General features: G+C 43.3%; 1 protein-coding gene across 1 annotated transcript; it reads right to left on the reverse strand.

The window, feature by feature from the left end:
• Window positions 1–4,822: 4,822 nt before the first annotated feature.
• Window positions 4,823–51,691, reverse strand: GCNT1 (glucosaminyl (N-acetyl) transferase 1). The gene is made up of 2 exons (XM_040356033.1): window positions 51,503–51,691; window positions 4,823–6,819 (listed from the first exon to the last, which is right to left on the reverse strand). The coding sequence occupies exon 2, from the start codon at window positions 6,680–6,682 to the stop codon at window positions 5,399–5,401; it is 1,284 nt and encodes a 427-aa protein (XP_040211967.1). The 5' UTR covers window positions 6,683–6,819; window positions 51,503–51,691; the 3' UTR covers window positions 4,823–5,398.
• Between the last annotated feature and the right edge of the window lie 20,398 nt (window positions 51,692–72,089).

Genomic DNA, 72,089 nt, shown 5'->3' on the forward strand with positions numbered 1-72,089 from the left:
CTTGATAGTGGCAATGGAAGATTTCCTGGGGGTGTGGTAAAAGGCTCGGACAGAGTGACCCCCCCCCCCCACCCCCGGGCATGTTATTCCATATACCCAGATATGGTTCAACCCATCCCTACCAGAATTTGCTTCAATACCTGATTTCCAGATCCGGGCTGTAAAAGGCTATAAAAACATTTGGAACAGATCGGTCCAGGAGAGGAATTGAAGACCTTTGATGCTCTAAAAGCACAGTTTGGTCTTCCTAATGTATATTGTAAGATATTTGCAGCTCAGGCACGCATTTTATACACAATTAGAAACTTCATCTGCAGCTTTCTTTACCTCCACCCTCAAGACTGTACTGAGAGATGAATCTCTAGCTAAGCCCCTCTCAAATATTTAAGGCTATGCTCCCCTCTGTCCAATTGGGACTCAAATATATTAAAGCTAGATGGACATTAGATGTTCCTGGGTTAGATGGCGACTTGGGGGGGGGGGGCAAACTATGGGAATGTTCCTTTCTCCAACTAGTCTTAGTTAAAGATAGACTTTAAAATCCTGCACAGAATTTATCTCACCTCTGTATGACTACACAGAATATCTCTCCATATCCCTGCGGTGTGTGCTGGCGGTGCTCCGCAGACTCATTGTACTCAGTTCATATTTCCTGGCAACGTCCTCATATTCAAAATTTTGGGTGGCTGCAATATCATTTATCTACTCAGTGCCCACCATACAGATACCTCAGACAGTGGCGGTCTGTCTAGTGGACACCCTGGCCCACCATAGAGCCCCATGAACCCTTGTAAGACTGCTTTTATCCTATGCAAGAAATTTGATTGGAGGTGGAATTTTTCACCCTTTACCCAGTTCTTACTGTACTGAGTGAATCACATTATTTTGTAGGAATCTTTAAGTGGCTAATGGAGTGTACTCCTGGCTCAGTGTCAGGGCATTAGAGTGTGTCTATCTAAAAATAATCGTATATACTGGAGTATAAGCCACGTTTTTCAGCCCTTTTTTTTGGTCTGCTGCATTCTCACCTTCGGCTTATACTCAAGTCAATACCTTTTCCCAGTTTTTGTGTGGTAAAATTAGGTCCTCTGCTTATACTCAAAAATTATATATATATATATATATATATATATATATATATATATATATATATTACACACATACAAGGGCTGCACGATTCTGGCCAAAATGAGAATCACGATTCTTTTGCATAGAATGAAGATCACGATTCTCTTACGATTCTCAAAAAAAATAATTATTTGACTGTGGTAATATTCATAATATATATTATAAGGGCCCCCCTTTAGCCTGATACTCAAGTTTCCTCCAACTCCAAGAGCATGCTGGCAGGTTAGCTCCTGTCTACATTGGACCTAATATGTGTATGTGAGTTTGGGACTTAGATTGTAAGCTCCATGAGATCAGGAACTGATGAGAAATGTACAGTATGCAAATTGTTGGTGCTGTATAATTATTATTAATATCTAGCAATTGTGGCACATGGAAATGCCAATTGAAGGCACCATCTCTGTGCCACCCCTCAACATACAGAACACAACCCAGTACCCACTATACCTTTCCTCCCTATTCAGAGCACAGCCCAGCACCATCTCTATGCCATCCCCTATATACAGTGCCCAGCAACATCTGTGCCATCCCCGATATACAGGGCACAGCCCGGCACCATTCCCCCTGATATACAGATCACAGTTCAGCACCATCTATGCCCCCCCCCCCCCCCTATATACAGAGCACAGCCCAGCACCATCTCTATGCCATGCATCCATAAAGAGCATAGCCCAGCACCATCTCTATGCCATCCATCCATATACACAGCCCAGCACCATCCCTTCATATATAGAGCACAGCCCAGCACCATCTATATGCCACCCCCCATATACAGAGCACAGTTTAAAACCATCTTTGTGCCATCTTTCCATATACAGAACACAGCTTAGCATCTTCTCCATATACAGGGTCACCTGGCTGGGGGTCACAAGACATCCTGGGTGACATTGCAGGGGGTGCAGGTACACAAAGGCAGAACGCGGTTCACTCACCGTCCAGAGTGGCTCTCCGGGGGGACACAGGCGGCGCCTTCAGCACCTCGGACAGTAGCGACGGCTTTTTTCCCGCCAGCCGAGAAGCGTGCTGGTACCGCCCACGCCCAGGCATCACTCTGCCTCTGATAACTGACGTCAGTTCCGGTTGCTGACGTCAGTGCCATTTGCGTTCCACGCTGGTTACGTGGAACCGGCGGCGACATATGAAAATCGCGGGTCATCCCGCGGGGAGATCGTGGACGGAGAGAATCGAGATTCTCTCCGCGATTAATCGTGCAGCTCTAATACACATACATACACACACACACACACACACACACACACACACACACACACACACACACACACACACACACACACACACGTATTTATCGGCGTATAACACACTTTTTTCCTTTTAAAATCAGGGGGAAATAGTGGGTGCGTGTTATACGCCCATATCACTTTCTTTTTTACCAACGGGGTGGGTGGGGATTGGGCGGTGGTGCCATGCCAGCCGTCCCGCCTCTCCTAGCCCTGGGACAGCCCGCTGGCAGATTAAAAAAAACACATCACTGTCATAGACCGCACATACCTCATTCTCCCTGTTCTTTCTGGCCACTCTCCTCCTCCCCCCTCAGAATGTAGTTTAAGATTGGAGGAGAAGAGCGGTCACATGAAACAGAGGAGAGCGATCATGTGACCAGCCGGAAAGAACAGTGACACCGTATGTACGAGAAGTGACTGGCAGTGATTGTTTTAAAACTTTAGAGTACGCTGGAAGTGCTGACCCAGGAGACTGGGGGGTCTCTTGGGGAGTGCAAGGGGGCTGTGCAATGTAAAGGAGCTGTGTACTGTGCAGGGAAAATGCTGTGTAATGTAAAGAGGAGCTACATAATGTGCGGGGATCTGTGCAATGTGCGGTGGGGGGGCTTTGGTCTGTGTAATGTGCAGGGGAAGGGGGGGGGGCTTTGGTCTGTGTAATGTGCAGGGGAAGGGGGGGGCTTTGGAATGTAAAAGGGGCTGTTGAAAGTTTTTTTCCTTAAACTTCCCTCTTAAAATTAGGGTGCGTGTTATACGTCTGTGCGCCTATAAATACGGTATATATAAAAAATAAATAAATGTGTGTGTGTGTGTGTGTCTCTCTGTTGTATATGTACTGAGCCTGGGTATGCCCAATAGGCTCTGTTCTGTACCTAAACTTAAAAAAATAAAAAGTGATCCTGTCAGGAGTTGAGGAGAAACAGTAACACAAGCATAAATGTGCTTTAATTGTTACCAAATTGTTCTGTGTGCAGTATGAACCTGGTCTGAGAGTAATGACACATTCTAAATGTTAAATTTCTGACTGTAAATGTCAATTTTCATTGTTCTAATCTAATGCACACAGTGACTCCTAAAACTCATGATATAGGTAAAAATGAAAAATGGCCAACACACATTATGAAAACTGTGGCAGAGACTGTAAAGAATCGGACACATCGTGCAATTTAAGCAAGTTTTGGCTTTATTCGATCAGCATCAAAACCATTTACATTTACTGTATAGTACCCATTTTGACAATTATGACCCAGAAAAATAAAGGTGCTTGATTTTGTAGAAAAATATAAAATATCATTTTATATGAACATTGGACAGGCACTTAACGATACTAAAAAATGCCCTGAGGAAAGGTGCTCTGCATACAAATCTATAATGCAGACTTTTGGATTTGGAGGAAGATGGAAAGGGAAAAAAAAATTAAGGATTATTGAAATGCTTAAAATAAACGGTGTAGCAAAACACAACAAACAAAATGTTACAGATATTAAATAAATTTCAGTTGACAAGAATATTTAAACATTAGTAAAGGGGGTTTCATAATTACCAGACTATTTTTACATCAGCTATACATAAAACTTAATTACAGATTGGATAAAATATTTTTATCTTTTGGTCACAAATTCATAAACATGAAATCTGGCAAAAACTCTTGTACATAAACTCCATATTGGATAAAACATAAGAAAATGTTCCAGTGGAAAATCAAATATGTTAATATCTGGCTATACACAGCCGGGAATGATGGAGAGCTCATTCAGAAGTGGGCGAATTATAGTCCCCCCTTCCCCCATTTAATAGTCTCAACAGTTTTACCATTAAGGAGTATCTGGCATTGATTACTGAATTCTTTCAGAAAGCTGAAATCGAGCATTATTTTGGCAAATGGACTACCGTATTTATCGGCGTATAACACACACCCTAACTTTAAGAGGGAATTTTCAGGAAAAATAAATTCCACAGCCCCCTGCGTATAACACGCAGGCACAGTTAACCCTCTATTTTTCAGGGTAAAAAAGTGAGTGTTATACGCCAATAAATACAGTATTTTGTCCAAATGTTTGACTACAAACCTTAAGCCAGCCATAAATGGATCAAATCTTGGCCGGCCAAGACTCGATACATCTATGGGCAGGCTGGTTGTACCCTAGTCAATCCATCATTCGACTTGGCTACAACCAGCCTGTCAGATTTTTTATATGTGGTTACTGTTATAGCGCCACTAGCAGTAATCATTGTGTTTTGTTGGCTGGGAAGGCACAACACTGTGTTGCTAGGGAAATTGAGGGATTATCTTTTCTTTCACCTGTGGTCGAAGGAAAGAAAATCAAAGCAAATCTATGGCTTGCCCTAGGATGAAATACCGTATATTATGGGTGGAACTAGGGTTGACTGGATGGCACTGAAATGACTTGTATAACTTAGTTAACAAGAAATTAAGGAGATTTTTGCATTGAAGCAAAAAAAGAAAAAAAAGACACCGTCTCCAGTTTGTATGACTGTTGAGAAATGTTTCAGGAAATGACTGGGATGTCCATAACAAATCAATTCCTCCAAGAATGCATGGTATGACAGGCAGCTAAGTTTTGGCAATTCTACCCAACATTGGCCCCGAAATGGAACACATTAGTAGATCAGACACACTGCATGTAAGACATAAAAAAAGTCCACTTTTTAGGGAAAGTCTCGGACGAGTAACAGGTGCGCCATATAAATATTTTACACAAAAACGTGGCAGGATGTTGAGATTTTCTTTGGTTGTTATGTTACCCAACCCTGTCAACATAATTTAAACAGTCACAATTATAAATAACGCCTCAATCTGACATGAGGATAGGAAAACGCAGCTGGGATTTTATTGCACTGCAACTCCTACGGAGTTAAAATAAAAATGGTATTCATCTTTCCAGCTGTGGAACAGTGCATAGGCTAAATGTGTACATTTCTGTTACAATCTAGTGCTACTTACAATGTGCAAGGTTGATTTATCACATCAAAGAATGTGCACTATGTATACCAATGGCCATTTATACAGCTCAAGTGTCTCTATCTGGATATATAGCTTTGTGTCTTAAATGTTCTTCCAGGCACTGAATAGCAACGGGGTCCATATTTACATCAAATTTGTTAGCAAACAAGTGGTGCTGCTTCAACATGAACTGTAAGTCCCCCGCACCGAAGACACAAACTGAGCGGACATGGGTCCCGCTGCATGGAGGATATGGGGCACCCTTGCTGACATCTCCTTCCAAGTATTCCCATGTCACAAACCTGGCTATGGAATTCATGTCAGATATATCATATTTAATATTTGCAGGGACTGATCCAGGCACTTCTGGAATTCTATTTAGGGTAGCCCACAAAAATTCATCCGGGCTATAGGTATCCTTGGACCATTCTAAAAACGTTCTAGCTTTTTCATTTTCCAAAACATGCCCAACAAATGCCCTACTGACAATGAAGTAGGCACTGCCAGAAAATACTGTAATCTGAAAAGGTGGAGGTTCTTTGTCAATATCCGTTTTATGAATAACCCCGCTTTCTATGTCATAGTGTTTTCGCCATCTGGTTTCTTTGTGCGCTGGCATCTTTTCAGTTTCTAGACTGTTCTCTCCTTTTAACGCTTTTAACATTTGCACCATTTCCCCGTTGGTCTTTATTGGGAAGTCCATGCCACACAGGTTTATTAAGTACTTCCACTGTGCATTGGCTTTGTATAAATCTTTCATGCAGTTAAGGTCAGCTTGAACCCGAGTCCAAGATGCATACACTACATTCTCCAGCTCAGATGCAATAAAGACATTTTCAAAGCAAGATGCGATCGCCTTCACCGCGGACAAAAAGGATTCCGAAGACTTTTTATCAACGTGGATGCAGTAGTAGTTCTGAGGCATATAAATGCTACGTAAAAGTCTTTCCAGCATGTCAATTTTTTGGTGAACCACTATTGAATAGGCTATAGGAAATTCACTCTCCTCCTGGCTAAGGGGATACAGGAAATATTTACGATTTCTAGTAAATGAGTTGCAGTCTTTTGTCATATTGATGAAGTCATTTTCCGTCAGCCAGCTGTGAGTTTTTTTGTAATCCACTCTTAGCAGGTCCAGTTTGGCAGCCTGAATTTCCTCAATGTCCCCCTTGATGATTTTGGTGCAGTTGACATGGTTTTGGTTTTCCTCTACCAACTCTAAGTTTCTTTTGCTAAAAACCAGAGCTTTGCTGTGGTTCTTAAACAGCGTAAGAGTCACAGCGGTTAGAGCTATAAAGAGGAAAAGGCTTACGCAATTCACTTTGCAATGGCGGAGTTTTCTTCTCAGCATTTCAAAAATTAGCAGGGCACTTTAAACATAAGAAAAAAAAGTACAATGGAGAAGACTATCTTGTACAGCCTAGTCGTCGTCGTCACCAAATATCAGCTGCAGAAGTGTCATTTTAAATCGTATGGGCCAAGCAGCTCCTGAAACAGAAAAAGAAACTATGGTTAGATTTAAAATTAAATCATTTAAAAAAAAAAAAAACAACAAGCTACTTATACACCAGTGTCTTTTAGATAAGATGCTGCATTTGTAAACTAAGCCCTCCTTATTTAGATCTATTTATCTAACCAAATATACATTGATGCTGAATGATATTACATCATTGCATCCTACTTTTAAATAGCCACATGTAAGTAGCTTCAAGTTCCAATAGTAGCCACTAGTGATGGGCTCAGGTGTGTTTGGATCAAATCCACCAGGGTATGTGCAGCTGCCGGTCAGGAAATGCCTCACTGCCTATGAGCGGCAATGAGCAGTGACGGCTTCTTGGTGGGTCCGGTCCGAACATGCACAGGTCCATCGCTAGTAACCACCATTTAGATGTGGAGTGTGTAAGGCCCTTTCACATGTGCGGACCGTATGTCCACATTTTCATCCATCCGTTTGCGGATGAAAACGGGACATACATTGGTCCCTATGTGATTGCAGGTGTCAGCGGATGAACATCCGCTGACACCCGTAATCACCCGCCTCCGAATTTGCGGATTAAAGAAAATCCTATTTTTTCTTCCGTCTGCGGATCGGATGAACACGGACATATGGTCGGTGTTCATCCGATCCCCCCATAGGGGAGAGCAGAGAAAAGACAGGGCGGTCCCCGCACACTGTGCAGGGACCGCCCTGTCAGCCGACGGCTCAGCGGGGATTTTACGTAGGATCCCCATTGAGCTGACGGACACACGGAGGCGGATCATTACTGATCCGCCCCGTGTGAAAGGGACCGCCCTGTCAGCCGACAGCTCAGTGGGGATTTTACGGAGGATCCCCGCTGAGCTGACGCACACACGGAGGCGGATCATTACTGATCCGCCCCGTGTGAAAGGGCCCTAAGTAATTAAAACGTGAAAGAACACATCTCTGGCCCTCCTTTAAAAAAAGCATGTACCTCCCTGCTAGCCACTAGTAGGTGCAGACTAAAGCCTGGTACACACCATATCAGCTCCTGCCAGAGCCGATGTACTAACAATCTGACGTTGGTACAGCGATCTCCCCCACTGAGCTGTTGTGTTCTGACAGGGGGGACGCCCCCCAAGAACACTCCAATCGGCGCTTTCAGCCATCACAAGCCAAATGTCAGCTGGTTTTTATTAAACTGGCCGATGCCGCCTGGAATTTGGCCCATGTGTACAAGGCATAACAGTGCTGTGCCGATCAGTTGTTTGATTCTGGTTTCTGAAGCAGGTCTGCTAATGGTAAAAAAAAAAAAAAAAAAACAAACAAACACACACACAAGTGAGGAGCATAATGCTTACCCAAAGTCTATACCACCCAGGAAATATTAAAAAACAGCAGCTACAGGGATGCACAGGGGACACATTATCAAAAATGTATTTAACACTACTAATACAGCATTTTTAGTCAACGATTAATGCCCTTTTAATACTTAAAGTGGTTGTAAAAAGTAAACTTTTTTTTCTATGCATCAACATTAAAAAACCTTTTACGTGCAGCTCCCCCCTAAATACTCACCCGAGCCCGATCTTGGGCCAACGTGCACTCTGCAGCAGCTCTTCTTTCATGGGTTCAGCTGACAGCAGTGGGAGCCATTTCTGCTGTCAGTGAAAACCTGTAAATAAAGAGCAGGGGGTGGGGCCAAGGCAGAGACACAAACAGCCCAGCTCGGGAGTGAGCCCATACGAGTGTCCCCGAAAGAAATGGCTTCCTATTGGGGCACTTGGCTGGAAGGAGGAGTCAGGAGAGTCGGCAGGGGACATGAAAAGAGGTGGATTGAGGCTGTTCTGTACAAAATCAATGCACTGAGCAGGTATGCTTTTTTTTTTTACAAAAAAAGAAAAGGAAACGTAATATCACTTCAATGCAATGAATGATAATTTACAACTATAAAATGTGTTTTTTTTTTGTCTAGGGTACCTTTAAATGCAATTTTAAGTCCCTTGCTGTTTTGTAGGCCCTCTCATCATCGTATGGTCCTCCAGAGCCGCATAGCAGTCCTTCATTGAAAAAAGGAAGTGCCCCCCCCCACACTATCTAAAGGAAAGAGGAGTGCCAGGGGAGCAATGAATAAAGTAAATAAAGCTGCTTTTTAATGGTTTCTAGAACTAAAAATAGCATTTAACTCTTGCAGTGTATGGGGTGCAAGGAGTTTTAAAAGTTTCCCATAGTTCATCTTTAAAGTGAAAGTTCACTCAAACTGTAGCTGTGTTTACTTTAAATACCCAATCACAAAACAAAAAAAAAAAAAAGTTTTTCCCTTGACTGGATTATTAAAGAGAAATTTCACTCAAATTTGTTGAGTGAATAGTTACAGCTTATTTAGTAAAAAAATGATCAAATCAAGCAACATAAAAAGCAAGTATTTCCTGAACTATTGACCAATCCACCCCACACAAATGCTTCAAATTCACAGACAGACAGTTTATTAAAACCTATTAATTCGTATTGAAAGTCTTCAAGTAAATTCCACATTGTAAAATCATTACTGCATTTTGAATAAGGCCCCTTTTACACTGAGGAGTTTTTCAGGTGGTACAGCGCTAAAAATAGCGCCTAAATACCGCCTGAAAAACTCCTGCCCAGCCTTCTCAATGTGAAAGCCCGAGGCGCTGGCAGGATTCCGACGGTATAGCGACGCTATTTTTAGCGCCGCTATACCGCCACCGCACCGCACCACCATAATAAAAATATCCTAACAGATTGTAACCCTTCCTCACCATTTAAAAATAAACAAAAAACTCAAAAGATTTCTTTTAAAAAAGGTTTCCGTTAAGTGATCATTGGCACAGTTATGGTTAATGCATTTGCATAATAAGACAATCAGTGACGGCTGGAGGTAAATTTTCTTGGGGGGGCGGTGGCAAACAGTGCACCCAGCACACACCCACCCCACGGGTCGGTCAGCCGCTGCACTTACTCCATCCATGGTGGGCAATCACAGGCAGTTTCCCCGGATCTGCGGGCAGCTTCTCCTATCCCTGCTTGTGGCTTCCATCTCCTCCCTCCTCCTCAGCAGCCAATCAGAATGCTTCTCCTTTCGGCCATTCGGGAAACAGGTCTCAGACCCGTGCTTCCTGATTGGTGGAGAGGCGATTCAGTGTGAGAATAGGAAATATTCATTCCCTAGTCTCACACACCTGGGTGGGCTCCGAGTTCACCCTATTTTGAAGCCCATTAGAGCCTCTGGCTCTAATCGGTGCTTAAAAAAATAAAAAACACACCCCCAACCACATTGGAATTCAAGGACGCCGGGTGCATGGATAAAGGGGGAAGCAATGGATAGGGGGGGGGGGGGTGGCGCCGGTGCGCCCTTAATGGACCATTCCCCAAATTGTAGAATTTTTTTTTTTTGGTGTAAATATTATTTTATCAATTCATACTTTTTTGAAGGGCAATTCCACGGTTTAAGCTCGCTCTCAAAATTCCTGACAAGCCACATACACACACGTCCTCGCTCCACCCACCAGTATAGACTTTCCATTAGAATTAATAGCGAATGCTGTACCCATCATTTTCACACTTGTTACAGTTACCGCATGCATCACTTTAGCGTGTTGGTCATTTTGAAACCAACAAAAAAAAGCAACTCGATGGTTTCCTTTAGTTTCATCTCTACACACAACTTTCCGTTCTAGCCGTTATTTTTCTAGTGAAGGACGGTTTTGGTGAGCTGTGACTTCACATTTCCTTCCTCATTTTTTATACATTAGCCCTGCTGACAATCATGTCCATACATAGCACATGCATTTATTTTTATTTTTTTAAAGATTTGATTCGAATTTGAAAGCTAAAAATTACAATTTAAAGTATATGGCAAGGCATTTTTTTTTTCTTTAAATAGAACAGAGTGGGAATAGGTTAGACATTCCAACAACTTTTTATTGCTTGTTTTCTGCAGTCTTTAACTTTAATTAGAAACTTGAAAGTGATTGCAAAGTGTCCACATACTTTAGTTTTTTCTTTACAGATGCAATAGTAATAAAAATTGGATTATCTAGTGATCAGATTGAAATATATGTGGGCACTAGATAAACATTCAGTCCACCAAATTCCCCAAACTGAAGAAACTCAAATTGTCTGTCATCATATCATCAATCCTCAAGTTTTAACATAAACTGCTGAGAAACGCAGGGAAATTGAATTCTGGGGCTTTTCCCAACTCAGGACTAATAATGCCATGGTTGCAAATAAGCAATATTTGAATATTTTATGTAAGCATATGCATAACTACTATGAGGGATCAGGTAAAATGACCATTTTCTATTCATTTTTTTTTATACTATAAAGTCTATATCTTACTTTGTATATATAAACTGCTTTTATATTCCTTGCTCAAAATGGCGGCTAGTAGCACCCCCTCCCATCAAGTGAAAAATGCAACTAAAAAATGGCGCCCCCAACCAGGACTACGCCCCAATTGGTGACGCCCAGATCCTGGAGGAAGTTCACCTTACACGGACACAACCAATCCCAAGCTACTAATACCTAGATATCATTATGCCAATGATACACATATTCATCGCATTAGTAGCCCACCGATAAAACCCCCATGTATCCGGAACCAATAAAGTGAGTATCATCAATCTGAGGACAGTCTCAGTGTAATCCTTTCTCATGCTTGCACTAAGTCCTATAGGTTAAATCAGGACAGGGCAGATACTCAGACGATTGGTCTGTTCCGAAACATTACCACTTTTCTTTGAAGGTATTAAAAAAATTATATATATATATATATATATATATATATATATATATATATATATATATATATATATATATATATATATATATATATATATATATATATATATATATATATATATATATATATATATATATATATATTTTTTCCCCAGCATAAAAAAAAATGTATTTAATTTCTTTAAAAAATGCAAATTAAAATGAGTGAAAAGTGTGTGTGTATATATATATATATATATATATATATATATATATATATATATATATACATATACATATATATATATATATATATATATATACATACATACAGACATACAGACATACATATACATATACAGACACATATATACACACACACATACACACACACATACACACACACACTTTTCACTCATTTTAATTTGCATTTTTTAAAGAAATTAAATAAGTTTTTTTTATGCTGAATGAAATTTGCGCAACTGTTTATCGTGTAAATAGATACCAAACGTGTCAATTGCTAAAACTGCGAGCACACGTTAGACAGACAACCATGATTTATGGCCCTACACACCTTCAGACTCTGTAAAAGGGATCTCTAGAGCTGCCTAGGTCACTTTTACTCGAAAGTTGATTGAAGGCTGAATACAACAATACAAAGCTTGCTGCTGTGAGCTTGTTTTAACCACTTCAATACCTTTGATTAGTACAAACCACTGTTCCTTTAACACGAATGTGATGTCACAGAAATAGCGACTGAAACTATACAGAGGCAGGGTCTGGTCACTAATCACAAGTGTCTGGTCACTTGAACAGAAAACGGGGGAATAGAAAAACATTTTGGGATGACTTTTGGAAGCGATTTCCAAAAAATTATGTGTCTATAAAAAAGGTAACTGGAGTAAACATTACTACTAGGTATACATGTGCCTACAAGACTACTGAAGTTTGCCCAGAGTGGTGCTTTAACTTTTTCACAATGAATCTGGAGGAGTAGACTAAAAAAATTAAATTAAATAAAAGTAAATCAGTAATCTCTGGAATATGGTACAGGGCACCTTCAGGTGATTGGACGCTGACAAAAAAGGTTTGCAGGGACATCCTTCTTGATAAACCCTTTCAATCCCAGCTAGCCTAATTTCTGTAGCAAGCCATGGGGAGATCACAATAATAGAAGGAAGAGCCCACTACAGTACTCCAGGTTATGGATTATACCAATAAGTCAAACTTAAATGAAGAGAAGCCCAAATAGACAGGCAATCTGAGACAGTTGCCTGATGCTTAAAGGGGAGTTCCAGCCATTTGTGTGTTTATTAAAAGTCAGCAGCAACAAAAAGTGTAGCTGCTGGCTTTTAATAAACAGGCACTTACCTGCTCCAGCGCTCCAGCGACGCGCCGGCCGGGGCTCCGCTCCTCTCCCCCCTCCCCGGCCGGCGTCTTCATCTTCAGTGTGGGCACCCGGCCGTGACAGCTTTCGGCTTCACGGCCGGGCACCCACTGCGCATGCGCGAGCGGCGCGGCACTGCGCATGCGCGAGCGGCGCGGCCCGGCGCCGTGTAATTGGCCAGGAGATCGCCTAGGACCTGTGACGTGTCCTAGGCGATCGCCAACAGCAGCCACTTCCTGAAGGCGACTAAGCTTAGTCGCCTACAGGAAGGAGGAAGTGGGACAGGAAGTCCCACTCGTGCTGAAGCCCCCACTCCCCCCCCAAAAAAATTACATGCCAAATGTGGCATGTAAGGGGGAGAGGAGTGGGTTAAGAGGAAGTTCCAAATTTGGGTGGAACTCCTCTAAGTCTAATGCCCCGTACACACGATCGGTTCGTCTGATGAAAATGGTCCGATGGACAGTTTTCAGCGGACGGCCCGATCGTGTGTGGGCCCCATCGCCCCCCCCATCAGTGAAAAAACTTAGAACCTGTTTTAAAATTATCTGATGGTTAAAAAAACGATAGAAAAAACGATCGTCTGTGGGCAAGTCCATCGGTTAAATATACACACATGCTCAGAATCGAGTTGACGCATGCTCGGAAGCATTGAACTTAATTTTTCTCAGCACGTCGTAGTGTTTTACGTCACCGCGTTCTGACACAAACAGATTTTTAACTGATGGTGTGTAGGCAAGACTGATGAAAGTCAGCTTCATCGGATATCTGATGAAAAAAATCCATCGGTCCGTTTTCATCGGATGAACCGATCGTGTGTACGTGGCATAAGAAGTACAACAGAGCATGTCTGAACAGGGAGGGAAGGAACACCATCTTTCAGGCTTTAGGTTTAGACGAAAGCTTTTCTAATCCACCTAGCAATGGTGGAGCGATATGCAGGGAGTCCTCAGGAAGCACAAACAGAAATTCAATTTCTGAAAGAAAGCTGTAACAGAGATAAACTCACAGTACATACACCGAACAGTGCAAGAAAATCTCCCTAGGATGCTTCAAAGCATGAGATAAAGAAAGGACAATATCCTGAACAATGTGGAAAGCAGAGAACATATTTTTTCAGGGAAAAAAGAGGCCTTAGAAGGAAAGGACAGAGACTCCTCTAGCAGATGTGTTAATTATCAGAAAGACCACTTATGGATAAGAACGGTTAGGAAAAAAAAAAAAAAAAAACTTGATTGGCTCTTTTGGCTTTCAGAAGCCACCCATGAACCAGACTGAAATCCCACAAGGATACAGGCGAATTAACAGGAGGAGCTATACGAGTGACTCACTGAACAAAGACCATAACTGAGAGGCCAAAGGTCCCTATAAAAAGAATGTCACGGTTTAGTCCTCTAATGCAGTGGTCATCAACCCTGTCCACAGGGCCCACTAATAGACCAGGTTTGCAAGATAACTGAAATACATCACAGGTGATACAATTTGCTGCTCAGTGATTGCAGTATTCTAGTCTGCATCTCCCCATGGTAATACATAAAACCTGGCCTGTTAGTGGTCTCTGAGGACAGGGTTGAAGAACACTGCTCTAATGGTTAAGGCCAAATATTGGTCTAGACCAGACCTGGACAAAGAACAGTATGCATCTCAAAGAGTTCTTTCAAAAGATGAAAGTTCCTTGACTTGCACCAAGCAAATTAGGACTTCCAGGTGCAATAGTAGACTTTACTAGAAGTTGGGTTTCCTAGCTTTGAAGGGAGTGTGAATGACAGAATCCAAGAGGCCCCTGTTCATCAGAATTGTCTCTTCAACAGTCATATTGTTAAAGCCTGCCTGCCTGCGAGAAAGGAAAAAGATGGAACACCGATTCCTGGAACAGGGGTCTGATAAAGAATACTGACAGGGCTGAAATCTGACCTCCAATTGTACTCAGCCAATCTGATTTCCTCAGCCGACTGTAGAAGAGAGAATTTTCCCATCACTTATTTCAGAGGATGCCATTTTCTAGCTTCACACCAAGCAATACAAGTCTTCCAGACCTTATGATAGATCTTTCTAGTGACAGCTTTTCTAGCGTTCACAAGGGTAGACACCACTGGTCCCAAGATGCCATTAGGGCTGCAACTAACGATTATTTTAATAATCGATTAGTTGCCCGATTATTGTTTCGACTAATCGGATAATCTTAAAAAAAAAAAAAAAAAAGTGTGGTGTACAATTTAGTTAATATGTAAATAAAAAAAGGCAATTTATTCTTAAATATCCATATGCAGTGGTAAATATAAATAACCAACTACAGTAATTGCCTTCTATTACCTCCACTTGCTCTGGGTTTGGATGCCGATCTTCTCTGCACAGAGTCTTTAAAGTGATTATTTTTTTTTTAAACAAACTTGTTATACTTACCTGCTCTGTGTAATTGTTTTGCACAGATGAGCCCAGATTCTCCACTTCTGGGGTCCTTCACCGATGCTTCTGGCTCCTCCTGCCTTCAGAGTGCCTCAATAGCAAGCTGCAAAGTATAGTATAGAGCGCTCGCTATAGCAAGGTAAAAAAACGAATGCCTTTAGAACCACTCACTTCGAGGACTACATGTCCCATGAGGCATTGCTCCTCACACTTTCAAATTCTCAGGCACTTAGTGACATGTATGGATGGTGTACTGAGCTGTATGTGTGCTGCACTGCATTTCCTGATATGTAAACCAATAATGCATACTATATGCAGGCCAACTAATCAACTGGCCGATTAATCAATTATGAAAATAGTTGACAACTATTTTCGTAATCGATTAGTTGTTTCGGCCCTAGATGCCATGGTCCGTCAACACCCTGGCTTCAATAGCCATGCCATCAAATTTAGAGACTGTAAATAGGGGTGAAATATAGGACCTTAAAGACAGAAGATCGGGGTGGCGTGGAAGCAGCCATGGCCCGTCTATTGTCAGTCTCACAATCTTCGAGAACCAGGGCCTTCTGGGCCAGGCTGGTGCCACCAGAATAACTGGAACCCCCCTCTCTCCGAATCCTGCGCAACAAATGTGAAAGGAGAGGGATGGGTGGGAAAGCATGAACCAGGGAGTACTCGCTCCATGGAACTACCAGAGCATCTGCTCCGATTACCAGAGGGATCCCTTGTTCGGGACACAATCTGCTGTAGCTTGTTGTTGAACCTGGATGCCAATAGGTCAACGTCTGGACATCCCCAATGCTGGCAAAATTTCCTGGAACACCCCTGGGTGTAGGGACCATTCCCCTGGGCAGATCTGCTAGCGGCTGAGATGATCTGCCTTACAGTTCTCTACTCCTGGGATATGGACTGCTGATAGAATCGGCACATGTCCCTCTGCCCAGGCTAGTATGTGGTTCACCTCCTTCAGAGCTGAAAGACTCCTGGTACCGCCTTGGTGGTTTATATAGGCCACTGCAGTGGCATTGTCAGACTGAACCCCGATATGGCAGTCCTGAAGCTCCACCGTCCAGGACCGTAGGGCCAGACGTACTGCCCGTAACTCTAGGATGTTGATGGGCAGGATCTGTTCTGTCCTTGACCATTTCCCCTGAGCTGTGAGCCCCCTTCTAGGATCGCTCCCCAGCCTGAGAGACTGGCATCTGTAGCCAGTACTCTACAAGTTACCGGGAGGAAGGATCTTCCCTTTCGCAGGTTCTAATCCTGCAACCAGCAGTTTAGGCTTAAGCGTGCCCAAGGAGATAAGAATATTGGATAATCCAGGGCTTGACCTCTCCTGTTCCAAGCTAACAAGATATCTTGTTGCATAAGCCTGGAACGGAACTAGGCATAGGGCACTGCCTTGGAGGACCCCATCCTTCCTAGCAGACTCATACAGAGCCGAATGGAGGCATGTTCAGTGCCCCTTATCCGACGCACCTGATCCTTCAGGGCACAGATCCTTACGGGTGGCAAAAATACCCTTGTTTGGACCGTATCTAGGATCGGACCTGAATACTTCAGACTTTGAGCTGGTCTCAAGGCTGACTTTTGGTATTTATGACCCAGCCTAAGCTTTCCAAATACCGCACTGTGCAGGTTATGCTCTGACCTAGAGCCTGTAGTGAGTAATCTGAGCAGGGGGTCGTCCAGATACACAAGCACCAAGATCCCTTGGGCCCCTAAAAGACCCAGTACTGGTGTTAGGACAGGGGTGCCCAACCTTTTGAAGAGTGAGGGCCACTTAAGCAACTTGGTAACCATTCGGGGGCCACAATGAGCGGAGTGGGTGGATGACAGGTCACGGCTACTCTATAGGCCCTCCAATCTGCCCAGATGAAAGGGGATGAACTCCCTTCTGTTTTTCAGGTTGGAGGTAGGCAGGCGTAAATAGACATCTGTCGCTCTATAGAGGTGAATTGAGGGTCCCATTTGGTCAGGCTGATCATGGGAAAAGGGCCCAAGACTGCTTTCACACTGATGTTCTGCGATTTCCCCACACCGCGGGTGCAGGTTTAGTGCACCTGTGTCTATCCTGCGGGTTAGCGGAACTTTGCCATAGGACTTTGCCTGTGCAAAAGCCGGTGCTGTAGAGAAAGCATCGGCTTACGGGGCTCTGCTCCGTAGCTGCTTTCTTCCACTACCACCAGAATTTACAACACTGATGCTGTGGTATGGCGGATCGGCAACCTGCGATCTGGGCTTGCTAAACCACCATTCCAGGGCAGGAGGTCGCGGGCCACATCAGAGGGCTATGCGGGCCACATGTGGCCCCTGGGCCACCGATTGGCCACCCCTGTTTTAGGACCTTTGTAAACACCCGGGGAGCTGTGGAAAGCCCGAAGGGCTCTACTCTACTGCAAGTCGCAGGGACCTCTAATGAGGCTGAAAGATAGGTATGTGTAAATTAAGCGTCCTTCATATCGATGGAGGCTAGAAAGTCTCCCATTCGGAGCGAAGCTACTACTGAGCAGACAGACTCCATCTGAAAGGACTGGATTAGTAGAAACTGGTTCAGGGATCTTAGATCCAAAATGGGCCTTGGATCCCTGCTTGGTTTTCAAACCATAAACAGGTTCGAATAAAACCCTGCGCCCCTTTTGGATACATCACTCCTCGATGCACTAAATGATGTAGTGCCTGAAACAGCAAGTTTCTTTTTGGAGGATCCAAGGGAACGCTGGATCTTAGAAACCTCTGAGGGGGAACCCCCTGTAACTTTAGCTTGTAACCGCAGGATATAGTTGAGGAGACCCACTCGTCCTTAACCACGGTTCTCCAAATGTCCGCAAAGGGGGCATCCCCTCGAAAGGAGAGCTTGGTGCAAAATTTAGAAGAGCTTTGGACCCGGGGCTTTTTCTGGCCCTGTGGCTTGCCCCTGGCTCTAGCACCCCGTTGGCAGGGGAACCGCCTTGGCGCAGACACCCCTGGGGAAGCAGTCCCTGAGGTTTTAAAATGGGGGGTGCCTGGTGCTTCTCTTCACCGGCAGTATTATTATTATTATTATACAGGATTTATATAGCGCCAACAGTTTGCGCAGCACTTTACATTAATAGAGAACTCTTCCCTCTGGAAAACTTTTGTTTAAATTTTCACCAAACGTTCCCCATGAAAGGAACTTGTCTGACCAGTTCTTAAGCCACAAAATTCTGTGCATAGGTACAGACAAGAGAGCCAAACGAGAAACCTGCTGTATTGAATCCTGTAAAAAGGCATCAACAGCAAAACACCACGTTTAAGGAATATCTGTCTTATTTTCAGCAAGATCATCCTCCTGGTTAAGCCCGTCAGGCTGTCTGAGCCGATCCTTTATGGACTGGCAGATATCAATTGCTGCAACAGCTGGCTGAATAGCTGAACTGGCCAAAGAAAAGTTAGTCTTTAATATTGACTCCAGTTTCTTGTAAAACGGGTCTTTCAAGCCCTGTGCATTATCCACCAGACAAGTTAAGTTCTTGTTTAGGGAAGAAACTGCTGCATCTACAGCTAGCATGCTCCACTTCTTAAACTTTTCATCCATGGGATATAAAAGGGAAAACCTCTTGGGAGGAACAAAAATCCTGTCAGGATGCTCCCAATCAGCATACACCTCTTGTTCCAACAGTGGGTGTAAGGGGAAAGCCTGTGCAGCCTGAAGAGGTCTCAGGGACCACAAAGAGGACCAGGAGGCTCAGTAACCTCTGCAAGAGGCAACTTAAAGGCAGAACAAACCATCTCAGTAAGAGTCTGGATCGAAAGCCTCTGCAACTGAGAGGCACACACCAACTGGATATCTTCTTGTCCAGATTGCTCAGAAGCAGAGACTCATCTGCCAGGCCCTCTACAGAATCCTGAGCTTTTAGCTCTTGCCCATCCTCAACCCATTCCTGCTCCAAACTAGGAGGCTATGGGGAGGGGGATCTGTCACGCTTCTTGCTACCCAGCAGGATGGAGGCAATCGTGCCAGCAATACTGTGCTCTAAGCCGGCTAGGGCCGAGGACAGTTCATCCTTTGTGATAAAGGGTGAAGCAGCAGCATTGACTGTAGGCACCATACCAGATAGGCGCAGCGTCTCAGGCTGCCCGGAAGCCTCTGGGGTTTCAGGAGATAGAACCTAGTCATATCCCTAGTGTTGATCAGGAGCTACTGAAGACAGAGGTGTGCCCTTCCCTGTACGGTTAGTCCCGCTCCTCTTTTTTTGAAGACATTTACAAACCACAAAAAGGGAGTACCTGGGTGTAGTATTAACACACCTCAGAAGGGAGACCCTTTAAATAGGGCTCCCCAAGCCCCTATGCAACAATCCTGCCAAGTAACACCTGGTGACTCGCATGACCCAGGTAAGGAGAGATGAACCGCTGCAGACGCCTGGTTCAGAGCCTGCTCTGTGTACCACAGCTGCTTTCTTGAAGCACTGCATGGTTGGTTGGCATATACAGCTTAAATAAGCTGGCTGTGTGTCCGGATGTTCTGCGCATGCGTGCACACGTGTGTGGTCCCGGCAAACATATGGCGAAAATCTCTGTGCACCCAGATTAGGCTAGAGCATGCACAGCTCCAAGTGTGCAAAATGCCTATGGCGAAGCTGCATGCGCCATGGCCGCCAAACTGCCGAGCACAGCAGCGTTCATGCGAATGCCCCTGCGCCATGACAAACCAAGGCACAATGGCGCACAGTCGTGCAACCTCATACAGGTAAAAAGAAGAAAGATACAAGCAAAAAAAAAAAATACACTTTGCAAACACCCCTGTATGGTCACCGCACACCAGTTTCCAGCCTCCAGCTAGCTTTACCGATTGTTGCAAGCACTGGGACACCCACAATAAGTAAATAAGGGGTTTTTTACTTACCCGTTCAGGCACAGGGCAGCTTAGAAACTAAGAGCCCAATCTTCACCCTGCACGGCAGGTTTCTGTCACTTGAGGACCTTCAAGGACTGGGTACCCTTTTTATGTTTAGGGTCCACTCCCTTGGACCTGTGTAGCACCCAGCAGGAATGCCTTAGCGCCGTGGTGTCCAGGATTCCACTTTGCAAGGTCCAGCACCTGGAGGTCGCATTACAGACAAAACCTTGCAGGATCTTGAGTCTTCTTTGCGAGGCTTGGGTACCATTTATCCAAGCATATAAAGCCTGTGTCAAATGGATCAGATTGATCAATCCCTTGATTCATTTAGGAACAGTTTGTGGGACTAAAGACCTGAAGCTCAGAGAGCTCAAACAAAACATGCCCAATCCACCTTGCAGACACTGGTAATAAAAAAAAAAAAAAAAAAAAACACTGATGTACTTCCTGTACGGGAGGGGTTACATAGGGGGATCACTTCCTGTCCAACACTGTCTATCAGTATCCATTCACCTAGAGATGGTGTATAACCCAGTAGGTAATGAATATTAGCCCAACTCTGTGTCCCATGATGTATGAAAAAGAAATAGGAATTGTAATGTCAAGTGTGGAATTGACAGAGCGGCCTAACTTGTGGATTTAAGCCTTGAGCCTTGTACACATGACAAGAATATCGTACAAATGCTCAAGCATTTTTTATTTATTTTTTGGCATGCTAGTCTAATATCAAAAACCAATAGGTTACTAAAGTTATGAAAATTCTCTCATGACAGACTAACTTCAGAAGTGATATGTGTTGTATTGTATGCTTTAGCTTACGAGCATACGTGGTGTTACGGTTTTTACAGGTAAATTACATTTTATTTAAAATTTCATTTAAGCATTTACTCAATGAAAATCATTTATTCTGGCATTGTACAATAAATATTTTTGCGTTTGTCCCTTCACGACAGTTCATCCGAAATTACCCGATGTGCACCAACAATCAGATTGTTGATGTACGATCGCTTTTAAAGCGGTATTTTTCGTCCAATTTTCTCATTGCGTGTACTACGCATTATACACAAGTCTCAACGAAGGTAAAAGATGGCTAAATGCTTTTTGTGATGCAAGGCTCACTTCAGGTTTTACCAGCTGATAAAATGCAGAGCACATATATTCTACACACAAATACACCCATAGTGCAGGATGTGTTCCTGTTTGAGACCAGATGTATGAAAGTCCACCCTTATTCATGTGTGAAAACACAGAGCTCGCCAGTAGCTGGGACTCTGAAAGCAGCACTTTATGCTAGCTAGCACGGAGGCTTTTTCAGCTCTCCATTTATGCGTTTTTTTTTTTATTTTAGGAAAGTGTAAGGTTACCTAGTAACTTAATATTTACCCAAATATAAGTGTCAGCAGTATTCTCAAAAAATAAATAAAAAAGTCTTGGTTTCGAAGAACATTCATTACCAAATTAATGTTATTTTTTAAAGAAAAAAATAAAGAAAAATTCCTTGCGATTTTAAGGAAAACCAACTGCAGTATTCTCTGTTCCTCTATACAAATTACTGTACAAACAAAGCACTTTTTTTCACAGAGGACCACATCACACACGTTTTTGCCTTGAAAGAGTTTATTATCGTTTACTACAGAGACACAAGCACGCCCTCCAAGGCCAAACTAGAGCAAACATTAACTGGTGTTTTTCGTGTGTTTTAAGCATTTTTGCAGGTGCTTTAAAAGCATATTACAAGTGTATTAAAAGTGTTTAACAGCTTAAAGGGTCACTAAAGGAAATTTTTTTTTTTGCTGAAATGACTGTTTACAGGGTATAGAGACATAAAAGTTAACCGATTCCTTTTAAAAATGATTACAAATAGATAAAAATCAATCATATAATGTGCCTGTAGGTTAGTTTCACTTTTAAACTGTTTTCATGTTCCTGTGAACTAGAGAGACACACAGAACAAAAACAAACAAATTAAGGGCAGTGTTTTGTTTTTAAAATGAATCTGATTGGTTCTGTTAAGTTTTAGACACACAGTAATGACAGCTTAGATCTACAGTGAAAAGCTCCCAGTACGATGGTTATAAGGAAAAAGACAACCAGGAAGTGTGGAGATCAGAGCAGAATTACAGCCACTTCAAAGCAAAAAAGAACAATGAGGACATGAAACCAGTACTGCAGTAAGGTAAAGGAAGCTATTTAGCTAAAAAAAAAAAAAATTAGTTTAGTGATCCTTTAAGGCTTTTTTTTGTTTAGCCAATAGAAAGCACTAGAAGGAAAAAAGGGAGAGGAAATCAGGGGCGGAGAGCTGCCGTTTGAGTATAAAAGGAGTGACAAAACGCTCTTAAAACTCAAGGTCATTCTATTGAAGTCTATGGGGCCAAAAAACAATTGTAATCTGCCAAAAAGAAGCTCATGTACTCTTTTAAGGGACAGGCATTTTGCTTCAGGTGACAGAATGCTCATATGTGAACAGGGGTTATTGATATGAATGGGATTTGGCTTGTTGAGCGTTTTAGAGATTTGTTTAGGTATGAACGGGGACTTAGGGCCACTTTCATACAGGCATTCCATTCTTCAATCTTGTATCTGTCAGTTTTCAGATCGAAAAGCGATTAATTCCTTTGGGCTTGTGGATGTAACTGAATGATAATCCGTTTTTATCTGCCTACATCGGTGATCTTCAGGTCCATTTTTTAACCACTTGACCCCAGAAAGGTTTTCACCCCCTTCCTGCCCAGGCTTTTTTTTTGCTATTCGGCAATAGGCTACTTTTAACTGCAATTGCATGGTGATGCAACACTGTACGCACACAGAGCTTTCTTTTGGTGGCATTTGGTCACCACTGGATTTTTTTTTCTTTTATTATATAAACAAAAACCACAAATTATATATATATATATATATATATATATATATATATATATATATATATATATATATATATATATATATATATATATATATATATATATATATATATATATATATATATATATATATATATATATATATATATATATATACGGGAAGAAGATGTAAACTGAACCAAAGTGCAAAATGATATAAACTGAACACGTATGTGCAAACTGATGTAAACCGAACTCCTAAGCAACAATTTTTTGAGAAAAAAAAAAACTGCTGCAAAAGCCTGCATAACAAAAAAGCTTTTAAAAACACCCACCCACATGTATACACGATTGACCTCATCATGACGTGTCTACCTGAGATGTTATCTCACTTAAGCTTGGGATTTCTTCTATGCACATTTTTACTAGGGGTTGAGCTGAAACAATCCGATAATTATCCCTACTGGGATTGTAACCAGAATAGTTGGAAAATATATAGATATAGATCATGGGTCTTCAAACTACGGCCCTCCAGTTGTTCAGGAACTACAATTCCCATCATGCCTAGTCATGTCTGTGAATGTCAGTGTTTTACAATGCCTCATGGGACGTGTAGTTCTACAACAGCTGGAGGGCCGTAGTTTGAGGATCCCCGATATAGATAGAGAAAGCTGCAGACATGCAGTGCTGGATCAAATGAGGACTTTGATTGGTTTCCACTGCTGTCTCAGCCAATCAGGAGGGCGAGTCCCAGATAACCCATGGCTCTCTTGCAACATCGCTGGATTGAGATGGGGCTCAGGTAAGTATTAGGGGGGCTGCTGTACACTGAAGGTTTTTTTTTTTATCTTAATGCATTAAGATAAAAAAAAAAAAAATATCTTCTGTCTTTAGAACCACATTAAAGCCGGGAACACAGGCCGAATGTTGGGAGACAACGACCGGTTAAAAAAAAAAAAAAAAAGCCGTCATTCGACCCGTGTGCAATGTGCATGTTGGTCTGTCTGACCAAAGCCAGCAGCCGATCGACTCCCGATCAACGCTCTCAGCCAATGGCAGAGTGTGCCGATTTGAGTATTCTGGTGAGGGGGCCGCCCTCCTGTCAGAACACAACAACTTAGCGGAGGAGATCGCTGAACTAACCTTGCATGGTTAGTACAGCGGCTCCAACCAGAGCTGGTTTTTTTTTATTCAACCTGCGTGTACCCGGCTTAAGCTGGGTATACAATAGTGTAATTTCAGTTAACATTAAGAAAATTCATTATTTTCTAATTATTTGTGAGGTTACAAAGAATAAAAAAAAAAAAAAAAAAACACATTCGAAATTAATAAGGAGCAGGATTAAAAATGTATTTTGAATAAATACTTTTCTAACAGAGTAAATTTGGAATGACAATCGTCAAGCCATTGTATGATTGTTTGTAATTGTTTGAAAATATACTAGTGTATACCCTACTTTAGGCTTACAGTGCACAGTTACCTCAGTGCACCTTACTAAAACACATTTTGTTTAAAATAACACTACAGATAAGTCACCAAGGGTGAAAACAAGTACACATTTAATGTTCCACTAGATGTAGTGATATAATACGCACTAATTAATTACCAAGGGAATTACTAGAAAGTCAGTGTTTCGTGTCCTAGAGAGCCGTCCCCATGGACACCTGAATTATAGTAAATTGGTTATAATAAGGAAAGCATATCCAACAATAATAGAAAAAGGATGGCATTAAAAAGGCACTGCAGAAAATAATAATTTTTAGGCCCATTTCACATAGGGCATAAATTACAGATCAAACAGCAGGGTATCTGTGAGCCGATCTCCTGTCACATCCATGCCCACACAGTTTATGCAGAGCCGACCCGCACAGACCCCACTCTGCTCTCTGGGCAGCCAGGTATAAACACACTCGGCTGTCCCTTTACATTCGGCTACCTCAGATCAGGTCAATCAAAACAGAAAAAGGATGCAGTCCTCTACCTTTTTTTTTTAGCAGACCTGATCAGACTCGAAGGTAGACGGGTGTAAAACAAACACCCGCCAGTCTATAGGGGTGCATGGACCTTCTGATCAGGTCCCCCCGATTGGAACACAACACCACTAGAAACAAATCACAAAGAAAGCCTCAGGTCAGAAGGATTGGCTTATTCTACATTCAACGATATCTTGATAGTGATTAATCATCCTTTACCCATCATGGAAAAAAAATAATTACTTAACCTGAAACCCCAAAAGCAGCAATAATCAATGCACATTACTTGAAGATGCAACATTCATGGAAACGTTATGTTTGCATATAGAACTAAAATTAAATAATTTGTAAACCAACTTTAACCACGTTAAGGAAGGCTGGGCCTAGAATATATATATATATATATATATATATATATATATATATATATATATATATATATATATATATATATATAAAAATGTGCTAGAAAGTTACTTAGGGCCCCCAAACTTTTATAATATATACACACACACACCATTACCAAAAGTATTGGGGGACACACACATGAAATTTAATGGCATCCCAGTCTTAGTCTGTAGGGTTCAATATTGAGTTGGCCCACCCTTTGCAGCTACAACAGCTTCAACTCTTCTGGGAAGGCTGTCCACGAGGTTTAGGAGTGCGTCTATGGGAATGTTTGACCATTCTTCCAGAAATGCATTTGTTAGGTCAGGCACCGATGTTACACGAGAAGCCTGCTCGCAGTCTCTGCTCTAATTCATCCCAAACGTGTTCTATCGAATTGAGGTCAGGACTCTGTGCAGGCCAGTCAAGTTCCACCACCCCAAATGCGCTCATCCATGCCTTTATAGACCTTGTTTGTAAATATTCACGGCAAAAGCCGATATGTGGGTGCCAGGCACTCTATGTCCTCCGGCACCCTGCCGATCGTCTGTAAAACACAGAACGCAGATCCACCTATGAAAACAAGGCAGATCTCAGTTCTAACAGGAGGGGGTGGGGGGGGGGGGGGGCAAATCAGAATGGGTTTTGTGTTTCTGCAAAGCAGAGAACAAAATCCATCTCTTGCCTTAGTAAAAGTACCTAACAGTACACAAACACAGGCTAGGCACACAGTTAAGCCTTTGATCGCCCTAGATGTTAACCCCTTTTAAGAGAGTGTCAATAGTACAGTGGCAGTGCAAATTATTTTAGCACTGAATTAGTGTCACTGGTTCCCGCAAAGTGTCAGTGTGCGATTGTCTGCCGCAATATCGTAGTCATTACTAGTATGAAAAAAATAATAAAAATAAAAGCTCTGTGTACACTACTGCACGGCCGCGCAATTGTCAGTTAAAGTAACACAGTTACACATTGCAAAACATGGCCGGGTCATGAAGGGGGTGGGGGGGTTAAAATCTTCCAGAGGTTAAGCGATTAATTTCATTCAAGGCGACACTTTCTTTAAACTGAAAAATGTGATCATGCTATTCAAATAATTGGAAACTTTCACTTTAGATTGAGCTCCATCTGGCTATTGGTTTTGTACACTACAGAGGCACCAGTAACAAGCAGAACATGGTGTCCAGTATCTACAAATTCAAATGGTTCTAAATTTTGTACCTTAAACAGCTAATCAACATAAATTGATTTATCAGCGTTTTTGAGCCATAAGCATTTGTGGGAGTATAGTTTTGCAAAAAAAAAAAAAACAACACAACTTAAAAGCAAACAAAAACAAAACAAAAAAACAAACACACGCTACTGCAAAACCAATTCTACAGCCAACTACTGGCGTTTTTAGAATACCCAGTGCGCATGAGGCCTTATGGTTACCTTAATCTACTATTTGACTGCCAATTACTTCTATAGCTGTCTGACTGTACCAGTGTTTCTAAACTCCAGTCCTCAAGATGCCCCAACAGGTCATGTTTTCAAGATTTCCCTCGGATGAAAAAGCTGTGGTAATTGCTAAGGCCGGGAAACTGAGCAAAATAATGGAAAGCCTGAAAACATGACCTATTGGGGCGCCTTGAGAAACACTGGACTGTACAGATGTGAATTATACCTATCTGTACAGTCCAGTGTTTCTCAACACCAGTCAAGGCATCAAGGCGCCCCAACAGGTCATGTTTTCAGGCTTTCCATTATTTTGCTCAGTTTCCCGGCCTTAGCAATTACCACAGCTTTTTCCATCTGAGGGAAATCCTGAAAATAGGACCTGTTGGGGCACCTTGAGGCCTTGACTGGTGTTGAGAAACACTGGACTGTACAGAAAGGTATAATCCTCATGTAGAAGCCAAACCTTGTGCATACTTGGTGGCCAGCCTCCTAATGGCAGGTCATACACCCACTGGTCTGCTGTGTGCCCCAAGAAGCACTGAAGAAAAAGGGATTTAAGAAGTAGTACAAAATTCCTTTTTTGCTAAATTTGTCAAAAATAGCCATCAAGGGGTTAAAACAAAATATTTAAGAATTAGGATTGTGTTCCATTCCAATTTAACCACTTGCTTACTGGGCACATATACCCCCCTCCTGCCCAGGTAAAATTTCAGCTTTCGGCACTGCGTCGCTTTAACTAACAATTGCACGATCGTGTGACGTGGCTCCCAAACAAAATTGACGTCCTTTTTTCCCCACAAGTAGAGCTTTCTTTTGGTGGTATTTGATCGCCTGTGCGGTTTTTATTTTTTGCGCTATAAACAAAAAAGTGCGACAATTTAAAAAAAAAAAAACACAATATTTTTTACTTGTTGCTATAATAAATATCCCAATTTAAACACATTTCTTTTTCTCAGTTTAGGCCGATACGTTTTCTTCTACATATTTTTGGTAAAAAAAAAAAAAAAAAAATCGCAATGAGCGACTGGTTTGCGCAAAAGTTATAGCGCCTACAAAATAGGGGGCAGAATTATTATTTTTTATTTTTTTTACTAGAAATGGCGGCGATCTGCGATTTTTATTGGGACTGCGACGTTATGGCGGACACATCGGACACTTTTGACACATTTTTGGCGCCATTCACATTTATACTGCGATCAGTGCTATAAATATGCACTAATTACTGTATAAATGTGACTGGCATTGACGGGGTTAACACTAGGGGGTGAGGAAGGGGTTAAATGTATTCCCTGCATTGTGTTCTAACTGTAGGTGGAGGGGGGGTGACTGGGGGAGGTGACCGATCTATGTCCCTATGTACAAGGGACACAGATCGGTCTCCTCTCCAGAGACAGGACGCTGTCTCTGTGTAAAACGGCAATGAGAGATGATCTCATATGTTTACATATGAGATCATCTCTCATTGGCCGCCCAGATCGCATCGCAAACGGCCACTCTGATTGGCCGGTCGCGGCGATCTGTAATTGGCTGTGTCCAAGGGACACAGCCAACACAGTTTCCCCGCTGCGCGCTCTGGAGCGAGCGCGCGCGGGGAACGCGCAAAGGGGCGGACGTCAATTGACGTCCAGTTGGATTTTCAGATCCGCGCTGTAGCCGTCATTAGACTATAGCGCGGGTCTGAAGAAGTTAATGGCAAAGAGATTTCCTTTGCCAAATGTTGTTGTTGCACCTATAAAAATAATAATAAAAAAAAAAATCTTACATGAGATAAAACAGAAGCAGTAACAGTTGAAGTCGCAAAACAATCAACTCTCTGTATAACATATGAGCAGTTTCTGGAGACACTCAGCTACTTTTATTATATTTTGTGCTGAAATCCAATTAAAATACTAATTTTTTCCAACTGGAAAAAAAAAAAAAATATACTGCATAAAACTTGCCAAACCAACCGGCATGAGAAATCATTTTCAGCTGTGGATTAACTGGCCTTAAGTAGTTAACACTACAGGTGCGATTTATTCAAGGAGTGACATAGAAAAATGGCACAATATGGTTTATGACCACAAAAGTACAGGGCCCCCGTTTCATATTTAGTCTTAAAAAATATATATATATATTGACTAGAGCGGAGCGCGACTTGTCAGGTGGCTAAGTCGCCTGACGAGTCGCCCCTGTGTAAACCGGCTTTAAGGCTTCATGCACACTACTGCTAGTAAACAATGTTTAGGCAAGGTTTTTTTTTTTTTTTTTTTAAGCTGCCCCTGATCTGTCCTCTATATTATCTCATCAGTACATGTACACAGGGTTGTTTATAGTAGTTTCTAGGCAGTGAAGTTTAGAAGCATTTGATGAAAAAAAAAAAAAAAAAAAATGTGTCCAGGACGTATGTTCAGAGGCATTTGAGACGCCAAATGCCTACAACAGCTTGTAAACGCTGTAACTCGCGCTTAGGCGTGTTTCGTTTACAGGTTTTTCCAATTTTTGACCGCAAGAAAAAATAAACACGCTTCTTTTGAAAAACGCGTGTAAACCAGGGCTGTGGAGTCGGAGTCGAGGAGTCGGAGTCGGGGGAAATTTTGGGTACCTGGAGTCGGAGTCGGCAAACAATGCACCGACTCCTACTAAATTTAGATTGGAATTAAAAAAAAAAATTCCAACAGGAGTTTTATAAAGCACTAAAAGAAGTTGAAAAGTATGATCGCTCATCAAAACTTACTGTTGAAGAAGCCATCCTTGTTTATCCAGAGATCGTTAGTGATGTGGCCAGAATAGTTACTGCAATGCCACCCACCCAAGTCAGTGTCGAAAGATTATTTTCAGCCCTAAAAATAATAAAGTCGGACTTAAGAGCCTCTATGAAAGAGGATCTGGCAGAGGCAATTCTCTTCCTTAGAACTCTACATTGAATTGATTTGCATTTGCTAAGCCTAGAACTACATTTCAAGATTAATATAAACCATTTCTAGGTTTTGCAGATTTTGTTTTTGGTTCATTATAGATAAGCTTTGTTTTTGTTCTAAAACAACCAAATAATGTGGTTTGTATTTTTGAACTGGTAAAGATCCTGTTCCTGATGTTTATGCCTGCTGCTACTATCCAGCCACTTGATTGATTAATAATTATTTTTTTATAAAAAACTTTGTTTTCATTGTGTTTGTCTTTTGCTTAAACTGTGCAATACAGTAGACTGTTGGCTTCCCAGCCAGTAGTCCTGTGGTAGGCAGGGCCATCTTTTCCATTGGGCACGCTGGGCAGTTGCCCGGGGGCCCCGCTTGCCTGGGGGGCCCCACCGGCTGCCCAGCAACCCCAGTAAAAAATTATGGAGAGTGACGGGTTAGAACTGCCCATGCCCAGTTCGCGGAAATCACAGAGAAGATCCGGTCCTCCACGAGTGCGGGGGTTGCTGATGTAAGGGGGGAGTGAATGCAAAAATGTAAGGGGGCACTGATATAAAGGTTCCCCCTCCTATATTAGTGACCCCCCTTACCTTAGTGTATTTAATCTAAGGAAGGTGGTCTCTGGTCACCAGAGTACCCCCCACATCAGAGTCTGCAGGATTCCCCCTTACAATGCAAGGGGGAACTCAGTCTGCGGACCCTGATGTAAGTGGGAAAGAGAAAGCAGTGGACTCTGATATAAGGTTGTCTCTGGTCACCATAGCCCCCCTCCACATCGGAGTTCCCCCCTTAGATCATGATCTGCAGCGTTTCCCCTTTACATAAGAGTTCCCTTTCACTGTAAGGGGGAATCCTGCAGACTCTGATGTAAGAGCAAACTCTGTGCTGGCTGGGTTATAGTAACCTGACCTTCATGTCAATGAAGACATATTTTTTTTTTTTTTACTTTTGTTTAACTTAAACACATTTCTAATAGCACTAGCTATATGTTTATAGTTTAAATACTGACATTTGCATTGTTGGGCACTGAAAACTGTAATTTTAGGTACTTTTTTGCAGTGGCAGTAAAAAATGTGGTTCTGCCAGTAAATTTTATGATTTTTGTCAGTAATTCTCGTGCGTGATTGTGTAGACAGGGCCCCATTGCACTGTATTGCCCGGGGGCCTATAATGCTCTTAAGATGACACTGGTGGTAGGTTGCGTTTCTTTCCCTCAAGGAATGTATAAAATACATTCGCATATTAATACAGAGGAGTCGGAGTCGAGGAGTCGGAGTTGGAGTCGGAAGTACATAAAAACTGAGGAGTCGGAGTCGGAACATTTATCTACCGACTCCACAGCCCTGGTGTAAACGCAGCAGAGCGGACATTTTGAAACGTCAGTTACTATCTGTCAAGTTAAAATAGTTTAGGAGAGGTTGTAAAACGTCCCGTGTACATTAAGCCAGGGTTCGACGAAATCCGGGCGCCAGGTCGCAATTGCGACTAGAATCGGTGACTTGGCATCTGGGGAAGGAAGCATAGGCCTGCCGACGCGATCGCGCGGGGGGGGGATGGCGCACGAGTCACAGGATATCCCATCCTGTGTCTCCGTTCGCCCCCAGCGTGCAATCGCGTCGAGCCACGCCAGCCGGTAATTGAGGCCGCGGCTTTGCAGCCTTCTGCTGGCCTATACTTCCTTCTGGGATCTGGTGCCATCGTGTGGTGGCCATTGGCATGACAAGACAACCAGCAATGCTAATGGAGCTTCCCCTGTGTTTTCACTGCCATCACCTTCCCTCTAAATAGAACCCCCAAACATTATATATATTTTTTATTCTAACACCCTAGAGAATAAAATGGTGGTCGTTGTAATACTCTGTCACACCGTATTTGCGCAGCGGTCTTAAAAGCACACTTTTTTGGTAAAAAATACACTTTTCTTTTTTATTAAAAAATAAGACAACACTAAAGTTAGCCCAATTTTTTTGTTTTATATTGTTAAAGATAATGTTACGTCGAGTAAATTGATACCCAACATGTCATGCTTCAAAATTGCGTCCGCTCGTGGAATGGCGACAAATTTTTACCCTTTAAAATCTCCATAGTCGACGTTTAAAAAAAAGTCTACAGGTTGCATGTTTTAAGAGGAGGTCTAGAGCTAGAATTATTGCTCTCGCTCTACCAATCGCAGCAATACCTCACATGTGGTTTGAACACTGCTTTCCTATGCGGGCGCTACTCACGTATGCATTCGCTTCTGCGTGCGAACTCGGCGGGACGGGTGCGTTTCTGGCTCATAACTTTTTTAGCTTGCTCCTAGATTCCAAGCAAATTTGTCACACCCTGTATTAAGCCTAATAGTAAAGTGGAAATACAGAGTCAGTAAGAATGCTTCAGACATTACCTGCATACTTTTGCAGCATTAGAATTTCTAAAATAAATCTGTCATGAGAGTCATACATGGGCTTGTCCTTGCCAGATCATATTGTTTTTGGTTACAGGATATCTGTGGTCCTGCTTCCCGGTGAAGGTCTCATCTTTCAGCTCTAGCGTGTCCAAGGACAGAAAGGGCCAATATGCTTAAAAAAAAATATTGCTAGGAATTATAAACAATAGGTTAGTGTTAGGGTTTAGGGGGTTCCGATTATAGATTAACCACTTGCAGATCACCTCATTGTGAAAATACTGCAGCAGGGTGGGCACTCTGCGCTGGATCATGTACACTTAAGTGATCCAGCATTTCCAGGTAGGGGGCGTGCACGGAATAAAAAAAAAAAAACACCAAAAAAACAACCAGATGTCTTAGTAAAAGCAGAACGCATTACACATTGCTAGGCACACAGTCAATGAAGTTGCCGATTACCACCATTACTAGTATAAAAAGTCAGGCATATTTTCCATCATTTGTAGATGCTATAACTTTCACACAAAACAATCAACATACACCTACTATTGTGATTTTTCCACAAATGGAAGAAATACAAAATAACCATCAATCGTCCTCAGTCTGGAGCCCCATGCAAGTTTTTGCCTCATGGGGCGAGTAGGATCACGAGAAAAAGTAAGGAATCAGCATAGAACTACACGGGAGGAGCTTGTGAATGATCAAGGCAGTTGGGACCAGTTACCAAACAAGCCATTGGTAACAATACGCCGCCATGGATTGAAATCCTGCAGCTCCCACAAGGTCCCCCTCCTCAAGAAGGCACAAAATTGAGCTCCAATCTGATTCCTGTGCGAGTTCTGGGGGTGTCATTAACAATGTATTGCAGCAGTTCACAGAGGGCAGTGTGAACTGCCTATGGGAGAGTTGCGACATGGGAACCGACGCTGTAATCGCGCTGGTTCCCGCATCGCACAAGTGTGAACCTAGGCAGGGATGGGTCTTCCAGCATGACAATGACTCAAAACATACTGCCAAGGCAACAAAGGAGTGGCTCGAGAGGAAGAGTGGCCTAGCCATTCGCCAGACCTTAATCCTATAGAAAATCTATGAGAGGGAGCCGAAACTTCAAAGTTGCCAAGCGACAGCCAAGAAACCTGTACACGCGACCGTAATTCCGTTCAAGCTGTCTTGCATACACACGTTCACACCAAATTCCGACCGTCAAGAACGCAGTGATGTACAACACTACAACGAGCCGAGAAAAATTAAGTTCAATGATTCTGAGCATGTGTGGTTTTTAGTCCGTCGGAATTGCATCCAGACGAACGGAAATTCCGATAGATACATTTTTTTCATCTGAAAAATTGAGAACATGTTCCCCCCCATCTAATTCCGTCGGAATTTCCGATTGAAAAAGTCAGATGGGGCATACACACGGACGGAATATCCGATGAAAAGCTTCCGTCTGACTTTTTCCGTCGGAAATTCTGCTTGTGTACAAGGCATTAGGGTTTAGAGAAGATCCCCCCAGGAGATGTGTGCAAACCTCAGTGCCAACTACAAGAAAGGTCTTAGGCCTCGTACACACGATAGGTTAAACAGAGCACAACGGTCTGATGGACCGTTTATCGGTCAAAACCGATCGTGTGTGGGCCCCATAGGTTATTTAACCATCGGTTGAAAAAAAGCCAACTTGTTTTAAATTTAACCGATGGATTCCTAACCGATAGGACAAAACCGATCGTTAGTAGGCACAACCATCGGTTAAAATGCATCCTCAGAATCAAGTCGACGCATGCTTGGAAGCATTGAACTTGTTTTTTTTTCAGCACGAAGTTGTGTTTTACGTCACCGCGTTCTGACACGATCGTTTTTTTAACCGATGGTGTGTAGGCGCGACGGACCATCAGTCACCTTCATCGGTTAACCGCTGAAAACGGTCCGTTCTCATCAGATGGACCGATTGTGTGTACACAGCATAACATCTTCGCTTGCCAACAAGGGTTTCTCCGCCAATTACCAAGTCATGTTTTACTTGGGGATCAAATACTAAATTTTACTCACTGAACTGTCACTCAGTTTATAATATTTGTATATTGTGTTTCTGGATTTTTGGTTGATATTCTGTCCCCATCATTTAAAATTACACCTATGATAAAAAAAATTTAGACCCTTTCTTTGTAAGTGGGCAAACTTACAAAATCTGCAGGGGATCAAATAATTAATTTTCCCCACTGTATGCATTATTTTTTTTCATTAACCCAGCATAGTTTGGGATTCTGTAAAACTAACAATACTGAGAGACATGAGCAATTGCAGAAGGATTCAAGTCATTTCCTTTTACAAGATGTGCAGGGTATTGATAGGGATGAACTCGTTTCCTCCCAGCCAGAGAGCACATTTAGGAAATAAAAGTAAAACAAAGCGCTATGACATAGTCCAAAACAAAATGGCCAGAGTAAAGGCCCATACACAAGATACAAAAATTGGGAGTAAAATTTCGTCCGAATGAACCCTCTGCTGACTTTCGGATCGTTAGTTCGGTGCTTTCGACAGCCGATTACGATTTTTGGAAGCTGGATGTGCAGACTATAATATTTTTGTCGTACGTGAACCCAATGTCCGATTTTCATTTATTAGTGTGTTTTTTGTCAAAAAAAAAAAAAAAAATTGCAAGAGCAAGACTACGTATGCTAAAAAAAAAAAACACATACAAAAATACTCAACACATTACATCCCTTCTGAAGTTGTATTCTGTTGCAAGAGAATTTTTCATGTGGTGAGCAACCTCTTCACATTTGACATGAGAGACCAGTATGCAACAAAATAGGACGAACCGTCGTTCGAAAATCTGATCATGTGTACAAGGCTTAAAGTGGAGTTCAACCCAAAAGTGAAATAAAACAAAATTGAAAACCACAAAACGCATCAAAAATGCACGCTCTCTCAATTCTCTGATAATATTCTAATCAAACAGAAGAGATGAAATGTAATATCCTGTAACGTAACTCTTGAAATAAAGAATTTATAAAAAAAAAAAAAATGCACAAAAAAAAATGCAACAAACCCAGAAAATGCATAGGTGTGAACCGAGCATAAGGGCCCAAGAAGACCAGAGTGTTTTATATTGCGAAGCTCCAAAATGCTCATCAAAAGTCCCATGGTTTTCAAGTGTGTATGAGTGTAGCTTTAAGCTTGTAGCTCAAAAAAGTACTTACGGTAAGCTTATTTTTTTTTAACTACACACTTGGTTCAAGTGTAAATGCAGGCTAAAGGTTGTTCCTATTAACTGGTGTCGCATATATAGATCAAGGCAACTAAAGGATTTTTTAGCAGCTGTACAGAGGCTATAGCCAGAAGAATTCATTGTCATATACTATGAGATCCCCCCATGACTGGGAGGCAAAAACTGTTTCGGTGGAGAAAGGGGAAGAAGCCTTTCAACATACAGCGTTGTATTTTTTGAGAAAATCGTGGTACTTTTCGCCAATTTGATGATTAGTGCAACAAGGTTCATATCTCCTCTCCCTCATCCATGAGAGCTCTAGTCATAAGCATGCAGTTTGTTGGGATAAGACCGCCTAAAGCCTAGTACACTATCAGGTTTTTTTGACAGCTCCGGTTGGAGCCGCTGTACTAACAATCCGATGTTTGTGCATCAATCTCCCCCCCCCCCCCCACTGTTGTGTTCTGACGGGGAGATGCCCCCCCCCTGGCCAGAACACTCCAGTCCGCTCAGCCATTGGCTGAGAGCGCTGATCGGGAGCCGGTCGGCCACTGGTTTTCCAGGATGCACATCCAACAGAAGCCGGCCATCAGACCAGCTGTCTTACGCAAAAGCCAAAGGTCAGCCGGTTTATATTGAACCGGCCGATGTCGCCCGACATTCAGCCCATGTGTACTAGGCTTAAGTCTGGGCACCCCAACTAATGGTCAAATGGCTATTTTAATTTATGAGAAACCCGAAACCAGAGAGCTGAACCCACCGCAGGTTGTTTTTTGATACTGCTTATAAAATTCTCCTGCTACATTCCTCATAGTGAATGTAAAAACCTAATCTTCACATCTTGAACACCACCAACTGGTGAAACCACCTATTACCCTCACTTTACAAATGCTAAATGTATGCAACATCTTACAGAATTTTAGGCCCTGTCCACAGCACTGCTGCATTATTATGCTTTGCATTAAGGCAGCCAAAAAAAAATAACATTTTTAGGCTGCCCAACACACCTAAAATGGTGCCATGTACTATTTTTTGCAAAGCAACACACTAAAACACACACAGTCATGTGTTACAATGCATTGAGGTCCAATGAAATACACACTGGTCAACCAGTGCATTGAAATGCCACCCAGAATAACGGTGCAGCACGATTGTGTGAGCGGGGTCTCCTGAACATGCTAGATGTCCATCCGTAAGCTGACCATCTAAGCTTCAACACAAGTAGACCAAGTCAGATGGCCTTGATTGAAAAAAATTATACAGAAATTACAGCGCTCACAATATTGTAATCACAATAATAAAAAAAAATAATCAGTGAAAAAAAGTCCATACAAAATTGTGCAAATGTGCTCCAAACAATAAAGTGCAGTTGTGCTTCATACTTCGAGGGGCATCACACACCCATACTGTGTCCCCACTCACCAAAAGGAATAGACAGTCCGGGGGTCATTCAGGCTTGAACGTTGGCCATGAATGGAAAGTCATAGAAGGTTCCAATGAATTAGGATCTCCCCCAATCGTGATGGTTATAGGTAGACAGGGCCGCCATCAGGGGGGTACAGGCATTACACCTGTAAGGGGCCTGATGTTTCCCAGGGCCCCTTACATGCCCTGCTGGCCCCCCTCCCGTGTTTTTTTTTCAATTGTATTTATTTATTTTTTGCATTACACCTGTAAGGGGCCCAATGGTCCCCAGGGCCCCTTACAGGCCCGGCCGGCCCCCTCCCGTCTTTTTTTTTATCATCTTGCGTCACGATAGAAGAGATTACACTTGTGTTTTTTTTCATCAGCCCCCCCCCCCCCCCCCTGGTTCTCTGCTCCAGGGGGGCCCTGCCTAAAGCTGTGTAAGGGGGGCACCAAAATTTGTGATGGCTGCCCTGTAGGTAGATATTGGCACCAAAAGGAAAGAAGTACTAATAGTGAAGTACAGTTTGGCAGGAGTTTATTGCACAAACATGGTAAGGTATTTACAGACTACAAAAATTGGTATCTTGAGAGTATTGCAGTGATAAAATCAAGGAAATGCCGAATCTAGCGTGCGTTCCACTGAACATGGACGTTTGGACTCAAACACCGGAAATTACGTCAAGCTGTTTTTACATTATCTGTAACTCATCATAAAAGATTTGTCATGCTACCTTGAACTAATTTTAATCTGAAAGAGAAGTCAGTTGATTTATGGATAATCCGATGTGATCTTACCTCTCAAAAGCAAAACTTCCCTACACTGACCTCAAACAAAACATGTTTTATCCTTCAAAAAAAAAAAAAAAAAAGTTTTAGGCCAAGTTCACACTGATGTGAATTGAATGTGGCTTTCTCCGCATCCAATTCGCACAACAGGAGACTGCAACTGTCTCTTAATGGAGCCGGTTCACACATCTCCAGATGGGCCGCAGAGCGAATTGCACAAGGGTCCCGTGTGTCTTTGGGCTTGATTCGTCCCCGAAATGGACACCAGGGATGCACCGGCCCCTTCTGTGAGCCACGTCCACACACAGTGTGAACCCAGCCTTGGCTTCACAGCCTTGGCTTCACACCGCTGCAAATCTTGAGCAGTTTAGATATGGTTAGGGAGCCCAAGATTTGCATGTCCCTTGAAAAGAATGGATATTTGTGTGTTTGGTAAGCCTGTAGGTAAAATGACTATCTCCTAAACCTACACGGTTTAGGAGATATTTGCCCTGCATACAGCGGCGCATGCGCAGTGAAGGTCCGGCAAAGGTCTGGCGTATCGCGCCGAAGCAGAGGACTCCCGCAAACACGGAAGAAAACGCAGAGGGGAAACAGTCAGCTCCCTTGGTGGTGACCGGGAATGCGACGCAGATGCTTCCTTCTAAGGTAAGTATTTCATAATGAGCTAGTATGCACTGCATACTAGCTCATTATGCCTTTGCCTTACAGGTTGTTTTTTTTTTTTTTCGTTTGCGGGTATACAACCGTTTTAAAGGAGAACCTGTCCGAAAAATGACATCTTCGAGCACTCTATTGCAGCCCCCATGTTTGTAAATCCTGACCCTGTGAGGCCAATAGGGTGTGGGATAGCTAGTTGTAGGCATCCTTTGAAAATGACAAATTTAGGTTTTGGGGCTCCTGGCAGCTTCAGATTAAAAAATAAATAAAAAATTCATACAGACAGCATCTTATTGGAAAAATATTTCTCCCAATTTTCTGCATGATCCATTACAACATTGTCATCACCAGGCAAAGTTATTCAATATGCTAGTTGGCAAATGTTTACCTTATTATCTTGTGTACTTCATTTAAGTCTCCTCTTCTCATGCTTCAGTGCAGACAGCATTCCCAGTTTAATTTCCTGTTTAGGGGATCGGACACTTGTGACTGCTCTATTTAAACAGAGTAATTACTTATGTGACTGCTTTTAATTACATCTGTCAACGTTGTTCTTCAATGCCCTGCAGGATACTAAGCATTGGCAATGACAAAGGAATTTCTCATTTGTGCAACATGCCCACCTATACCAGGATATGTAGTAGTAATGCGTCAGCACAGGCACAAAACAAAAAGGAGTCGATGTTTGTCACTTATTACATTGCTATGAGCAGCGACAGAGGAGCCAAGAACTCCTGCCACCGCTGAAGCCTACTAGATCTCAGCACTTGGAAGTAATAGGATTTCTCAACACCACTGTCAATGGCTGCATTACTACCTCTCCCTCTGTGCCTACCTGAGCCTGTTTCCATTCAGGATGTTACACAGTGCTGTGAGGTACATGTACATCAAAGGAGGATCCCTCAGGTTTACATGGGCCAAACGCTTTCGCTGGCTAAAGCGCTACTGCTAAGAAGAGGGTTGTGGCTGTGTACACTCGTTACTAGTAGTAGAGATAAGTATCAACTCTCTACCTCGCCTCGCCCCAGCCTGCCTAGGTTCTCAGATGTGTACACATATTAGTGCTGCAGACTAGCATGCCTGAGGTAATGGCAGACCTCTGTCACCATCCACACGCCACTTGCAGTGCTGCCTTCACCTCACAAGGGCCCTCATAACTGGACCAGAAGGGACACTGCGAGTTCCTCCTCTCAGCGGATGCTGCAATCTTTAGTTTAGCAACCCTGGGATCATGTCACCGTGCGCAAATAACATAAAAATCAACTAAATTGAAAGCAAAAGCTGGTTAAAAAAAATGGATTTAGAGACTACTACTGCACGGGGGAGCGGGGTTGTCTGGAGTTTAGACTTAAGGGGCAAAAAACTGCATGGATTTTACATACCAAAAGCATTGTGGGTGGTGTTTCATGTTAATAAAACCTAATTCTAGGCAAACCTTTTTTTTTTAATTCGTTTTTTTTTTTTAATCTGAAGCTCCCAGGAGCCCCAAAACCTAAATTTGTCATTTTCAAAGGATGCCTAGAACTAGCTATCCCACACCCTGCCACACCCTATTGGCCTCACAGGGTCAGGATTTACAAATATGGGGGCTGCAATAGAGTGCTCGAAGATGTCATTTTTCGCACAGGTTCTCCTTTAAAGCGGTTGTATACCCGCAAACGAAAAAAAACAACAACCTGTAAGGCAAAGGCATAATGAGCTAGTATGCAGTGCATACTAGCTCATTATAAAATACTTACCTTAGAAGGAAGCATCTGCGTTGCATTCCTGGTCACCGCCAAGGGATCTGACTGTTTCCCCTCTGCGTTTTCTTCCGTGTTTGAGGGACGATACGCCAGACCTTTGCCGGACCTTCACTGCGCATGCGCCGCTGACATCAGCGGCTGCATGCAGGGCAAATATCTCCTAAACCGTGTAGGTTTAGGAGATAGTAATTTTACCTACAGGCTTACCAAACACACAAATATCCAATCTTTTCAAGGGACATGCAAATCTTGGGCTCCCTAACCATATCTAAACCGATCAAGATTCGCAGCGGTGTGAACCCAAGGCTGGGTTCACACTGTGTGTGGACGTGGCTCAACAGAAGGGGCCGGTGCATCCCTGGTGTCCATTTCAGGGACGAATCAAGACCAAAGACACACAGGACCCCTGTGCAATTCGCTCTGCGGCCCGCCTGGAGATGTATGAACCGGTTCCATTGAGAGAAGTTGCAGTCTCCTGTTGTGCGAATTGGATGCGGGGAAAGCCACATTGAATTTGCATCAGTGTGAATCCCATTCATTTAACCACTTCCTTACTGGGCACTTAAACCCCCTTCCCACCCAGACCAATTTTCAGCGCTGACGCATTTTGAATGACAATTGCGCGGTCATACAACACAGTAGCCAAATTATATTTTTATATTTTTTTCCCCACAAATAGAGCTTTCTTTTGGTGGTATTTGATCATCTCTGCGGTTTTTATTTTTTGCGCTATAAACAAAAAAAAAGACAGAAAATTTTGAAAAAAAACACATTTTTTTACTTTTTGTTAAAAAAAAAATCCTATTTTTTATTTTTATTTTAAAAACATTTTTTTCCCCTCAATTTAGGCCAATACATATTCTTCTACATATTTTTGGTAAAAAAATAAATAAAAAAAAAATTTAAAAAAAAATCGCAATAAACGTATATTGATTGGTTTGCGCAAAAGTTATAGCGCCTACAAAATAGGGGATAGATTTATGAATTTTTTTTTTTACTACTAGCAATGGCGCCGATCTGCGATTTGTGTCAGGCCTGCGATATTGTGGCAGACATATCGGACACTTTTGACACCATTCACATTTATACAGCGAACAGTGCTAAAAATATGCACTGATTAATGTATAAATGTGACTGGCAGGGAAGGGGTTAACACTAGGGGGCGAGGAAGGGGTTAAATGTATTCCCTGGGAGTGATTCTTACTGTGGGGGAATGACTGGGGGAGGGGAATGACTGAGGGAGGTGACCGATCTGTGTCCCTATGTACAAGGGACAAAGCATCGGTCTCCTCTCTCCCTGATAGGACGTGGAGCTCTGTGTTTACACACAGTGCTCCACGTCCTTGCTCTGTCACTGCAGATCGCGAGTACCTGGCGGACATCCCGGCCACCAGGCACGCGCATCGCCATTACGTGACACGCCAGGCACAGTTTTTCCCCGCTACGCGCCCTCAACGGTGCGCACGGGGAATGTAAATAGAAGGACGTCCAGTTGAGAGCCGCGCTGTAGACTTCTTTCGTCTACAGCGCGGGTCTTAAATCGGGAGTTCACCCATTTCTTAAAAAAAAAAAAATTTCCCCTTAGCTTCCTGCTCGTTTGGTCTAGGGGAATCGGCTATTTGTTTTAAAATATGAGCAGTACTTACCGTTTTCGAGATGCATCTTCTCCGTCGCTTCCGGGTATGAGTCTTCGGGAGCGGGCGTTCCTTCTTCATTGAGAGGCTTCCGACGGTCGCATCCATCGCGTCACTCGTAGCCGAAAGTCGGTGCGGCTCTATACTGCGCCTGCGCACCGACGTTCGGCTTCTTTCGGAAAATCGTGACGCGATGGATGCGACCGTCGGAAGCCTCTCGGAAGACTGTCAATCAAGAAGGAACGCCCGCTCCCGAAGACCCATACCCGGAAGCGACGGAGAGGATGCATCTCGTAAACGGTAAGTTCAGCTCATATTTTAAAACAAATAGCCGATTCCCCTAGACAAAACGAGCAGGAATCTAAGGGGAAAAAGTGCTCTCTAAGGGTGAACCACCGCTTTAAGTGGTTAATATGGTACTTTACTTAAATTGTGGTACCCTATGCTGGTTTGGCACTTTCTTCCCTTTTTTTTTTTACAGATTGTGGATTTTCAGCCCACAAATTAAAGCAGCCTTGCCAGCACCACAGTATTGACATTTTTATTCCTATATCTCCAGGAATAAATCTCTTTCAATACTTATTTTTTAACCTGGTATATGACATTTTATCACTATAGAATAGTTACAGTGTCAGCACTGTAGTGTTTTTTGGTCATACAAATACATTACTTCCAAATTTGTATTCTGTTGTACGAGAAATGTTGCACTTTAGTAACCTATTCGTAGTATGCAAAAAAAAAAAAAAAAAAGACGATCATTCATCCGATAGTCTCATTATTATTATTATTATTATACAGGATTTATATAGCGCCAACAGTTTACGCAGCGCTTTACAACATCAGGGAAGACATTATAGTTACAATACAATTTAATACAGGAATGATCAGAGGGCCCTGCTCGTTAGAGCTTACAATCTAGAAGGGAGGGTGAAGTGGAACAGAGGGTAGTAGATGTGGGGGGTGATCAGGTGGGCAAAGTTAAAATACAGTTGTTAGATGTGGGTAGGATAGGCTTCTCTGAAGAGGAGGGTTTTCAGGGATCCTCGAAAAGCTGAAAGAGAAGGAGATAGACGGATAGTTTGGGGTAAGGAGTTCCATAGGCTTGGAGAGGCTCTGGAAAAGTCCTGTAGACGAGCATGGGAAGAGGTGATGAGAGAGCTGGAGAGCAGGAGGTCTTGAGAAGAACGAAGAGAGCGATTAGGTTGGTATTTGGAGACTAGGTCAGTGATGTAGCAGGGGGCAGAATTGTGGATGGCTTTGTAGGTCGTAGTTAGTATTTTGAATTTAATTCGTTGGATGAGCGGAAGCCAGTGGAGGGATTGACAGAGAGGAGTAGCAGAGACAGAGCGGTTGGTAAGGTGGATAAGTCTGGCAGCAGCATTCATGATGGACTGAAGGGGGGTTAGAGTATGCAGAGGTAAGCCAATGAGAAGGGAATTGCAGTAATCAAGGCGAGAGATGACCAGGGAGTGAATTAAGAGTCTCATTGCGTGTACTGGGCATTAGTGAAATAAAAGCAGTTGGGTGGCTCTGCAGCTGAAGTCCAGACCGTTTATAAACGTTCTATGGACAGCAAGAAGATAATTAATTAATGATTCAGTCTGCATTTACGCATTTTACACAAGTAAAGTATGTTATCAATATACTAAAACACTGCCAAAATGCTGACCTTATGCATTGCAGTGAACTACCAAGTTGTGCTTGTGAAATTTTCCAACTAAACGCATACCCATCTGCACAGGTTTAAAACGTGCTCTGGGATTATTTTTAGCATATTCAGCCCACAATGGTGATTCATATTTCCTCCCTGGAGATCATTTCAGCAAAAGAACGGGCTAACAGCAGACTCTTTATAACTCAGGGGACCACTGTACACACTTTACCCCTTTTATATTTGTGAAAGATAACTAGATCTGCTCAGCAGTCGAGTTTACACTACTTTTGGAAATCACTGGGCATTTGTTTTGACATAAAAACAGGAAGAGGAAATAGAAAAAAAAAAAAAAAATATATCTTTATCAGTGAATAATTTGGATATACAATACGAGACAAAAACAGCTGAGGTCAACTACTGTGTGTGATAACAAAAAGTACAGACTATAGAAATAAAACCACGTTTTTTATTATCAGGATGACAGTGCTATAAGTGCACCACACACACAAAATTTATATATATATATTTTTTTTTTTTTTTTATTAGGGGAAGGTTAAGTTACATGCATGACTCCCAAGGGCCTCTGGCATGATGGGACTTTTAGTTTAGCAACAGCTGGAGGACCACAGGTTGAGCACCCATGTTTTACTGCTATCCAGGGAAACAGCATCACCCTCTGTTTTTAACCACCCCAAAACTAGAGGTGTAAATGAGGCCGCAGACATATTCCCTCACTTTTTGCTTTGGGGACAACATTTTGCCAAACAGGAAGTGAGGGGAAAAAAGCCGACAGAGTTTCTAGGTTTCTGTTATTTTTATCATCCACATGCAGCGTGGACTGGGGAGAGTGGGGAGGGTGTCAGGTGTTAGTTCACCTTTTTATAAAAGGTGAACTTACAGTATACTTTAAAGAAGAACCTCAGTTCGACTGTTGTTGCAGACTTAAAAAAAAAGGTACTTACCAATGCCAGGGGTCCAGTGCTGTCAACCCGTTGTTGTTCTTCAGCTCATTCATCTTCGAAACAGAAGTCGGCTGTCACTTTCTGGCTTCCCACTGGGCAGCACTTTGTAAATGGTCCTGCAGCTTGCAGGGACATGCACTGTGATTGGCCGGAGCCGCAATGACGGCACTCTGGCGCATTCGTGCGGGAGCCGCCAGTAACAGCACACTGACTGAAGCAACAGCACACACGTGCCATTGCTTCAGTTTACTCTAGTGCGCATGTGTACATTGGTACATGCAGGGGATATCTCCTAAACCTTATTATAGGCTTACCTGTAGCATACAGTGGTTGTAAAGGGCTTACAACCACTTTAAGGACTGCTAAGCTGCAACATTTTGCATTTGTTTTTTAACCCTTGTCAGTTTTTGCCATTTGTCTCATTAGGGAGATTTCCCTTTACTTCCTGTCCTATAGCCAAAGCAGAGAGTGACAGGAAATCCCTCAATGGGTCACCAGAACTAGTGTCCCCGTTGGAGTATTTCTCCCTATTACTGTTCTGGTGACAGTCTTTCACTTTCACACTCAGTAAACAGGGCAATAGAGAGGGTGACTCCCTAAGAGCCAGTTCACACTGCGGCGGCACGACTTTGGGGGGCGACTTCAGAGGTGATTAGTAAAATTACTTCAGTATAGAAGTCAATGCAAATCGCCCCGAGCCGCCCCCGAAGTCGTACAAGAACCTTTTTCTAAGTCGGAGCAACTTGCGTCGCTCCTATTAGAACAGTTCTATTGAATAGAATGGGACTCCTGACGAGTCGCCCCAGTGTGAACCGGCTCCAACAAGGTAACAAACAGCAATACAAACATGACAGGTGTTCTATTCCCTCTCTCCTATCTAAAACGAAAAACACACACACACACACACACACACACACACACACACACACACACACACACACACACACACACACACACACACTTTGCCTTTAGAACTATATTAAAGCAGTATTAAGTCTAAAAGCTTACATTTTATTGCAACATACCAAGTCATAAACTGCGGCTTTAAATGAAGCGTAACTAGTCTCTACTGCACCATGATTTGTAAAGCACTGTCCCATATACTGCTCTGTACATTCTATTATAAAGGTTAACTAAAGCTGCTCATACGGTACTCCAGTCATAGGTGTGCGCAGCCTATTGCATTAGGGTGTGCACCCCAAAAGTATTAAAACATGGATGGTGTCAGTAGGGCAGTGGACGGGGTCAGTAGCTATTTATTTTAATCTTTTTATTTTCTTTTTTTGAGCCCCATTGGTGCAATATCAGGAAGGGGAATCTGCCAAGGCACACCCCCTGCGCACGCCTATGACTCCAGTAGAGCTTCTTCAAAATGTTTATTTTTAGGACATTAGTTCTAATGATTAGTGGGGCCAAATCAGTATAAGGCCCCCTACACACAGCCGACAAACTCGATGGGCAAAACAAATCGTTTTGCTCGTCGAGTTCCTTGTGAAGCCGCCGAGGGTCTCGGCGAGCCAAATTTTCCCATTGCCCAACGAGGAAATAAAGAACATGTTCTCTTTTTGGCCCGACGAAATCCTCGTCGGTTTCCTCGGCGAAAAGTGTTCACACGACCGGTTTTCTCGGCAGAATACGTCTCCCATCGAGTTTCTTGCTGAATTCTGCCGAGAAAACCGGTCATGTGTACGGGGCCTTAGTTTTCCACCACAAAAAGAGAAAAATGGAAACAAACTAAATTCGAAAAATGAATGTGGCTCTCATTAAAGCAGAGTTCCACCCAAAAGTCGAACTTCAACTCATTTGATTCCCCCCTCCAGTGCCACAATTAGCACCTTTCAGGGGGGAGGAGGGGGGACAGGATACCCGTCCTCAGCCGCGGGTATTGACGTCACGGCTGGGGCTCCCTCCTCCTCCCCATCACCAGGCAAATAAGAGAGAGGAGCGGGGCTTCGCGCATGCGCATTAGGGTTCCTTAAAAATAAATCTATACGCATTTACTACTTAAAGAAGAGCTTCAAAATTGCGCCCACTAAAACTTTGACCCTTAAAAATCTCAATTGGCGATGTTTAAAAAAATTCTACAGGCTACCAGTTTTGAGTTGCAGAGGTGGTCTAGTGCTAGAATTACGACTCTCGCTCTAACGATCACTGCGACACCTCACATGTGTAGTTTGAACACCGTTTTGTTCTTATTTATTTTACACTGTCCTTTTAAAAAAATATATTTTGGATCACTTTTATTTCTATTACAAAGGAATGTAAACATCCCTTGTAATAGAAAAAAGCATGACCGGGCATCTTTAATGTGAGATCTGGGGTCAAAAAGACCTCCGATCTCACATTTACTTAAATGTAAATAAAATAAAGAAATAAAAGGGTCTTTTTTTTTTTTTTAAATAAAAATTTCCCAATTAAGACCATTGGGCGGAAGTGATGTTTGACATCGCTTCCGTCAGCCAATGTTATGGAGCTGAGCGGAGGCCATCTTTCCTTCACCTCGACCCCATGTCTCAGAGGGAAAAAGACCCAATCGGCTCCGCCGCTACCGACGGCTCCCGATAAAAGTGATCTTGTGGCAAATCTGCCGTGACCACTTTTGTTAGAATGAGGCCCAGACACTGTTTAAGACTATACTGGGGTTATGGCAGCTATCTGCTACCATAACGCCGGTATTCTATGTCAATGTACTGACGTACGACAGTGGTGGGCGGTCCGGAAGTAGTTAGGATACATTGTTAATTTAGTTTATTCAGCATTAAATGGAGCTTAGTTATGTAGCACAAGGTTATATATTCTGCAATATTAAAATTTTTGGGTAAACGCATTCAACAAATCCAAACTGAGATCACATGCACTGCATTGATGCATTCACACAATTTCACAGTAACCACGAGATAAAACAAAGTTTCGAAATATTCCTTTATCCCATTGTTTTGCAAATCTATGTGCACTACAAACTGTATGGATTGAATCGGTTCCGATATCACTGTTTTACAAACCCGACAGCTTATTCTAAATAGGAAACCTTCATTTTGTTTGCAAATATTAAATATCCCAACTACCAGCAGAAGAAAAAATCCTTACATTTAACCACTTTCATACCAGGCCCTTTCTGGCACTCCTTTCCTACATGTAAAAATCATATTTTTTTGCTAGAAAATTACTTACAACCCCCAAACATTATATATGTTTTTTTTAGCAGAGAACCTAGAGAATAAAATGATGGTCGTTGCAACTTTTTATGTCACACGGTATTTGTGCAACAATTTTTCAAATGTGTTTTTTCACAAATTAAAAAAAACAACAAAAACAGTAAAAAGTTAGCCCAATTTTTTTTATAATGTGAAAGATGATGCGACACCGAGTAAATACCTATGTACTTTAAAATATTACCTTTAAAATTGCGCACACTTGTGGAATGGTGCCAATTTATGATATCTATAAATTTCCATAGGTAACATTTTTTTTTTTTACAGGTTACCAGTTTAGAGTTACAGAAGACGTCTAGTGCTACAATTGTTGCTCTCACTCCAACCTCATGTGTGATTTGTAGGCCATTTACATATGCGAGCGTGACTTATGTGTGCGTTTGCTTCTGTGTGTGAGCACACGGGGACAGGGATGCTTAAAAAAAAAAAAAAACATTTTTTTCACTTTTATTCCTATTACAAGGAATGTAAACATCCCTTGTAATAGGAATGGTGCGTGACAGGTCCTCTTTATGGAAAGATGTGGAGTTCTCAGCTTCGTTTACTTCTGCCGGCCGGATCTGACGCCGATCGCACAAGAGAGCCTGGAGAGGAGGGGTGCACAGAATCGCCGGCTGTTAAAGATGATATCTGAATGACGCCTGCAGGCATCATTCAGATATCACCACTCAAAGTCAAAGACGTCTGAAGGTGGTTAAAGAGCACCTGTCATTTCAGATCCATCATGGCAGTGCCCGTTAGTGGACAGCCACTCACCTGCTGCCGCCAAGTCCCTCATCTTGTGTCACTGCCGCATCACCAGCCATCCCACTTTCGACGAGTCAACAGCGGGTCAGTTTTCTCTTTCTAAGGCCCCTTTCACATGGGGAGGATCAGTAATGATCCGCCCCGTGAACCTCCGCTTGCTCAGCGGGGATCGCTTCCTGTCTTTTCTCCACTCTCCCCTATGGGGGGATCGGATGAACACGGACCGTCTGTCCGTGTTCATCCGATCCGCCAGACAGATGGAAAAGTAGGTTTTTCCTCCGTCACACTTTGGCGGATCGGAGCGGGTCGGATGTCTGCGGGCATGTCACCGCTGACATCCGCGGCTCCATAGAGGAGCACGGAGCGCCCGTTCAGGATCTGCAAAAAAAAAAATGTCAGGCGTGTGAAAGAGCCCTTAGGCTTTTTTCCCCCTGGTGATCTGGCCATTAACACCTAGAGAGACACTTCTCTGGATAAATGAGCACAGGAGGCACAGCAGACAGCTGCATTGTCAGTGTGGGAGGAGGGGAGTGTTAGGCTGGGTTCACACTAGCTGCGGCCACAGCTCACAGCAGAAGGTCCGGTGCGTCCCTGTTCACGGTGTGAATCAGATTTTACATTTTTGCCTGAATGCTCACCTGAAAAACAGAGCCAAAAGACGCACAGGACCCTTTTCCAGTGTGCTCTGTGGTCGCCCCGCAGATGTGCGAACCGGCTCTATCGAGATCCGACCACAGTCTCCTGTCATGCGAATTGGATGCAGGGAAATCCACATCCAATTTGCATCCGTGTGAACGCAGCCTCAGTCCCCTGTCACACCAGTGGACCGATCGGGTCTGCCTGTCCACCCATTGTTCAATACGGAGCGGAAAGGTGTCCGTTTACACCCGCCAGTATTTGAACCAGTCTACTAAAAACAGACGGATGGGGAATACGTTCACAATCTGTCCGGTAGATAAGTCAAATGACAGTCGGATGGAAACGGATAGGCTGTCAATTCCCAACCAACCACCCCATAGAGAACAGCAGTCTGTGTCCGCTCTGCATAGCGGGGTGAAAATGGACCGGTCATCCGCCTACTCAGCGGACAGATCCCCGCTGAGCAAGTAGATCCGCTTAACAGAGTCCGCCCCATCTCAGAGGGACCTTAAATGTATTAGTAGATGATTTAAATACACCAACACATCAAAGCTAAAACTCCAGCCCACACTTTAGAAGTAGTTACAGAATCCCCCCCTTTATAGGATAAAAGTGTTATATAAAATAAAAGCTGATCATTGTAACCTCCCCTGTCGGTAGTAAAAGGTTTTCCTCATCCATGTAAAGGATATATTTCTGCTGGGGAGCTTGTCCTTTAGAAAAGCAACAGACTTACTAGCTGGATTACCAGGTGAAAAAAAAAAGAAAAGAAACAAAATCCTAAAAACGAATGCAGCCATCACATGTAATAGCATGCTGTGATAAAAAAAAAATGATATGCTGTGATAGAATAAAATAGTATGCTGTGATATAAAAACATAAAAATAAATATTATGCTGTGATATAAAAAAATAAATATTATGCTGTGATATAAAAAAATAAATATTATGCTGTGATATAAAAAAATAAATAGTATGCTGTGATATAAAAAAACATAAAAATAAATAGTATGCTGTGATATAAAAACATAAAAATAAATAGTATGCTGTGATATAAAAAACATAAAAATAAATAGTATGCTGTGATATAAAAAAATAAATAGTATGCTGTGATATAAAAAAAATAAAAAAAAATAGTATGCTGTGATATAAAAACATAAAAATAAATAGTATGCTGTGATATAAAAAAATAAAAATAAATAGTATGCTGTGATATAAAAAAATAAAAATAAATAGTATGCTGTGATATAAAAAAATAAAAATAAATAGTATGCTGTGATATAAAAAAATAAAAATAAATAGTATGCTGTGATATAAACAAATAAATAGTATGCTGCGATATAAAAACATAAACATAAATAGTATGCTGTGATATAAACAAATAAATAGTATGCTGTGATATAAACAAATAAATAGTATGCTGCGATATAAAAACATAAACATAAATAGTATGCTGTGATATAAACAAATAAATAGTATGCTGTGATATAAACAAATAAATAGTATGCTGTGATATAAAAAAATAAATAGTATGCTGTGATATAAACAAATAAATAGTATGCTGTGATATAAAAAAATAAATAGTATGCTGTGATATAAACAAATAAATAGTATGCTGTGATATAAAAAAATAAATAGTATGCTGTGATATATAAAAAAAATAATAATAATAATATGCTGTGATTAAGGATGAGCTCCGGGGGGTTCGCATGGTACACGTGCGAACCCGCCAGGAAGTCTGCACGGCGCTGCGCTAATCACAGCCAGGGAGACATTTCCCGATGCTCAGCTGCAGAGATCGGGAAATGTCTCCGTGGCTGTGATTAGCGCAGCGCCGTGCAGACTTCCTGGCCGGCTCTGCACGTGTACTATGTGAACACCTAGGAGCTCATCCTTAGCTGTGATAGAATAAAATAAAAATAAAAAAATAGTATGCTGCGATAGAATAAAACAGTACGCTGCGATAGAATAAAACAGTATGCTGCGACAGAATAAAACAGTATGCTGCGACAGAATAAAATAGTATGCTGCGATAGAATAAAATAGTATGCTGCGACAGAATAAAATAGTATGCTGCGACAGAATAAAATAGTATGCTGCGATAGAATAAAATAGTATGCTGCGACAGAATAAAATAGTATGCTGCGATAGAATAAAATAGTATGCTGCGATAGAATAAAATAGTATGCTGCGACAGAATAAAATAGTATGCTGCGATAGAATAAAATAGTATGCTGCGACAGAATAAAATAGTATGCTGTGATAGAATAAAATAGTATGCTGCGACAGAATAAAATAGTATGCTGCGATAGAATAAAATAGTATGCTGCGATAGAATAAAATAGTATGCTGTGATAGAATAAAATAGTATGCTGCGATAGAATAAAATAGTATGCTGCGATAGAATAAAATAGTATGCTGCGATAGAATAAAATAGTATGCTGTGATAGAATAAAATAGTATGCTGTGATAGAATACAAGTTAGATGAGAGCCGAGTGCCTGTCCCTGTACTCCTCCATCACACACAGGATGCTGCTCACACTAGTATGGATGGAGCTGTCAGGAAATGTCTCCTATACACACAATGGAATGGTAGTTTCCCTGTCCCCTAGGACTCCATATTCTATGAGCTCATCAGGTTTGTATTAAGGTCCAGCAAGGTGAATGAGTGTCCAGCACTAGAAGGGAAGATCAGTATTACATATACCATGTTATCCATCTAGAGAATAAAGGAATCTTACCCCAGAACTCCTCCATAGAAGTGGTATGCACATCCTCTAACACTCACAGCGCCTGCCTATGTGCTCTCCACCCGACACACAGCCCTCACTATAGAACAGCTCTCACCAAAGCACACACACTGCCCCCTATCCATCGGTGCCTGGCAACTCCCACGTAATCCCGCCCACTGCCGATCCCACACCTTGCTCAGGCGGCAAGACGTCTAGCTCACGTTGTGTAGTAGCAATCAGGGTGGGGATTCAGTGCGGCGCCCGAGACACCAGGAACAAGTGGCTGATGTGGGCGACTCGCGCCGCCTCATGGCTAACGCTGGTACTGCCACACTATAGCTAAGGACTGCGAGCCGTCTTTGTGTTGCTCACATAGCTCTCCTAACTGGTCTGAGGTAGTGTCATCTAAGGCTCGGTTTCCACTAGTGTGACTTGGCACTGCAAAGTCCCATGACAAGTCGTTCCCTATGATTTCCAATGAGTACCATTCATATCACAGCGACTTCAAAGTAGTCCCTGTACTTCATCCCCCTCTGCGGTGCCACAATCTTCCCCTGCCTCCAATCTCCCTCTGCCTCCAATCTCCCTCTGCCTCCAATCACCACCTGCCTCCAATCTCCCTCTGCCTCCAATCTCCCTCTGCCTCCAATCACCCCCTGCCTCCAATCACCACCTGCCTCCAATCACCCCCTGCCTCCAATCTCCCTCTGCCTCCAATCTCCCTCTGCCTCCAATCACCCCCTGCCTCCAATCACCACCTGCCTCCAATCACCCCCTGCCTCCAATCCCCCCCTGCCTCCATCACCCTCTGCGGTACCACCAACAACCCCTGTCTCCATCCCCCACCCTCTGCGGTGCCAGCATCCCCCTCTGTGCTGCTATCAACACCCCCTGCCTCCAATCACCCCTTGCCACTAACGCCCCCTGCCTCCAATCACCCCCTGCCTCCAATCTCCCCCTGCCTCCATTGTCCCCAGCCTCCATCCCCCTGTGCGGTGCCACCGCAGCCACCAACTCCCCCTGCCTCCAATCTCCATGCACAGTTCCAAGCCGAACCGTTCTCGGCTATTTTTACTGGCACATTCCCGCAACCACAGACATTTACAAACGGGGGAAAAAAGTGCCCGTTTTTACGAACTGTCCGTAAAAATACGGACAGTTGGCAACACTGCTTGAGGTCCATAGACCTCAAGAATACACAGGCATTGCTTCAAGTCGCATCAAAATTGCGGCAAAAAATCCCTAGACTTTCAGGTCGCAATAGTGGAAACCGAGCCTAAAACAGGGTTCTCCAAACAACAAACACTTTGGCAGGGGCATGTGGGAGCAGTCAAGGTCATCTATGCCCCCCCCCCCCCAAAAATGTATGAGCATTATGCGTCAGCAAAATCCCCCCACAAAAACACTGCATACTTACTCCTAAGCATAAATCCCCCCTCCCGACCCCCCTGCTGAAATCCCCCCTTCCACAAATCCTCTACCTCTAGCACAGATCTCTTCCTAATGCATGCCCCCCTCCTCTCTTACTAATGCCTCTCAGCTTTCTCACCAATGTCCCCCAGGCTCTCTCCCTAATGCTTGCTCCCCTCCTCTCTTACTAATCCCCCCCAGCTTTCTCACCAATGCCCCCCAGCTCCCTCCCTAATGCATGCCCCCCTCCTCTCTTACTAATGCCCCTTGGCTTTCTCACCAATGCCCCCCAGCTCTCTCCCTAATGCATGCCCCCCTCCTCTCTTACTAATCCCCCCAGCTTTCTCACCAATGCCCCCCAGCTCTCTCCCTAATGCATGCCCCCCTCCTCTCTTACTAATGCCCCTTGGCTTTCTCACCAATGCCCCCCAGCTCTCTCCCTAATGCATGCCCCCCTCCTCTCTTACTAATGCCCCTTGGCTTTCTCACCAATGCCCCCCAGCTCTCTCCCTAATGCATGCACCCCTCCTCTCTTACTAATGCCCCCTGGCTTTCTCACCAATGCCCCCCCCCGCTCTCTCCCTAATGCATGCCTTCTCCTCTCTTACTAATGCCCCCTTGGCTTTCTCACCAATGCCCCCCCAGCTCTCTCCCTAATGCATGCCCCATCCTCTCTTACTAATGCCCCCGGCTTTCTCGCCAATGCCCCACAGCTCTCTCCCTAATTCATGCCCCCCTCCTCTCTTACTAATGCCCCCTTGGCTTTCTCACCAATGCCCCCCCAGCTCTTTCCCTAATGCTTGCCCCCCTCCTCTTATGCCGCGTACACACCATCACTTTATGTGATGAAAAAAAAAACGATGTTTTGAAAAACGTCAATTAAAATGACCGTGTGTGGGGGAAAACGTTGTTGTATGTCTTGTGAAAAACGACAAAAAAAATTAAAGCATGCTTTAAACCCGCGCATGCTCAGAAGCAAGTTATGAAGCAAGCTTCAATGGAAAAGAGTGCTGAACGTAACCGCGCTTTGCTAGAGCATTTTGAAAAAACGATGGTGTGTAGGCAATGTCGTTTTTGAAAATTGAAGTTTCAAAAACTTTGTTTTTTTACTTCACAAAAAATGACGTTTTTTTTCATCACATAAAGTGATGGTGTGTACGCGGCATTACTCCATCCAGAGGTACCGATTGCCTTTTATTGATCATCGTGATAACACCAAGGACACCAACATAGAGTCAGGTAGACGCATTTCACACATTCATCCTGTGCTTAATAAATGTCGGGGCTGGCACACTGAGAGAGGTTCCATCTGGGCTTGATACATGCACCTGGAGCAGCGGTTCTTTTTCCTTGGTCTCAGAAAGGCCTGGTGACTCGCTTGGAGGACGCACCAGAATATGAATACATGCTTGCAGTGTTGCTGGATTGGCTTAAAGGTTCTGAGACTGTGAATCTGTACTTTGTTCTGGATCTGAGGAGTCAAGTGATCTGCTGTGGTATCTGAGACCCCTAATTCTCTCTCCTTCTACCACTTTTCCAAGTTCAACTTTCAAGATTTGAAAAGATCACAAGTGACTGGCGCTCAATCTCTGATCAAAACCTCCCATTATAGCCATGGACTCCAGCCCAGGGGTAAATGCTAGCTCGATCCCTGCCTCTGGAGGTGTTATCCTGCCTTTAGAAGGCCCAGTGGGGCACTACATTTATATATATATGGTAAAATGTATAATTATATAATTATTTCCACATTGTTTCACATTGTACTTCCAGCCTGCTTCTAAGATTCGTAATAATCTTAAAGTTTGTAAACTTACTATGTGAAGATCCCCACACATTTACTTCCCTGAATTCTGTAACGCATATTCACTATGCTCTGAGGGTAGGCACTGCTGTGTCACACATTTCACAGAGCCTGCCTTCTGAAGGTGCTGAGAGTAGGCATTTCAGAAGGGGGAGTTAGTGCAGGAATCACAGCTTGTAGTCAGCATGGTACCATGGGACATGTAGTCCCTAGAAATTAAAAGTAAACAGCAGAAAATAAGCTGTAAGTGTAAAGCATGCAAGAGTCCAGGAAGATGTATAAAGAGATGACCAGCAGACAGACAGAACGCACAACATGAAAGGAGATTTCAAGTAAGATTACATTGGATTTTCACATACAACTAGTGTTTGTGTTGTTATTACTAGAGTTGGGCCGAACACCCCCCTGGTTTGATTCGCACCACAACTCCCGAACATGAAACAAGTTTAGATTTGAACTGCGAACCATATTAAAGTCTATGGGACCCAAACTTGAATAATCAAAAGTCCCCATTTTGAAGACTTATGTGCAAGTTATTGGACATAAAAGGGGTATGGGGGCCTGGGTACTGCCCTGGGGGACATGTATCAATGCAAAACATTTTTGTTTAAAATATTGTTTTTACAAGAGAAGTGATTTTAATGATGCTTAAAGTAAAACAATAGGAATGAAAAATTCCTTTAACTACTTGCAGCCCACCCACCGTCAAATGACGGCGGGGAGGTGCAGCTCTTGTTCTGGGTGGACCTCATATAACGTCAACCCAGAATGGGCACTCTCCATGTTGCTAGGACACGGCGGGACCTCTGTAAAGAGTCGAGGACGCGGTTCTTTAACCATGTGATCGGCTCTGTCCAATCACAGCCGGTCCCATGTAAGCTCTCATCTACATGGTTACAGTGTAGCGCTTGTGTGACAGCGCTGAAAGCTGAAAAATGGCCTGGGCAGGAAGGAGGTGAAAGTGCCCTGTATTGAGGTGGTTAAATATAGTGGCTGAGGGGGGGGGGGTCCCTTAGTCTGCCTGTAAAGTGGCGCATCTGTACTGTGTATAAAATCTGCTGCAGCAAAACTGACATATATAAAAAATCTGCATCAGGGGCTTGATAGCTGCTGCTAATCCAGGACTGATACATTTTTATATATGTCAGCCGGTCCACGTAGTCTGTGGACAGACGCGCTCTCTTATCTGTCACAAAACCTCAGGCAGCACTGAATGCCCGTTCAGAAAGCACGCTGGATGCAAGGCAGTCCAGCAGCTTTATTGCATACTGGGCAAGTTCTGCCCAGTGGTCTATTCACATGACACAGTAACGTAGAGGATCGTCTACTGGAAAGATCTCCATATCTGTGTTCGCCCCTAGATAATCTCCCACTATATGGTGAAGACGCTGCGGATGGGATGTGGAAGCTGACAGCCCTGGGCGCCGAGGACTAGAAACATTTTGAAAGGCATCACTGAGGTTGCCCCCTTCTCCACCGCTCCTCTCTTGACCAACAGAAGCCTCAAAACAACGTTTTCCACCAGAATGTAACCTACCAGAGTTGGGAAAGTCGTTACATAAACTCCTCTTTAAGGTGTCCTTAAGAGATTTCATCTTCTACTTCCTCTATGGGGACGGAATGAGTTCCGAGACTTTCCCCTTGTAACGGTGGTCAAGGAGGGTTGCCAACCAATAGTGATCCTTCTCCTTGATGCCGCGCATTCTTGGGTCCTTTCGCAGTCTTTTTAAGAATGAGAGAACAGTAGTACAGTGTTACTATGGCAAAACTGTATTGCTCTGGTCACAGTGTGTTAAAAAAAATTGTAAAAAGAAAATATAATAACAAATTTAAAAAAATATATCAATACCCCCGCGCAATACTCTGCAATACCCCCACACAATACTCTGCAATACCCCCGCGCAATACCCCCGTGCAATACCGCCGCGCAATACTCTGCAATACCCCCTGCGCAATACTCTGCAATACCCCCACGCAATACTCTGCAATAGCCCCGCGCAATACCCCCGCGCAATACTCTGCAATACCCCCACACAATACTCTGCAATACCCCCGTGCAATACCCCCGCACAATACTCTGCAATACCCCCGCGCAATACTCTGCAATACCCCCGTGCAATACCCCCGCACAATACTCTGCAATACCCCCGCGCAATACTCTGCAATACCCCCGCGCAATACTCTGCAATATCCCCCGCGCAATACTCTGCAGTACCCCCCCCGCAATACTCTGCAATACCCCCTGCCAGTACTTTGCAGTACCCCTTGCGCAATACTCTGCAGTACCCCTTGCGCAATACTCTGCAGTACCCCTTGCGCAATACTCTGCAATACCCCCGCACAATACTCTGCAATACCCCCGCACAATACTCTGCAATACCCCCCGCACAATACTCTGCAATACCCCCCGCACAATACTCTGCAATACCCCCACACCATACTCTGCAATATCCCCGCACAATACTCTGCAATACCCCCCGCACAATACTCTGCAATACCCCCGCACAATACTCTGCAATACCCCTGCACAATACTCTGCAATACCCCCGCACAATACTCTGCAATACCCCCGCACAATGCTCTGCAATACCCCCGCACAATGCTCTGCAATACCCCCGCACAATACTCTGCAATACCCCACACAATGCTCTGCAATACCCCTGCACAATACTCTGCAATACCCCCTGCACAATACTCTGCAATACCCCCCGCACAATACTCTGCAATACCCCCGCACAACACTCTGCAATACCCCCCACACAATAGTCTGCAATACCCCCGCACAATACTCTGCAATACCCCTGCACAATAATCTGCAATACCCCCGCACAATACTCTGCAATACCCGACCAATACTTTGCAATACCCCGGCCAATACTCTGCAATACCCAGAAAAAAATGCGTTCCCGCCCACGTCATATGACGTCCTTGACTTTGTGCAGGGATATCTGAATGATGCCTGCAGCTACAGGCATCATTCAGATATCATTTTTTTCAGCCGGCAATTCCCTACACCATAAGAATGATCATGGTGGCTGTTCCGCCTCTTGATCGTTCTTACGGGAGGCGAAAGGGGACGTCTTACTCCCTTCGCCCTCCGGTGGTTCTTCCGACTCACCGCTGCGATCAAAGCCAGGATCGTTTTTTTTTTTTCAGGCTTCCCAGCCTAGAGGTGAGATGTGAGGTCTTATTGACCCCATATCTCACTGTAAAGAGGACCTGTCATGCTATATTCCTATTATAAGGGATGTTTACATTCCTTGTAATAGGAATAAAAGTAATCAAAACATTTATTTTTGGGGAAAAACGTGTCAAATTAAAATAAATAAAGTAAAATGAACAATAAAAAAAAAAAAAAATTTAAAGCGCCCCTGTTCCCGCGTGCTCGTATACAGAAGCGAACGTGCACGTAAGTCCCGCCCACATATGAAAACAGTGTTCAAACCACACATGTGAGGTACCGCTGCGAACGTTAGAGCGAGAGCAATCATTTTGACCCTAGACCTCTTCTCCAACTAAAAAGATGTAACCAGTAAAAACATTTAAAGCGTCACCTATGGGGATTTTTAAGTAGCAAAGTTTGGCGCCATTCCACAAGCGTGTGCAATATTGAAGGGTGACATGTTGGGTATCTATTTACTCGGAGTAACTTCATCTTTCATATTATGCAAAAACATTGGGCTAACTTTAATGTTTTTTTTTTTAAAAAGCACAAAACTGTTTTATTTCCAAAAAAATGCGTTCGAAAAATTGCTGTGCAAATACCATGCACGATAAAAAGTTGCAACGACCGCCATTGTATTCTCTAGGGTCTTTGCTAAAAAAGAATATATAATGTTTTGGGGTTCTATGTAATTTTCTAGCAAATAAATGATGATTTTTACATGTAGGAGAGGAATGTCAGAATTGGTCTGGGTGCTCCAAAACGCCTGATGGTGCTCCCTGCATGTTGGGCCTCTGTATGTGGCCACGCTGTGTAAAAGTCTCACACATGTGGTATCGCCATACTCGGGAGGAATAGCAGAATGTGTTTGGGGGAGTAATGTGTGGTATGCATATGCTGTGTGTGAGAAATAACCTGCTAATATGAAACTTTTGTGGAAAAATAAATAAAATAAAAAAACCTTGATTTTGCAAAGAATTGTGGGAAAAAATGACAACTTCAAAAAACTCACCATGCCTCTTTCTAAATACCTTGGAATGTCTTCTTTCCAAAAAAGGGTCATTTGGGGGGTATTTGTACTTTTCTGGCATGTTAGGATCTCAAGAAATGAGAGAGGCCGTCAGTACTTCAGATGTGATCAAATTGATCAATTTTCAGTAATTGGTACCATAGCTTGTAGACCTTATAACTTTCACCCAGACTAAATAATATCCAAATTGTTTTTTGTTTTGTTACCACAGATATGTAGCAGTATACATTTTAGGCCAAATTTATGAAGAAAAATTACTTTTTTGCAAAATTTTATAATAGAAATGAAGAAAAATTAATTTTTTTACAAAATTTTCCTTCTTTTTTCATTTATAGCGGAAAAATTAAAAACTGCAGAGGTGATCAGATACCACCAAAAGAAAGCTCTATTTGTGGGAAAAAAAGGACAAAAATGTCATTTGGTTACAGTTATTGTTATTCAAAATGTGAGAGCACCGAAAGCTGAAAATTGGTCTGGTTATTAAGGGTGTTTAAGTGCCCAGTGGTCAAGTGGTTAATAGATAAATAGAAAAATAGATAAAAAGTTGAAAAAATTACTATAGGTCTGCTTTAAAGTGGTTGTAAACCCTTTACTACCACTTTTACCTACAGGTAAGGCTTACCTGTATATACCGTGAATATCTCCTAAACTTGCACAATTTAGGAGATATTCAATATCATAACTTGCTCACTGAAGAATCGGTTCACTCGTGCCATTTCTTCAGTAGCTGTGCCGTGACTGGTCATCGCGGCTTCGACCAATCACAGCGCCGGAGCCCGCGAACCCGGAGGAAATAACTCCAGGCAGTGGCGGTTCGTCCATAGAGGGCGCTGGAGCGCCGCCCCCTCTGGCTCTCACCGCCACTGAGTGAAATAACATAGATTCATGCATTGCACGAATCTATGTTATTTTCGCCGCTGCCGCTGTTATTCAGATGGTCGGCGCTCAATGTCCGGCCATCTGAATAACGCCAGCTGGTTGGCTGTAGGGAAATGTTTATCAAAGCCAACGGCTCTGATAGGCTTTCCCAATACAGCCCTCGGGTCCCGGAAGCTTATTCTCGGAGCGCACAGACTGTACGCCCCTTGAATAAGATGACAGGCGTCTCAGCCAATCACGTTGGCCGGTTCTGGCTACCTGTAACCTGATTGGCTGAGACGCCTGTCAGTCATCGAGGGCGGGAGAAGACATCGTGGGACGTGGATGCCTGACTCCAGTAAAGGTAAGTGCCGGGCGGGGGGGGGGGGGAAGAACGCAATTTACAGGGCACAGTGGCGACAATTGGCACAGCGGCGACCATTAAAGGGCACAGTGGCTGCGTTTAATGGCATGGCACAGTGGTGACAATGGATGGCACAGTGGCTGCGTTGAATGGCATGGCACAGTGGTGACAATGGATGGCACAGTGGCTGCGTTTAATGGCATGGCACAGTGGTGACAATGTATGGCACAGGGGCTGCGTTTAATGGCATGGCACAGTGGTGACAATGTATGGCACAGGGGCTGCGTTTAATGACATGGCACAGTGGTGACAATGTATGGCACAGTGGCTGCGTTTAATGGCATGGCACAGTGGTGACAATGGATGGCACAGTGACTGCGTTTAATGGCATGGCACAGTGGTGACAATGTATGGCACAGTGGCTGCGTTTAATGGCATGGCACAGTGGTGACAATGTATGGCACAGTGGTGACAATGGATGGCACAGTGGCTGCGTTTAATGGCATGGCACAGTGGTGACAATGTATGGCACAGTGGCTGCGTTTAATGGCATGGCACAGTGGTGACAATGGATGGCACAGTGACTGCGTTTACTGGAATGGCACAGTGGTGCGAATTGATGACACAGTGGTGCGAATTGATGGCACAGTGACTGCATTTGATGGCATGGCACAGTGACTGCGTTTAATGGCATGACACAGTGGTGTGAATTGATGGCACAGTGGTGCGAATTGATGGCACAGTGACTGCATTTGATGGCATGGCACAGTGACTGCGTTTAATGGCATGGCACAGTGGTGCGAATTGATGGCACGGTGGCTGCATTTGATGGCATGTAACAGTGGCTGCGTTTGGGCACAGTGAGACTGCAATTTTTTTTTTCCTTTGCGCCCCCCCAAAAATGTTGAGCACCAGCCGCCACTGACTCCAGGAGACATGTCACCGGTCACAGTGGTGTATGGGGACTGCTGCAAAAGCTTGGTTCTAAAAGTAAGTATTTAATAATGAGCTAGTATGCGATGCATATTAGATCATTATGTCTTTGTCTTACAAGTTGTGTTTTTTTGTTTGTTTTTTAGAGAGAGTTTATAACCACTCTAATGAGATCACTTTTAAGTGCATACAGTGGGGATCGAAAGTTTGGACACCCCAGGTAAAAATTTGTATTAATGTGCATAACGAAGCCAAGGAAAGATGGAAAAATCTCCAAAAGGCATCAAATTACAGATTAGACATTCTTATAATATGTCAAAAAAAGTTAGATTTTATTTCCATCATTTACACTTTCAAAATTACAGAAAACAAAAAAAATGGCATCTGCAAAAGTTTGGGCACCCTGCAGAATTTATAGCATGCACTGCCCCCTTTGCAAAGCTGAGACCTGCCAGTGTCATGGATTGTTCTCAATCATTGTCTGGGAAGACCAGGTGATGTCAATCTCAAAGGTTTTAAATGCCCAGACTCATCTGACCTTGTCCCAACAATCAGCACCATGGGTTCTTCTAAGCAGTTGTCTAGAAAACTGAAACTGAAAATAGTTGATGCTCACAAAGCTGGAGAAGGCTATAAGAAGATAGCAAAGCGTTTTCAGATGTCAATATCCTCTGTTCGGTATGTAATTAAGAAATGGCAGTCATCAGGAACAGTGGAAGTTAAAGCAAGATCTGGAAGACCAAGAAAAATATCAGACAGAACAGCTCGCAGGATTGTGAGAAAAGCAATTCAAAACCCACGTTTGACTGCATGATCCCTCCAGAAAGATCTGGCAGACACTGGAGTTGTGGTACACTATTCCACAATAAAGAGATACTTGTACAAATGTGGTCTTCATGGAAGAGTCATCAGAAGAAAACCTCTTCTACGTCCTCACCACAAAAATCAGCGTTTGAACTTTGCAAATGAACATATAGACAAGCCTGATGCATTTTGGAAACAAGTTCTGTGGCCCGATGAGGTTAAAATATAACTTTTTGGCCGGAATGAGCAAAGGTACGTTTGGAGAAGAAAGGGCACAGAATTTAATGAAAAGAACCTCTGCCCAACTGTTAAGCATGGGGGTGGATCAATCATGCTTTGGGGTTGTATTGCAGCCAGTGGCACAGGGAACATTTCACAAGTAGAAGGAAAAATGGATTCAATAAAATTTCAGCAAATTTTGGATGGTAACTTGATGCCATTTGTGAAAAAGCTGAAGTTAAAGAGAGGATGGCTTCTACAAATGGATAATGATCCTAAACCCCCCCTTAAAATCCACGGGGGATTACATCAAGAGGCGTAAACTGAAGGTTTTGCCATGGCCTTCACAATTTCCTGACCACAACATAATTGAAAATCTATGGATAGACCTTAAAAGAGCAGTGCGTGACAGACAGCCCAGAAATCTCAAAGAACTGGAAGACTTTTGTAAGGAAGAATGGGCAAAGATACCTCAAACAAGAATTGAAAGACTCTTGGCTGGCTACAAAAAGCATTTACAAGCTGTGATACTTGCCAAAGGGGGCAGTACAAGATATTAACTCTGCAGGGTGCCCAAACTTTTGCAGATGCCATTTTTTTTGTTTTCTGTAATTTTGAAAGCGTAAATGATGGAAATAAAATCTAACTTTTTTTGCATTATTATAAGAATGTCTAATCTGTAATTTGATGCCTTTTGGAGATGTTTCCATCTTTCCTTGGCTTTGTTATGCACATTAATACAATTTTTTACCTGAGGTGCCCAAACTTTTGATCCCCACTGTACAATAAAAAAAAAACATGTTGAAATAACATAAAAAGCTGTGCAGTGAACTTAGCTAATTAGAAATATACCAGAAACCAGTTTCAGGATAAAAGAGAAGTCTTCAGAACATGACTGAGCAATGATGCTTGCAGAGACCATACACAGAGAATGTGGACATTGAATAATATAGGCAATGTCTATAACAAAAGAAATAATGCTTTGTAATGTTCATATCTAAATGTCTACCTTTTAGAAACAGGAGCCAAAAAAGCAAAATACGCATTTACTGCATTTTACACATATGCCCATACGATGAGAGGGATAAAAAACAGGGTGACTCCACGTATTTATATGGCTAACACAGTACCATAGGTCCCAACTGTCCCTGATTTCAAGGGACTGTCCCTGATCTGGAGCAATGTCCCTCCCCCCCCCCCTCATTTTGGTCTGATCTATATAGTCATATATAAAATGCACTTTTTATCTTTCAAAAAGTGTTTCCCAGCGCTAAACCTTTTATCCAAATTCTAAATTGCTGCATTTGTAAATTTTAAAAGCCAATATAAAGGAATAGTAGTGATAAAAAAGCCCTTGTGGATTTAATTAACTTTTTTGGGTTTAATTCTCCTTTAAGGGTGTGTGACATGGGGCGTGTCCTATGCCTACATACGTTTGCTGGTAGGTGTACCTCATTCCCATCTCAAAATGTTGGGAGGTTTGCAGTACAACATTCTATATATAGAGTCCCATTCTCCTTTGGAGGCCCTATGAGTGTCTAGTCTACTAGATTCATTGCTATATACAGGGCTCAAAATTTCAAGTCCTGAGCTACTAGCCAGGCCTTAAGGGTTACTCGCCACCTGTTGACCCAACCAATCCCTACCCTGTACCACCCCTAGTTCCGCCCCTAAACACGCCCTTATAAATTATCTCATGAAATGACACTTACATGTTTCATGCAGAATTAAGTTACAAACTTATCAGTGCAGCCACACCTCATCATTGTAGCCTCTGCTTACTGTGCCCACCATTACGGCCTCTACTCACTGTGCCCACCATTGCAGCCTCTGCTCACTGTGCCCACCATTGCGCCCTCTGCTTACTGTGCCCACCATCTAACCAATAGATGTATCCATGGGAATGCTCCCCATTATCTATGCGAAAAAATAAAAGCTCATAATCCCAATCGCGTTCTGCGATCCACCAATCAAAATCTTCTTCAGATACCGAAAGCCAACTACAAGTCCAAAGGAGATAGAAGATTTGCGGTCCAAGGTCCCAGACTATGGAACGCTTTACCAACCAGCATTCGGTTGGAGGAGAACCACTTAGCCTTCAGGAGAAAGATCAAGACTCATCTCTTTTGGGGGGCTGCGGTGGCTCAACGCGATTGGCACTGCGCTGACAAGCCATTCACCTCTGCAGCTAGAGGTTCGGATCCCGGTCTCGGCTTCATGTGAATTGAGTTTGGTGGTCTCAGCCCGGCTCCCGGTGGGTGTGCTATGCAAGGTAAGCCTGTGCTTAATACGCCCACCCCCCTCCCACAAAAAACCACCACACCTACACACGCACTCTAAATTGGGTTAACACACGCACATTGACCACGCGGTCTCTAAAGAGAGGCGAAGGACTAATGGGGCTGGTTGAGCGGGCTAATCCTCTCACTCCCTTATAGGGAGTCCCTCTGCCCCGTTGGGCTTCAAAGCGGAGCAGGTAGGGCGGGCTGTGTGGGAGGACCCCCTCACACACCCACCATTGCCACCCGGGGCATGGAGAAAGGTGGCAGATTGCCTCTGGGGGAGGCCTGCCTACTCCCAACTCCTGCAGTCCGGCTCCTCTCTCGAGTACACGCACAAAATACACTTAAAAAAAAAAAAAAAAAAAAAGACTCATCTCTTTTGATATCAAAAGCGACAGGAACAACAAGCGCCCAGAGGCGATTAAGTTCGCATGTGTCGCGCTATATACGTTTCTCATTCATTCATTCACCATTGCAGCCTTTACTTACTGTGCCCACCATTGCAGCCTCTGCTCACTGTGCCCATCATTGCAGCCTCTGCTCACTGTGCCCACCACTGCAGCCTCTGCTCACTGTGCCCACCATTGCGGCCTCTGCTCACTGTGCCCACCATTGCAGCCTTTACTTACTGTGCCCACCATTGTAGCCTCTGCTTACTGTGCCCACCATTGCAGCCTTTACTCACTGTGCCCACCATTGCAGCTTCTGCTCACTGTGCCCATCATTGCAGCTTCTGCTCACTGTGCCCATCATTGCAGCCTCTGCTCACTGTGCCCACCATTGCAGCCTCTGCTCACTGTGCCCACCATTGTAGCCTCTGCTTACTGTGCCCACCATTGCAGCCTTTACTCACTGTGCCCACCATTGCAGCCTCTGCTCACTGTGCCCACAATTGTAGCCTTTACTCACTGTGCCCACTATTGCAGCCTTTACTCACTGTGCCCACTATTGCAGTCTTTACTCACTGTGCCCACCATTGCAGCCTCTGCTCACCTGTGCAGAGGATTGCCCCATGGGAAGAGGAGCTGGGAGTGGGGGGGGAGCGCGGGTACCAAACCGTTCTCCCATCGATCACCCCGGGGAAGAGAAAAGCCGCAGGATCACAGAGCCGATTGCCCGCTGTTACAGCTGACTTTACATTGCAATTGCCACCGCTCCGCTCGTGGTTACACAGCCCCTCCTCCTGACCCCGTGCCTGTATCAGATTGACAGAATGCCAGTCCAATGCTGGACGTGTTCTGTCTATATGATACAGGCGCGGGGTCAGAAGGCGGGGCTGTGTAACCACGAGCAGAGCGGAGGCAATTGCAATGTAATGTCAGCTGTAACAGCGGGTTATCAGCTCTGTAATCCTTGCGGCTTTTCTCTTTCCCTGGATGATTGATGGGAGAACGGCCCCCGATCAATCCCCGCATGCCGGCGGTACCCGCGCTCCCCCCCCCCCACTCCCAGCTCATCGGCAGAAACAATTTTCCACTCGCCAAATGCGAGTAGGTGAGTGGAAAATTTGAGGGCTGCTTTATATACAGTAAATATACTCTATATACACACAGGCAACATCTTTGTTTATGGCTCTTCAGTTAGTAATGTTGCCTTATGAGAAATGTTATGTCTAATTGACATTAGCAACAGGGAGTAATTGTATATATATATATATATATATATATATATATATATATATAATACGATAATGGTAGATGTGTAGTGTGTAGGAAATGGTTTCTTGAAGGGTTAACTGGGCTGACAGTTAGAGCTTGAAAATATCTATTTAAACTCTCTGTTTGATATGCATGATTGTTTTGTGAAAAGGTATCACAGAGACGCTCAGTCTCCCACACCTTTTGGTATACAAACAAGCTAGAAAGAACATCACAGCTGGACGGTAGACTATACGGAGCCAACTTGATTGGCTGTACTCTTCCATGAATAGCTATTGAAGGGAAGTTAACCACTTAAGGACCGGACCAATATGCTGCTAAATGACCCAAGGGGTTTTTACAATTCGGCACTGCTTCGCTTTAACAGACAATTGTACGGTCGTGCGATGTGGCTCCCAAACAAAATTCTCGTCCTTTTCTTCCCACAAATAGAGCTTTCTTTTGGTGGTATTTGATCGCCTCTGCGATTTTTATTTTTTGCACTATATACAAAAATAGAGCGACATTTTTGAAAAAAAATCAATATTTTTTACTTTTTGTTATAAGAAAAATAAAATAAACGAAATTTTAGTCAAACATTTAGGCCAAAATTTATTCAGCCACGTCTTTAGTAAAAAAAAAATCGCAATAAAAAAAAAAAAAGCTACCTAGCAGGAACAGCGACACTAATACAGCGATCAGAAAAATGATCGCTTAGTGACACTGGCAATAGGGAGTGAAAGGGTTAACTAGGGCGGTGATCAGGGGGTTAAAACTTTATTAGGGGGGGTACGGGGGCTACCCTGAACCTAACACTAACTGCCTGTCACACTGCCTGTCACACTGACACTAAATGCAGTGATCAGTACATATATGATCACTGCATTCAGTGACACTGTGACAGGGGGGTGATCGCAAGGGGTTAAATGTGCCTGCGTGTACTGGTGTCAGTGTAGTGTTGTGCAGACTCACTGTGTGATGTGATCTCTCCTCAGCGGCGGTTGAAAATACCGCCGAGAGGAGAGATCACATCACTTCCCTCTTCCTGTGTTTACACAGGAGGAGGAAGTGACACGCAGGGGGAGCGCGCGGATTGGCTGAGAGCGATCCGGAGGGGGCGGACAAAAACGAACAGCCGCCCCCTCATCCCGGGTCGCTCGGACAGGTCCCGATCGGACCCCCGACCCATGTCTAGGCAGGGTCGTACAGGTACGCCAATGTGCCTGTCCGTGCCATTCTGCCGACGTAAATGTACATGCGGCGGTCCGCAAGTGGTTAACAGACTAAGATTTAATTAATTTATCTTCAAATCTATTCATCCCTAAAGCTAAGGTAGGAGGATGTGGCCCATATTTGGGAGAGACCCGCCCAAGGGAGGGGGAGAGCTAACCGTAGCCAATCATAGGTAACACGTGGGCTATACAATAAGGGGTCTCAATCAATAGATGGGAGAGAGGAGATGAGAATCCTGGGCCCAGGACGTCAGTATTCAAGGTAAATGATCAGAAACCATCTCCCAAGCACTTACCATATACTTTGTCATAAGTTGTTATGTTTGATATTTTCAGTGTGATGTACTTACTTTGTATTTGAAACTAATATTTACTCCCTTGCTTAAAGACTGTAAATGTATGCGGTATATTAGATAGACTAATATCTTTTTCTCTAATAAATATCTATTGTGTTAAAGCTTTCACTCTGGTCAATAGAACTCTTATTTAAACCATATATCATATATGTGAGATATTAAATCTTAAATATAGGAATTATTTGCAACAGATTGGCGGCCACCAAACTATGAACAAGACTGAAAGTATTTAATATAATAACAAAATATTTGTGTATTAGAGATTAAGGTTATTAGGAGGAATTCAAGCTGAGTCAGCTTATCCAATCTATCTAGGGAAAATATATGTAAATATTTTTATTTTTATTAGTGGGTATTACCTCTGAGGCCCCATACACACCATAGAATCTATCCGCAGATAAATCCCATCAAATGGGTTTCTGCGGATAGATCCTATGGTGTGTACACTCCGTCGGATATTTATCCGCAGATAAATCTCCCCTGGGATGGATTTCCAGCAGATGGATATTTGCTGACATGCTCAACAAATCCATCTGCTGGAATCCATTCCAACGGATGGATCCGCTCGTCTGTACAGACTTACCGGATCCATCCGCCCAAAGGGATTCCCCGCACGCGTCGTAATGATTTGACGCATGCGTGGAATTCCTTATATGACAGCGTCGCGCCCGTCGCCGCGTCATAATAGCGGCGACGGCGCGACACGTCATCGGCAGAGGATTTCAGCGCGGATTTCAATGCGATGGTGTGTACACGCCATCGCATAGAAATCTTCTGAAATCCTCGAGAGGATTTATCCGCGGATACGGTCCGCTGGACCGTATCTGCGGATAAATCCTCTCGTGTGTATGGGGCCTAAGGCTCCATTCACACCTAGGCAGACAAATTTGCGGTGTTTTGTCGCCGCAAATCGCGGTACAAATTGCGGCGTTTTGTACTGCAATTTGCGGCGACAAAACGCCGGTATTGTCCGCCTAGATGTGCCCCAGATTGACCCCCTCTATGGAGATGGTTCCCATCTCCTAGCCGAACGCCGAAAGCCGCCTGAAAAAAAGGTCCGGGACCTTTTTTCAGGCGTCAGGCGTCCGGCGTCCTGCGTTCAGCGTGGAGATGTGAACCATCTCCATAGAGGGACATGTGTTTTCATCCCTCTGGCGGCAGCGGCGTAGCACTACAGGCGTAAAAACGCCTAGATGTGAATGGAGCCTTAGGAGAGATCATACACCACAGGTTATTTTATCATCATTTATTTTATTTTTGATTTTCAAATATTTTTTTTTTTTGTTTGTTTCAATAATATCCCAAAATCATAATTGATAAAGGTACTTTGGATGTACCATTATAAAAGGTCAATTTAATTGAGAGGAGGTACAGTATGGGAACATTTTTGTTTTAATTGTCGTTGTTTTATTAACACACTGAAAGAGTGGTCATTGGTTTTGTGAAAAAAATAAATGTTTCTTTTTTTGCAATTTATTAATTGTTTTTAGTATTAATATTTTTTTAAAATATTAATATTATTATTATGATTATTATTATGATTATTATTATTATTATTATTATTATTATTATTATTAATAATAATAATTATTTTTAGTATTAATTTTTTTTGTCCCAGCCTTAGTTTTAGTCTTTATTTTTTATTGATATTTGTTGTTGTTTAAAACACAGAAACATGCTTTTTTTTTTTTTTTAAGTGTATTTTGTGCGTGTACTCGAGAGAGGAGCCGGACTGCAGGAGTTGGGAGTAGGCAGTCCTCCCCCAGAGGCAATCTGCCACCTTTCTCCATGCCCCGGGTGGCAATGGCGGGTGTGTGAGGGGGTCCTCCCACACAGCCCGCCCTACCTGCTCCGCTTTGAAGCCCAACGGGGCAGAGGGACTCCCTATAAGGGAGTGAGAGGATTTGCCCGCTCAACCAGCCCCGTTAGTCCTTCGCCTCTCTTTTTTAGAGACCGTGTGGTCAAAGTGCGTGCATGTTAACCCAATTTTGAGTGCGTGTAAGTGTGGTGGTTTTTGTGGGAGGGGGTGGGCGTACTAAGCGCAGGCTTACCTCGCATAGCACACCCACCGGGAGCCGGGCTGAGACCACCAAACTCAATTCACATGTAGCCGAGACCGGGATCCGAACCCCTAGCTGCAGAGGTGAATGGCTTATCAGTGCAGCGCCAATCGCGTTGAGCAACCGCAGCTCCTTCGTGCTTGTTTTCTGTTGTCTGTAGCAGTGCTTTAACTGGGCCGGAACGCGGCGGTACTCAGTACCGCCACTTCCAAAAATGGCCCTTCAGAGTACCAGCACCTCTCCGTGCGCCCAGTACGTGGGTTTCCCGTCCCGGAACGCAGCCCCAGGATGACCAAGGTTTTTTTTTTTTTCTCGCCGCCGCCGCCGAGTGTCTAGTGCGGGTATCGGCAAACCGCGGGTCCGGAGCCTGCATGCGGCTCTTTTGTACCTTTGCTGGGGCTTCGGGCCGTGGAGGATTTAAAAAAGAGCGCGCCGCGCTGTGATACATGTCCCGCCCTCCTCCTCCTAGAGAAGACTAGCTTGTGACGTGTGATAGAGCCAGTGCGCTGTCTGTCACACTAGCTGGTCTAGAGGAGGAGGGCGGGACATGTATCAGCGCGCCAGAACCCAGTGGGGGAGCATCATGACAGATGACCGCCGTGAGCGTGAGTCACAGCTGAGTGAGGGGGACCTGATGTTTTTTTGATGATAATGATGGTGGGGGGGCTGGCTTGCGATGGTATAGGAACCTGCTATTTTTTTAATGATGATGGGGGGGGGGGTCTGGTTTGCAATGGTGAGGGGACCTGCTATTTTTTTTTGATGGGGGGGGGGTGCTGGCTTGCAATGGTGAGGGGACCTGCTATTTTTTTAATGATGGTGGGGGGGGGGGGGTGGCGCGAGGAGGGGGTGGGGGGGGAAGGGCGGGGGGGGGCAAACCGGCGCCTAATAGAGTACCGGCACCTCTTTTGGCCCACTTAAAGCACTGGTCTGTAGGTTAAAACAGGCTCAATAGGGTGGGTACAGACACTGAAAAAGTGGTCTGGACTTTGTCATTGAAAGAGTTCAACAAGTTTTTGTTAGTTAAATTGTATGTAACATTGAAACCAAACCTACAATAGATTTTGTTCTTTGGTTTTAGTTTTGTGTTGTTTTTTTTTTTACCTTTTAACTGTGGGAAGTTACAAGCAGTAATGTTCTCATTAATGTCAGTTAAAGTACAAGACTGTGGAAGGCTTGCTACTGAAACTAACATCTGAGAAAGATTTTTATTAGTGTAAAATAAGGTGCATTGAAAAAAAAATTCAGTATACCTTGATTTTTTTTTTGTTTTTACTGAATTGAGTGTTACACATAGTGGTGTAAACACTCCTCTATTTACCTTTGCTATTGGAAGCTTAGGGGTGTTCATCCTAATTGATCATTGGGGGCTTCTATTGTTCCATTGGTCTATTGTGTAAATTCAGACAAGGTAGGCACAATGCTTTGTTAAGGATAATTAGTTTTCCCCACTAATCTAAAAAGATTGTTTTAGGGAGAGCTGAAAATATTGTTTTTTTTAACTGTATTTTGGGGGATTCTATTTTATTTGAGTTCTTGTTTGGTTGTTTTTTTTCTGCTTCTCTTTCTCCTTTACTGTACGTGACTTTATAGTACAGGGGAACAATTAATTTAATTCAGCTCACAAATTGTGCATACTAGCTGTTCGTAATGGATGCCTGGCTAGAAAGTTTTGTAGCAACTTTTGCTCTTAAACATAAGAACAATGATTTTGCCTGTGATACTAAAGTATTGGAAGAACAAGCAAAAGCAACCAAAAATAACAGAAAACGTAAAAATCTAGCCTTAGCAGGCATGTTTGCTGCTTGCATGGCTATGAATGCTAAAATACAGAAATTGGAAGGTATAGTTTATAATAAAAATATTACAATTTCTGAGAGGGAAAAGGAGAATACAGCTTTACAAAGCCAAGTACAAACCTTAACTACCCTTAATCAAATTGTTAATGCCTCACAGGAGGAAAATTTAGAAAATTACAAATTGGCCCAAAAAGACGTGGTACAATATAAAAGCATGCTAACTAAATTTGAGACTGAACTGGACCATGTAACTATTGCATACAAAGTGCTCCAAGATCAGTTACGTGAATCTAAGAAAGGAAAATTTTAAGGACAGGCAGTGGCTAGCATACGCGAACATAGTAATGCTACGGCACCTACCTGTGCCTTTGAAATTGGGTACACTGAGGAATTTGAATAGTATTGGGGAGAGGAAGATATGAATCCTAATTCTACTTTTCCTGTGGCGATGGGAGAAATCGCAAAGCCACAGGAAAATCGAGAAGGCCCCATTGTCATAGACCCACCAGACAATCCACTAGCTATCCAGAAATAAGGAACATGACAAGTTCCCCATCATGGGTAAGACCCAGATCTTCTCTCCTAAGGAAGGAAGTCAAACATTTTTAGGGTTTGAGAGTGAAGGGAATAAGATGATGTCCAATGTAT

The sequence above is a fragment of the Rana temporaria genome, chromosome 1 (assembly GCF_905171775.1).
Source record: "Rana temporaria chromosome 1, aRanTem1.1, whole genome shotgun sequence".
Lineage (NCBI taxonomy): Eukaryota > Metazoa > Chordata > Amphibia > Anura > Ranidae > Rana > Rana temporaria.

Coding starts and splice junctions, on each gene's coding strand:
- GCNT1 (XM_040356033.1), bottom strand. CDS start 6,682: ATGCTGAGAAGAAAACTCCGCCATTGCAAAGTGAATTGCGTAAGCCTT.